This window comes from Lepidochelys kempii, chromosome 2 (assembly GCF_965140285.1).
Source record: "Lepidochelys kempii isolate rLepKem1 chromosome 2, rLepKem1.hap1, whole genome shotgun sequence".
Classification (NCBI taxonomy): Eukaryota; Metazoa; Chordata; order Testudines; family Cheloniidae; genus Lepidochelys; species Lepidochelys kempii.
In genome coordinates, this window is record NC_136381.1 from 23,229,782 (window position 1) to 23,301,870 (window position 72,089).

Consider the following 72,089-nt stretch of genomic DNA (forward strand, 5'->3'; position numbering starts at 1 on the left):
ATCAGTCACACTATCAGAGACTCATTCACCTGCACATCTACCAATGTGATATATGCCATCATGTGCCAGCAATGCCCCTCTGCCATGTACATTGGTCAAACTGGACAGTCTCTACATAAAAGAATAAATGGACACAAATCAGTTGTCAAGAATTATAACATTCATAAACCAGTCGGCAAACACTTCAATCTCTCTGGTCACGTGATTACAGACATGAAAGTTGCGATATTACAACAGAAAAACTTCAAAACCAGACTGCTGCGAGAGACTGCTGAATTGGAATTCATTTGCAAATTGGATACAATTAACTTAGGCTTGACTAGAGACTGGGAGTGGCTAAGTCATTATGCAAGGTAACCTATTTCCCCTTGTTTTTTCCTACCCCCCACACTTTCCTCAGACATTTTTGTTAAACCCTGGATTTGTGCTGGAAGTGGCCCACCTTGGTTATTGTGCACATTGTAAGGAGAGGAAAGGAGAACTTGTGGCACCTTAGAGACTAACCAATTTATTTGAGCATAAGCTTTTGTGAGCTACAGCTCACTTCATCGGATGCATACTGTGGAAACTGCAGAAGACATTATATACACAGAGACCATGAAACAATACCTCCTCCCATCCCACTCTCCTGCTGGTAATAGCTTATCTAAAGTGATCATCAAGTTGGGCCACAGTAAGGAGAGTGATCGCTTTGGATAAGCTATTACCAACAGGAGAGTGGGTTTGTGTGCGTGTGTGTTGGGGGGGGGGCGTGGGGAGAAAACCTGAATTTGTGCTGGAAATGGCCCACCTTGATTATCATACACATTGTAAGGAGAGTGATCACTTTAGATAAGCTATTACCAGCAGGAGAGTGGGGTGGGAGGAGAGAAAACTTTTTGTAGTGATAAACACCCATTTTTTCATGGTTTGTATAAAAACATCTTCTGTATTTTCCACAGTATGCATCCGATGAAGTGAGCTGTAGCTCACGAAAGCTTATGCTCAAATAAATTGGTTAGTCTCTAAGGTGCCACAAGTCCTCCTTTTCTTTTTGCGAATACAGACGAACACGGCTGTTACTCTGAAATTTGTCAACGGTGTTTTTCTAACAGCAGGTGGGATACCTTTGCGTGCTTTTAACCCTGACATTTGGGGACTGAGTAAAAGAGAAATATCCACACATTAATGCCAGATTAATGCTGTCAAATCCTTTTTACAGTCTTAATCCTTGATTTTTTTAAAGCTGGTCTATTGGGAGATGATAGGTACTAGAAAGGCATCAACATTGAGCCAACTTATCACTACACATGATATATGTGGGAAACTTTGAGAAATACTGTCAGCTCAGATAATTTCCTCTCTATGGCTATGTTTGCTTCGGCCATTAAATGGAGGTCTGATGTTCACTACATCCTTCTTGAAATGGCTACTAGCACAGCTGATGGTGAGTCAGATGGTTCTGACTGAAAAAAATGGAGATCTAGGGCCAGATTTTCAAAAGAGCTCAGCTCCCATTTAAGCATCGTTATTATTAATGGGAGATGCCAAGTGTGGGGAACTTTTGAAAATCTGGCTACTACATTGAGGTGTCTAAATGAAATCTGAGCTCTTTTGAAAATCAGGGTCCTGCTGCAATATTCCTCTCACATGGACTGAATGGCTGGCTGCATTAGTTCAACGCTGATAAATGAAACTCACACTGAATATTAAAAATATCTTATTATTTCGTGCCACATGTGTTCTTTCATAGAGGGCCAAGTCTTGGTTCTATTGAAGTCAGTGGCAAAACCCCAAATGTCAAATTACTTCAGTAACTTACTGGTGGTTAGGTCAGAGTGAATACATGTGTTTATAGGATGTGTGGAAACTCTAGACCCTTCAGACTTTATTCATAATACCCAGGTAAGTTGCTGTATAATTTCTGAAAGTGGTATGGTAGCTGATTAAGCACTAGAATTGCCTTGTCTGTATTATTGATTTTCTAGGCTTAATATTTAAGGAATGTTGTGCTGTCAGAAGTAGAAAGTGTATCTTTATGTGTTGTAATGGTGTATTATCTCCTCATTTAGAGAGGAGAGGAGGCTGTAGCAATCTGGGAAGAGAGGGGGAAAGTTTTAAATTGATTCTTTTCCTTGGGCAAAGAGAAGGAGAGGGAGGTTTGACTGGTCACAAAAAGAGAAGCACGTGAAACAGAAAAACAGTTGCAGGGCCTGGATTAAACAGAGACAAGGAGTTGAGTCCAAGGGCCTGGAGCAGAAAGCCACAGTTGGGACAACAAGCCTGGAACAGAAAGAGGTTCAGAGGATAATGCTATAAAATTACATAGTAGATATGTGTTTGAGCATAAACAGTGTTTCTTGGTGGTTACACTAAATTCCACGGCTTTCCAGTCCCTTTCTTTACAGTACTCAGTTGGCTCCCATTTCTTGTCATGCTGGGAATGGACCATGTCTGTGGAACAGGGAGTCTTGCTGATAAATTTCTCTATACAAAAAGAGTGAACAGATTTTCAATCTGTATGAATTATTTTCGATTAAGGAACAATAAAGAAAAAAGTTTAATCTCCGTGAGAGATTCGCACAGTTTGACCGTGTGTCTCTTCAGTAACAATCTGAACAGAAATGAGAAAAATTGGCTGCCAATCTCAGTAGAGATCTTCAGAGATGTCAGCATCACACATCAGTTCTTAACCAGCTCTTAAAGATTTAAAGTTGCCATACACCGAAACAATTTTAACTTCAAACTTAACAGTACACTCAGTTTCAATTCAACTGAAAACAATAGTATTCAATGTGATTTAAGTGTCATTGTGTGTGTGCTGAGTATTACTAAAGATGAATACACTTTTTAAAAAACATACTTATTTCTTGGCCAAATTACATTTTTTCTGATTCTTCTGAAACAGATATATTCAGAAGCAATTTCTCCTTTTCTTCAAACACTGTTACATTTGGAGTCTGATAGGATCAATTTTATCTCCACTTCTCTTCACCAGGAGCAAAGACATGAAGAATCTGAGATGGACCTTGTCAAATAGCTTAAGCCCAAAGTTTGGCCTAATTTAAAGATGATAGAATACAGTTGGCAATGCTCATCAGATTAATTTATCTTTTTATTTAAATACACTACTTTGCCACTGAAAAATTAAAACAAAACAACAGTTGCCATAGTTTGTAAAGGACTCTACAATATTTTTGGTTATTTATGCTCTGCTGCTTCTACAAAGGCAGCTAACCAGCCATCAGAGGGTGCAAAAGAAAACAAATATATTCTGTCCTTGGAGATGTGCAGCCATAATCAATGATACAGATAAAAACAAACAAGGAACTTAAAAGTGATGAAAGGTAGCAATCTTGAGAGCTCTGCTAAAGAAAGACTGCATGCCAGAAGCCTTTTGTGGTAAAGGCTAAATGATTTTGCCTTGGATTATAGAATTTGTATTAAGGTTTGATCCTTTACATTAGAATTTAGTATTAAATCTTTTACTTTGCCCATATTTCGTATGGTTCTGAAATATTTGGCTCACAGTACAACCATGGAGGAGCCATTGGTATTTAATTAGAAATAACAGTGTATATTTTTTCATGGTCTGTGTGTATATATAAAATCTCATCACTGTACTTTCCACTTCATGCATCCGATGAAGTGAGCTGTAGCTCATGAAAGCTTATGCTCAAATAAATTGGTTAGTCTCTAAGGTGCCACAAGTACTCCTTTTCTTTTTGCGAATACAGACTAACACGGCTGCTACTCTGAAACATCCATAATGCAATGCTAGCAAACTACACATTATTTAAAAAGAAGCCCTCAGAGCCCTAACAGTCCAAGGCAACCGACAAGATTTAGGACATACTACTGGTAAAACAGGGATGGTCTGCAATCTGTAGGAAAGCATGTACCGCCTCTCCCAGTCTCCTGGTTCCTTACCGACGATAATCTATCACCACTTTCAGTGTGTCTTTACTTAGTTTATTGTAAGCTCCTTGAGGTAGAGGCCATGGTTTTTATGTAGCTGTAAAGCATCTGATGGATGGTGCTATTACTCCTGGGGGCATTCTGTGCCAAAAAATTAAAAATTCTGCACACAATATTTTAAAAGTCTGCAAATTTTATTTGTCAAAAGAACACTACCTAATCATGCCAATTTCAATTATTGTGGTAATTTATTTCAAAATATCTGTCAGCAAGTATGTCTGTAACAATGCAGACACACACAAATTTTCCCCAGGAATAAAGAGTTAAAGAAACCCCTGTGACAAGCCCATTCCTGTTCTCTGCCCATCCTGAGACCAGCTGGGGGGGACAGACACCCATAATTTCCCCCCACACCTGAGCTAGAACAAGGACTGTACCAGGGGAAAAGATTGGGCCCAGACTAGAAAGGAGTCTAGTCTGTGAAAGAAGCTTATTGGAACATCTCTGAGGGTGAGATTTCATCTGTATTCAGTTTCCTACTGTATTTGGCTTAGACTTGCATGTTTTGTTTTATTTTGCTTGGTAACTTACTTTGTTCTGTCTGTTTTTACTTGGAACCACTTAAATCCTACTTTTTATACTTAATAAAATGACTTTTTGCTATCAATTGAACCCAAAGTTAGTGACTAATACCTGGGGGAGCAAACAGCTGTGCATATCCCTCTATCAGTGTATAGAGGGTGGACAATTTATGAGTTTACCCTGTATAAGCTTTATACAGAGTAAAATGGATTTATTTGGGGTTTGGATCCCATTGGAAACTGGGTATCTGGGTGCTCGAGACAGGAGCACTTCTTAAGCTGTTTTCAGTTAAGTCTGCAGCTTTTGGGGGACGTGGTTCAGCCCTGGGTCTGTGTTTGCAGCAGGCTAGTGTGTCTGGCTCAACAAGACAGGGCACTGAATTCCCAAGCTGGCAGGGAAAACAGGCTCAGAGGTAGTCTCAGCACATCAGGTGGAAGTCCCAAGGGGGTTTCTGTGACCCATCATAAGACCACTCACATGTTTTAAGTTAAGCATGTGCTTACGTGCTGGATAGTTCTCTGAAATGCAGTCTGATGGTAACAATCTGTTGAAATGGCCTATAGTCAGATTAGGGTATTATAGGCTCCTTATTGTTTTTTATTTTGATTTATACTACATTAGAAAGAAGAGTGCCCATCCTAGACTCCGGGCATTCTTGCCATTCATTTAAAATATACAATCAAATAAATAGACTTCCCCAGGAACTCCCAGTGCATTGTACCCAAGCAGCAGAAAACTGAAACTTAAATTTAAGCCAGTCACAATTCTTTCAGCCATGCAATCCTACTTCTAGGTACTACTTTCTTGTCTGATACGTTCTAGATTGGCCTGGTATTGTATTAAAAACATAAGAACAGCCATACTAGGTCAGATCAATGGTCCATCTAGCCCAGTATCCTTTCTTCCAACAGGAGCCAGTGCCATATGCTTCAGAGGGAATGAACAGAACAGGGCAATTTATTGAGTGATCCAATCCCTATCATCTAGTCCCAGCTTCTGGCAGTGAAAGATTTAGGGATACTCAGAGCATGGGGTTACACCCCTGACCATGTTGGCTAATAGCCATTGATGGACCTATCCTCTATGAACTTATCTAATTCTTTTTTGAATTTTGTTATAGTTTTGGCCTTCACAAAAACCCCTGGCAATGAGTTCCACGGGTTGAAGGTGCATTGCATAAAGAAGTACTTCCTTTAGTTTGTTTTAAACCTGCTGCACATTAATTTCATTGAGTGACCCCTACTTCTTATGTTATGTGAAGCACAACCCGATTCATTTTCTCCACACCATTCATGATTTTATAGGCCTCTATTCATATCCCACCTTAGTTGTCTCTTTTCTAAACTGAAAAGTCCCAGTCTATTTAATCTCTCCTCCAAACCCATAATCATTTTTGTTTCCCTTCTCTGTACATTTTCCAATTCTAATATACCTTTTTTTGAGATGGGGGTGACCAGAACTGCACACAGTAGTCAAAGTGTGGGTGTATCATGGATTAATATAGTGGCTAACCTGTGTTATGCTAAGGAACTAATCCATCTATTTCTCCTTTTTTTCCCCATTTCTGTTTGGTAGAAATTTCTCTGTAGGGATTCATTTCTCACTATTAACCTGCTTTTTTTCAAATTCTCCATAAATGACAAATTGATACTGGGACACTCACAGAAATGATCAAATGAAATTAGCAAAGGGCAGAGAAGCACAAACCTAAAATGAAAGTAACAACCAAGGAAGTAAGTTACACAAAGTGGAGCCATGCCATTTGTGAAATCCAGGAGCGTGCACACACGTTAATTTAGGCCCAAATTCAACAAAGTGCTTAACTGTGTGCTTACATGCTTTGCTGAACTGGTGCCTAAATCAGGGTTCTCAAAGTAAGAGCCACCTCCTTGGGAAAGTGCTAAGATGTTGAAATATGTTACTTTCATAATTGCTTCCTGCCTCAGTGCATCTCCTGCACTCACAAGGTCATGGTGACCTGGACACCAGGCTTACAAGGAGATCAATAATTCACAGATGAAGCTGACACTCCGTTCTTAACTTACATTGTAACTTTCTTTCCTTTTTGTACAGAGTAAAGGATACAGCTTTATCTTGGGAATTCCCTGACTTTTGTCAGTCTGTACCACCACTTGAATGTCTTTTTAACCTAATTTCTTTTATCTGCAAGTATTTATGTGAGAGGATAAAGCCTTAAGCCTTTATCCTAAAGTGTCTCTATCCACTTTAGTGCTCCAGATAATGCTGAGTTATGTTCAAACAGCCGCTCCAAGGACAGGAAATCAATCCTCTCCCCTTTTCCTTCTGCTTGATCTCTCGCTGTGGATGATGGGGATGTGTGTGTGATGTTACTGACAGACATCAGGATGACGTCCATTAATAGGTTAAGGGGAATCTCCCCCTTGGTCCCTAGGAATCTGAGTTTTCTTGGGAGTTTTTTTTATTCCAGGCAGGGGAGGAGGGGAATGAAACAAGGGACAGTCCAAATCTTCCCACAAATCTGTGTTTATAGATTTCATTTGACAAGGATGCTAAGTAAGGATCAGATTCTCTCACCCTTACTCATGCTGAGCATTGCCTTGAGCAGTCCCATTAATTTCAGCTGGGTAAAAGTGGCAAAATCTGGCTCTAAATCCATAGAAGCCTGGAGATGCATCTCAGAGGCTCAAGCAGCTTTAGTATATGGTAGATTTGTGAACTGGGAGATGGGAGTGATTAGAGTGGATTAAAAAGTTACATGCAAATGTCCCCTGGACATAGAATTTCTCATAGACGGACCTGCCCTTTGAAGACATCATTGATGATGCACGAAAAAAGATATAAAGTGAGTGTCAAGCTCTGATAGAGACACAAAGAGGAAAAAGAAAAAACAGTGGACCAGATGACTTATTCTGAGTCATGTGCGGAAGCAAAGGAACAGAGACTTGGCAGGAAGGACCTGGAATTAGTAGAAAAAGGGAAGTGTTGCATGCTCCCACTGAGCCTCCACAAGAGAAATATGTGACAGGGCTTTATATGAGAATAGGGAGAGAAGATTAGTCTGGCCAGGGGGGAAGTTACTGCTATATACACTATGCTCCTTGGGGAACTCACATATATTAATACTGGAAAGTCCACAGATGGTAGTGCTGCTGTGACCTCTGAAGCTCTTTCCCCTTAAGCAGCTGGTACCATTGGGGTGCTGACATTCTGCAGGATCGTATGTGTCAGCTGCTTCAATGCTTCAAGACCATTGCCAGTATGCCGTGATGCCTCTTCCCTGATGTATCCATCATTCCAAAGGTGGGAGGCATTTGGGAGGTTAAGAGCATCCTTCAGGACCTCATAGATGCTAGTACATATAATATCACCTTGGAAACACCTGGACATGGTGCCAGTGAAGGAGACTCCGTAGGGGCGAGTCATTTGAAACCGGAAAACTGGAATTTTTCATTTTGAAAATGTAAAAAATGGACTGTTATGACAACTTCAGAACCTATTTTTTCAAAAATCTTTCAAGTCAAGAAACTAATTGAATCTAACCATTTTGCACAAAAAGTTTCAGTTTCAACAAATTGACAGTTTTCATAAAAAAATCCTGATCAGTTCTAGGTATTATTCCTGAAGCAGGCAGGCAGGCTTCCAGGAGCTCAGAGGAAGACCAATCACTGTGTCACCTTGAAAGGGGCTGAAGCATCCGCTTCCCAGCCAGCTCTAATGGCCAGAGTAAAGGGAGTGGAAGGGAAGCGGGTCTATGTTCTCTTCTCTACCACTTTGGAGAAACTATTGGTAGCAGGTTTCAGAGTAACAGCTGTGTTAGTCTGTATTCACAAAAAGAAAAGAAGTACATGTGGCACCTTAGAGACTAACCAATTTATTTGAGCATGAGCTTTCGTGAGCTACAGCTCACTTCATCGGATGCATACCGTGGAAACTGCAGCAGACTTTATATACACACAGAGGTAGCAGGACCTTGCATCGTTCTTGTGCTCAGGAGAGTACAAGGACCACATTGATCTTGGTCCTTGTGTCCATGTGCTCCTTGTCACCCACACACCCATTTGGGACCAGATATAACCAGCCTCCTACCCTACAAATTCTCACACCCGATCTTGGTGACCTAGCTTTATAAGGTTGTATGTCACTCACAGATAAGGTGACGCCCCATCCCCAATTTACACTGGGCTTTTTGTTTCTTTATTTATCAAAAAGAATGGGTACTGGATAGTAAAATTGAACGAACTGTTCTTCTAGAGCCAGGACAGTGCATATGCTTCATTTAATGCGATGTCATCCACGGTTGGAAGTTTAGGAGTTAAATCGTGCACTGAACAGAATATTTATCACAATGAAAATGGAATCAGATTGTTCATTTTCTGGCAGAAAGAAGGAAGACTTATGGTTCTCTTCCAAAGAGTCCGCCCTGCAATCTATTTGGATAAAGGGAAGCCAACAAATTAGCTTGAGCAACTTTGTGTAAAAATTATGGTCTAACTGCTCAACTCCTGTGTCCTTGTTATAATGAATCTTTCTGCTCTTAAAAGAGCTATTCTACATGTAGTTTATCTCTTGTATGAGCCCAACTCTTATCATTTCTATAGTTCTTCTGTGTGTGGGCTATTCAAACTGTATTATTATAGTGTACAGGAACTGGATAGTTCAATAGTTTGGGAGCCCTCAAGGGGACCTTCCCTGTCTTCTAGTGCAGATGCCACCAGACCCTAAGAGAGCAACAGTATATATATGTAGCTAGGCCTTGTGTGTTTGTATATTGTGCCTGTGAGGTTTCTTTATATCATTAGAGTTTTGTTGAGAGGAGCAAAGACATAGCAATTACTAAAGGCAAAATCTTGTCTCTGGTGCAAGGCCGGAGTAACTGGGGCTCTGCAGTAGGGAGGTCTGCAGGATTGGGGGAAGTGGGAAATAATTCTCCATACTCCATGGCCACTATTGTCAGAGCTACAGTAACTTTCCTGCTATCACATGCTCCCTTTGTTGGCGTATTCAGTGACCCTATTCTGCTTATCCCACTGTCTGTTGGGGAGCAGGAAACTCCCATAAAACACAGCTGCATGTCATGCATGGGGTCTAGGAATCCTGTCCTCTGTGCCATCTTGTGCACCAGAATCATACCTTTCAAGCTGTACCTAGAGGCCATGAGCTCACATAAGGTATCTGTGTGAGAAAGACAGAGGATGTGTGTCAAGGTTCCTTCCCCACTCTGACCCTCATGAAAGACCCCTAAGCTTATTTCTACCAGCTTAGGTTAAAGACTTCCCCAGGGCACAAAATCTTTGCTCTTAGACTAGGGTATGTTGCCACCACCAAGCGCTTTAACAAAGAACCAGGGGAAAGGACCACTTGAAGTTCCTCTTTCCCCAGCAATCCCCCCAAGCCCTTACACCCCCTTTCCTAGGGAGGCTTGAGAATAAACAAGTTGAGCACAGACCAGCTTGGGTTTCTTAGGACCCTAAAAACCCAATCAGATTCTTAAAAAATAGAACTTTATTAGAAGAACAACACAAAGATAAAAGAAAACACTCTGTAAGATTAGAATGGAAGATAATCTCACAGACAGTCAGATTCAAAACATAGAGAATCCCTCTAGGCAAAACCTTAAGTTACAAAAAGACACAAAAACAGAAATACACATTCCCTCCAGCACAGCGAATTTACAAGCCAAAACAAAGAAAACCTAATGCATTTTCTAGCCAGATTACTTACTAACTTTACAGGAGTTGGAGGGCTTGCATCCTTGATCTGTTCCCAGCAAAGGTATCACACAGACAGACAAAAGCCTTTTTCCCCCCCTCCAGATCTGAAAGTATCTTGGTCATTTTGGGTCAGGTGCCAGCGAGGTTACCTTAGCTTCTTAACCCTTTACAGGTGAAAAGATGTTGCTTCTGGCCAGGAGGGATTTTATAGCACTGTATACAGAAAGGTGGTTACTCTTCCCTTTATATTTATGACAATGTGCATCTTAAATAGTAGTAATAATGGGAGAGATTCTTATGAGCACTGAAACTGGTGAATTACTGTAACTTTGCATTAGTTTCTCTGATACATCCTGTGGCATGAGCTGAAATTACATTAATGTGTTAAAAGTTGTTTGGGAGGTGTGGGAGTCCTTATTCCCTTTCAAAATGGGGAACCATCCCTTGATATAAAATTTCATATGACGTAAACTAGTAAAAATGAAATTGTTCAGTTGCCAAAACCTACTTTGCTTATGAAAGTAAATGGAAGAACACTTTATTTATTTTAAAAAAATAGTACTTGTGGCATCTTAGAGACTAACAAATTTATCTGAGCATAAGCTTTTGTGAGCTACAGCTCACTTCATCGGATGCATTCAGTGAAAAATACAGTGGGGAGATTTATATACATAGAGAACATGAAACAATGGGTGTTAATTTTGAAACCTTTATTTATTTAAACATTTTGATGTAAATATATTACATCCCTAAGAGGAGATACAGTATATCTAATAAAATTTGTGGATGACACAAAGTTGGGTAGTATTGCCAGTATGGAGGAGGACCAGAATATCATACAAAATAATCTGGTTGACCTGTAAACTGGATAAATAGAAATAGGATGAAATTTAATAGTGCAAAGTGCAAATGTATGCATTTAGGGACTAACAACAAGACTTTTTGCTGTAAACTGGGGATGTATCAGCTGGAAGTGACAGAGGAGGAGTAAGACCTGGGTGTATTGGTTGATCACAGGATGACTATGGGCTGCCAATATGATGAGTCTATGAAAAAGGTAAATGAAGTCCTAGGATGCATCAGGCGAGTTATTTTTGGTAGAGACAGGGAAGTCTTAGTATCATTACACAAGGCAGTGGTGAGACCTCATCTGGAATACTGTGGGCACTTTTGGTCTCCCCTGCTTAAGAAATATGAATTCAAACTGGAACAGGTGCAGAGATGGGCTACTAGGATGATCTGAGGAATGGAAAACCTATTGTATGAGAGAAGACTCAAAGAGCTTGGCTTGTTTAGCCCAACTAAAGGAAGGCTGAGGGGAGATATGATTTCTCTCTATAAATACATAAGAAGTATAAATACCAGAGAGGGAGAGGAGTTATGTAAGTTAAGCATCAATCTGGACACAAGAAAAAATGGATATAAACTGGCCATCAACAAGTTTATGCTTGAAATCAGATGAAGGTTTCTAACCATGAGAGGAGTGAAGCCCTGAAACAGCCTCCCAAGGGTAGCAGTGGGATTAAAAAAAAAACCTAACTGTCTTAAAGACTGAGCTCTATAAGGTTATGGAGGGGATGGTATGATGACACTACCTACAGTGGCATGTAGCTGATCTGTGATGGCTAGCAGTAAATATCTCCAGTGGCCGGTGATGGGACACTAGCTGGGGAGGGCTCTGAGTTACTCCAGAGAATTCTTTCCCAGGTGTCTGTTGGTGGGTCTTGCCACATGATCAGGGATTAACCGACTGCTGTATTTGGGTTTGGGAAGGAATTTCCCCCGGGTCAGATTGGCAGAGGTTCTGTTTTTTTTTGTTTTTTTGTTTTATAAACCTTCCTGTGCAGCATGGGGCATGAGTCACTTGCAGGTTTAAACTAGTCTAAATGGTGAATTCTTTGTAACCTGAACTCTTTAAATCATGATTTGAGGACCTCAGTAACTCAGCCAGAGGTTAGGAGTCTATTACAGGAGTGGGTGAGGTTCTGGGTCCTGCAATGTGCAGGAGGTCAGACTAGATGAGCATGATGGTCCCTTCTGACCTTAAAGTCTATGAGACTATGAATCTATATGTTGAATTGTTGGCAGACAAACAGCTTTAGGTACAACTGGCTGAAATTTTCTGTCAAAACTGTTTGATGAAAAATTGGGTTTTTGATTAAACATAATTTTTCACAAAAATTGGTTTTATAGCAACAACAAAATATTGTTTACACAGAACACAATCACCTGAAAACCAAAAACATTTTGAATTTTTGGTCAGAAACTGAAGTATTTTGATTAAAACATGTTGCCGCAGTTCCTCATGGCAGTTGGTTGCCTCACATTCCCTTTCTCCTCTGGGCTGGGCTCCTTTGCTGGATTTAATCTCTTACGATTCACTGCCTCCCTTTATACTGTATACCTATATATTCTGTGGAGGACTCCCATCAAAATACAGAACAGGGCCAACCAAACTCAGTTTGTGAGACGGAAAAGGCTGAACAGTGACAGGCCAAGTTATCCACCCTCTGGTAACGTTCCATCTTATTTCGTTGATCCCAATTTCAGCCCAGTCCAGTCACAATCTATAGCTTTTACACTCTGGGTAGCACAGATTGAACTTTACTTTGCAGCTCAGAAGAGTTACTTGGTAAATCATAGTCCTGTCAGGTGTTAGTCAAAATATTAATATACCTGTTCTCATTAGAGGCCTGATACTGAAAATATGAATACTTGCACATGACTAGTCCTTACTCATTGAAATTAATGTGACTACTCACATGGATAATGCTTTGCAAGTTTGCATCCTTAGGCTCAATCCTGTTGTTTTCAGGATTCATAATCGTATTTAGCAAATATGTCTATTGCTAACTGAGGTTTGCAAACTGCTTTTTTAGCTATTTCACCTTTGTAATTAAGAAGATACTGTCTTACAGGATTGAGATCAGGAGTCTATTAAATCCACTATGCACAATCATGCCTCACTTGAAATTGCCTGATAACATTTATGGCTGCTCTTGGCTGTATTATCACATCCACTGATTGTCTTTTCATCTTTGTATTGTAGGTTGACGGACTTCACAGCTGTTTTAAGTACAGTATATATTTTTCTTGGTCTTTTTTCAGAGTTGCTTTAGGTCTTGTGAAACACTGATTTCCAGCTGGGAACAAAACCAGTTTCAAATGTCTGCAGCAGACAGCTCAGGATGCAGTTTAATTAGTCTACTTTGATCTTCTGTGTGGTGGCTGATGATTTACTACAGTTTGCAATCTAGTGAGTCAATTATATTTCATGGTCATTATGACAGCATCCTTTGAGCTTGAGATATCATTAAAATAAGAGATTTAAAATGGGATTTTGTGGGGCTCAGAAGCCGAGATGATGTAACATTATATCCAAAAGGGTATAATAAAAGAGAGTTTCATAATCAAAGTACAGGGTGAAATCCTTGTCCCACTGAAGTTAGTGGCAAAAGTCCCATTGACTTCACTGGAGTCAGGATTTTACTTATGAGTAGTAAAAAAGCGAAGTAACTTGATAGATATTCTGATGGATGCAAGATGCTTTAGGGAAAATTATCATGTTTATCATTTGGTGACATCATTGCTACAACATGTATGATTAAAGATATCTATACTTACAGTCTAGAAAGTAAATCCTCACATGGGTTGGCTTCACTGATTACAAGCAGGAGGCCAAGATGTCTGCTGGACATATTCAGGTATATAAAATAAGTCCTCCATAATGCTTTCTGTCCTGTTCTTCTAGAAGCATTTTAAGTATGTGCTTTCTATGGTGAGTCCAGCACTCCATACCTCTCTCTCTTTTCTGTCTTTGGTACTCACTTTCATCTAAAATGCTCCTTCTCCAATTGAGATCCATGGGCCCCACAGAGTTACTTCTGCATGCATCCCAACATTTCAAGTGGCTAAAGCGGGACATAGCACCACTCAAGTTTGGCCTATTCGCCCCTCTGTAGATGGGGTGGACTGGTGAAACCTAACACATGGGATCACAATGCCCCTCAAATTTGGCCCAGCTACCCCTTTGTAGATGGAGACAGAGGGGTAGCCAGGCCAAACCTTAGTTGTGTTGTGACCCCATGTACTAAGTCACAATACCACTCAGTTTGGGGGCCCTCTCAAATGGAGGCCGAGGTCAAACTATCCTTCAGTAGGGACAAGGAAATTGGGGAGGGGGTCAAAGTGGGGTAGTTACAAGACACCTGCGACTGTTGGGAGGTATGCTTCTGTCAGAATGGAAGATCATCTATCGGTCTTCAAACAAAATGATACTTCCTATCAGTGGTAGTCCAGTCCTGAATTTTTCTGAAAAAGAGAATCTTTCCTCACCCCATTAAGCTGCTTCACATTTCTACCATGGTTCCTTTGGTATGAATTCAAGCACAGTCCAGGTTAAGGACAACAGCAAAATCAGAGGGGTAGCAAACATTCAAGAAGACAACACCAAACTACAAAGTGACCTAGAAATATTAGTGTAGTGGAGGTACATGTAATAAGGAATAAGAAAAGGAGGACTTGTGGCACCTCAGAGACTAACAAATTTGTTTGAGCATAAGCTTTCGTGAGCTACAGCTCACTTCATTGGATGCATTCAGTGGAAAATACAGTGGCGAGATTTATATACACAGAGAACATGAAACAATGGGTGTTACCATACTGACTGTAACAAGAGTGACCCCAGGAAAGGTGAGCTATTACGAGCAGGAGAGCGGTGGGGGAAGGGGGTATTTCAGGGCCTAGGGGTGGCAAAATCTTTAATCCGCCACTGGGTGCAACTGGAGTGTGGGCTAGGCCTAATTAGAGGAAAAAGCCCAGTTGCGGGGAGGAGCTACGTTTTTTCCCCCCACAAAGAGCTGGATGAGCCCAGTCAGAGAGGTGATGTGGAGAGTTCCCTCTCTTTGGGAAGCAGCCTGAAAGAAGGCTGAAAAGGAGAGAAGAGTGGACAGACTTCTCCAGAGGTGACCGGGAAGCCTGACTGGAGCCGGGGGCCTGGAGGCGTTGAAGACCGAGTGAGGGGAGGAGTGTAACAGACTCTGGGCTGTGTGGTTGGTTGAGGCGCAGAAGTTTGGGGCTGGGCAGGAAGACAGTCCAGAGCCGCAGAAGCCTGCCTGAGGCGAGGTGGGTGCTAGCTGCGCTCAGCTGGGCTGAAGGCTTGGTTCTGTGTTTGTTTCCATTGGACTTTGGTGAAGGGCTCTGTGGCCCCAGAAGGGGCAGGACTTTGTGTAAGCGGGGGAATGGTCCCGCTATTGTGGGGAACTTTCCTGGCTTCTGCACTACCCCGGTGAGATGGGCCAGCGAAAGGATCTGAGTCCTTGCTCCCACTTCCTTTACCCGGAGGCCTCCCTGCCCTCGAGGCCTCCCTGCCCTCGAGGCCTCCCCTTCCACTCTCCTGTCTGACAGAGTCCTCGTAACCCCAACAAGGCTGGGCCCAGGATTCCTGGGAGGCTTGACCCCCAGCCCTGCTGTGGTCACCTAGGCCAGGGGCTAGGGTGTCCCCACTCCGGGGTACTCTCTCTGCACTGGGCACTTCTCTGACCCACTGACCATTACATACAATTTTAAAGGAAATGCAAGTTATTTAATCAACAATTAATTTAAAAAAGAAAAAGGGAAAATGGGAAAGGTTAAAGGAAACACATCACCCCGCTCTGTGGCAGGGAACATCACAAACAGTGTCTCTGGAACGTCAGGGCAGTTCACAGTCTGTTCCTTGTAAGTCCCAGGCCTTCTTCTCAGGCCCTGGCAGTGCTGCAGGGATGCTGTGGGTTGGACACTCGCTCTGGTGGTGGCCACACGCTCTCAGGCTTTAGGTGGCAGGCCCCTTCTTCCCAGCATTGCCCTGTCAGGGTTACCAATCCCCCTCCGAGTCTGGCCTGCAGAACCTCCTGGCTGAGGCGTCTCCCTGTGCTGGGCCTGCTGCCCAGGGTCCCCCTCGCTCTCCCAGCTGCTCACCACACCCAGCTCTGGACTGCTCCAGCCCCAGCTCCAGCTCCACTCTGCCTCAGCATGGCTGCTGCTCTGCCTCCAGCTCCCTGGGCTGCTTCTCTGGCCTCTCTGGCTCTGGTTGTTACAGTTCTGCTCCCAGGACAGGTCTGCTCTGCAGGCTGCTTCTGTGACTCTGCTCCCAGCACTGACCTGCTTCCTGGGCTGCTTTTTTGGCCCCTCTGGCTCTGGTTGCTGCAGCTCTCCTCCCAGGGCAAGTCTGCTCTCTCTGGGCTGTGCCTCTGGCTTTGGAGCTGCAGCTTTGCTCCCAGCACAGGGTCTGCTCTCTCTGGGCTGCTTTTCTGGTCCCTTGCACCATGGTCTGGCGAGAGGACTAGAACGCTCCTACGGATGATGGAGACTGCAGGTCAATGGGAGAAACTCAGGCAAAAGTTGCTGCCAGCCAGGAGAGGGTGTGTTGGGTTGGCAACTTTGCCACACTGCTGTTCAAGTGGAGTCCGCTGCCTCCGTAGTGCTATTCTACTATCCCCTTCATTTCTAACAGCCTCTACAGGAGTTAGACCCGGCTATTTCTGTTCCCATCTCAGTGATTTCTGTCAGCTATTGTTAGTTTAAAAAAAAAAAAAAAGAGGAACATCTGGTGGGTGGAGATTGCTCTTCCTCCTCCTCATTTACTACTTATCAGCTGTCAACTCGCCAAGATGAACAACTACATTCAGGACGCTTGAAGAACCGGGTAGACACAAATGTTCCATTACTCATTGGTAATGTTGTGTTTTGTAGTCTCTCCTGCATTTCATTCTCTCCCTTGCTAGCTCAGTAGTTAATGGCTTTGGGAGATTTAAGGCCAAAGATTAAATGGCCATGAAGAGTGAACTACCCTCTCACCCCAGAGGTTTTCCTTCCAAGTCAGGGGCCTTGTTGAACCTGTTGGTCAAATGGTGGTGCGGGCAAATCTTGCCCCGCCACTGCCCATGGAGTAGAGCCAATAGTGCAGTTTCCATGTGCATTGGATTCACTTTTAAAAGGTTCTTTCATTTAAAAAACCAAACAAACCGAGGTGCTGCCTTAACTGCTTTTGATTAAACATCTGAGGGGATTTTTCACTATGCAGAATTGCTGAGCGTGTGAGTAGCCATGGGTTAAATCCTCCCTAGGTAGACAGAAGCCGTTAGAGCCTCCTGTGCCAGTGAGCCTTTGATAATGAGGTCGCCAGCAGATTTTGGAACCATATGTTTGTTTCTGCCCAGGTGCTTTGAGGATGTGTAGACATGTGTCAAGGATGTGTCAAAGCTCACTGACACTCCAACAAGGCTAGAGTCTAACCCAAAGCCACCGATTGCCATATGCGTCCCTTCCAAATATCTGAATTGTGTCAGTCTTAACTCTGAACGTTCTTGCTTCAGTGGTTTTTGTCATAAATATAAAGGGAAGGGTAAATCCCTTTAAAATCCCTCCTGGCCAGAGGAAAAATCCTCTCACCTGTAAAGGGTTAAGAAGCTAAAGGTAACCTCGCTGGCACCTGACCAAAATGACCAATGAGGAGACAAGATGCTTTCAAAAGCTGGGAGGAGGGAGAGAAACAAAGGGTCTCTGTCTGTCTATATGCTGCTTTTGTCGGGGATAGACCAGGAATGGAGTCTTAGAACTTTTAGTAAGTGATCTTAGATTGGATATTAGGAAAAACTTTTTCACTAAGAGGGTGGTGAAACACTGGAATGCGTTACCTAGGGAGGTGGTAGAATCTCCTTCCTTAGAGGTTTTTAAGGTCAGGCTTGACAAAGCCCTGGCTGGGATGATTTAACTGGGAATTGGTCCTGCTTCGAGCAGGGGGTTGGACTAGATGACCTTCTGGGGTCCCTTCCAACCCTGATATTCTATGATTCTATGATCTAGCTAGGTATGCGTTAGATTATGATTTCTTTAAATGGCTGAGAAAAGAATTGTGCTGAATAGAATAACTATTTCTGTCTATCTTTTTTGTAACTTAAGGTTTTGCCTAGAGGGATTCTCTATGTTTTGAATCTAATTACCCTGTAAGGTATCTACCATCCTGATTTTACAGAGGGGATTTCTTTACTTCTATTTACTCCTATTTCTATTAAAAGTCTTCTTGTAAGAAAACTGAATGCTTTTTCATTGTTCTCAGATCCAAGGGTTTGGGTCTGTGGTCACCTATGCAAATTGGTGAGGCTTTTTATCCAACATTTCCCAGGAAAGGGGGGGGTGCAAGGTTTTGGGAAGTATTTGGGGGGAAAGACGTTTCCAAACAGCTCTTCCCCAGTAACCAGTATTTGTTTCGTGGTGGTAGCGGCCAATCCAAGGACAAAGGGTGGAATATTTTGTACCTTGAGGAAGTTTTGACCTAAGCTGGTAAAGATAAGCTTAGGAGGTTTTCATGCAGGTCCCCACATCTGTACCCTAGCGTTCAGAGTGGGGGAGGAACCTTGACAGTTTTAGATAAAACTTTAATGTTATCTGCACATCTTTTGATGTTAATTTACTCCTATGAGTAAAATTCTGCTATTATTGCTGCTCTGTTCCACAGTATGCATCCGATGAAGTGAGCTGTAGCTCACGAAAGTTTATGCTCAAATAAATTGGTTAGTCTCTAAGGTGCCACAAGTACTCCTTTTCTTTTTGCGAATACAGACTAACACGGCTGTTACTCTGAAACCTGTCCCTTTATAAACGCTCTGAAATTTAGAATTACTATTAAAATAGTAACTAATAATAGGTCTGATATAGTGATCTTCAGAGCATGCTGCCAAGCTCATCTTTTTGCATTTGAAGACAGGAGAAATTATCAAGATTGGGGATTGTTGGGTCAGCGGAGGGGGATTTTAGCTGTAGCATTGCTAGTTTGCTTGTAGTGGGTTATAGTGCATTGTAATGCTGCACTTTAGTTATGTTTGAGTATTAATTTCATTATATTTTTAGGTTATCTCATATGGACAGGCATCTTATTTAGTGTTTGATAAATCCAAGTTAAAAATATAATAATTAATATGTGAGTGCTTTTCATCAAAGGGCCTCAAGGTGTTTTATAATGATTAAGTATTATTGGGTAAAATTTTAGAAAGCACCTCGGGATAAAAATTACAAAAATAAACCAAAATCAAATGCATTTTTCAATGTCTTATCCAAAGTCAGTGTGATATAAGCATCTAAGTACCCAAGTTCCTTTTGAAAAGGGGATTTAGGCTCCTAAGCCCTGGTCTACACTAGGACTTTAGGTCGAATTTAGCAGCGTTAAATCGATGTAAACCTGCACCCGTCCACACAATGAAGCCCTTTATTTCGACTTAAAGGGCTCTTAAAATCGATTTCCTTACTCCACCCCTGACAAGTGGATTAGCGCTTAAATCGACCTTGCCGGCTCGAATTTGGGGTACTGTGGACACAATTCGATGGTATTGGCCTCCGGGAGCTATCCTAGAGTGCTCCATTGTGACTGCTCTGGACAGCACTCTCAACTCAGATGCACTGGCCAGGTAGACAGGAAAAGAACCGTGAACTTTTAAATCTCATTTCTTGTTTGGCCAGCGTGGCAAGCTGCAGGTGACCATACAGAGCTCATCAGCACAGGTGACCATGATGGAGTCCCAGAATCGCAAAAGAGCTCCAGCATGGACCGAACGGGAGGTACGGGATCTGATCGCTGTTTGGGGACAGGAATCCGTGCTATCAGAACTCCGTTCCAGTTTTCGAAATGCCAAAACCTTTGTCAAAATCTCCCAGGGCATGAAGGACAGAGGCCATAACAGGGACCCGAAGCAGTGCCGCGTGAAACTGAAGGAGCTGAGGCAAGCCTACCAGAAAACCAGAGATGCGAACAGCCACTCTGGGTCAGAGCCCCAAACATGCCGCTTCTATGATGAGCTGCATGCCATTTTAGGGGGTTGAGCCACCACTACCCCAGCCGTGTTGTTTGACTCCTTCAATGGAGATGGAGGCAATACGGAAGCAGGTTTTGGGGACGAAGAAGATGATGATGATGATGATGATGAGGTTGTAGATAGCTCACAGCAAGCAAGTGGAGAAACCGGTTTTCCCGACAGCCAGGAACTGTTTCTCACCCTGGACCTGGAGCCAGTACCCCCCGAACCCACCCAAGGCTGCCTCCTGGACCCAGCAGGCGGAGAAGGGACCTCTGGTGAGTGTACCTTTTAAAATACTATACATGGTTTAAAAAGCAAGCATGTGAAAGGATTACTTTGCCCTGGCATTCGCGGTTCTCCTAGATGTACTTCTAAAGCCTTTGCAAAAGGTTTATGGGGAGGGCAGCCTTATTGTGTCCTTAATGGTAGGACACTTTACCACTCCAGGCCAGTAACACATACTCGGGAATCATTGTAGAACAAAGCATTGCAGTGTATGTTTGCTGGCATTCAAACAACATCCGTTCTTTATCTCTCTGTGTTATCCTCAGGAGAGTGAGATATAATTCATGGTCACCTGGTTGAAATAGAGTGCTTTTCTTCAGGGGACAGTCAGAGGAGCCCATTCCTGCTGGGCTGTTTGCTTGTGGCTAAACAGAAATGTTCCCCGCTGTTAGCCACAGGGAGGGGGGAGGGTTGAGGGGGTAGCCACGCGGTGGGGGGAGGCAAAATGCGACCTTGTAACGAAAGCACATGTGCTATGTATGTAATGTTAACAGCAAGGATTACCCTGAAAGAGTGTAGCCACTGTTTTATAAAATGTGTCTTTTTAAATACCGCTGTCCCTTTTTTTTTTCTCCACCAGCTGCATGTGTTTCAATGATCACAGGATCTTCTCCTTCCCAGAGACTAGTGAAGCTTAGAAAGAAAAAAAAACGCACTCACGATGAAATGTTCTCCGAGCTCATGTTGTCCTCCCACACTGACAGAGCACAGATGAATGCGTGGAGGCAAATAATGTCAGAGTGCAGGAAAGCACAAAATGACCGGGAGGAGAGATGGCGGGCTGAAGAGAGTAAGTGGCGGGCTGAAGAGAGGGCTGAAGCTCAAATGTGGCGGCAGCGTGATGAGAGGAGACAGGATTCAATGCTGAGGCTGCTGGCGGACCAAACCAGTATGCTCCAGTGTATGGTTGAGCTGCAGCAAAGGCAGCTGGAGCACAGACTGCCACTGCAGCCCCTGAGTAACCAACCGCCCTCCTCCCCAAGTTCCATAGCCTCCACACCCAGATGCCCAAGAACGCGGTGGGGGGGCCTCCGGCCAACCAGCCACCCCACCACAGAGGATTGCCCCAAAAAAAGAATGCTGTCATTCAATAAATTTTAAAGTTGTAAACTTTCAAAGTGCTGTGCTTAAAGTGCTGTGTGGCATTTTCCTTCCCTCCTCCACCACCCCTCCTGGGCTACCTTGGTAGTCATCCCCCTATTTGTGTGATGACTGAATAAAGAATGCATGAATGTGAAGCAACAATGACTTTATTGCCTCTGCAAGTGGTGATTGATGGGAGGAGGGGCGGGTGGTTAGCTTACAGGGAAGTAGAATGAACCAAGGGGCGGGGGGTTTCATCAAGGAGAAACAAACAGAACTTTCACACCGTAGCCTGGCCAGTCATGAAACTGGTTTTCAAAGCTTCTCTGATGCATACCGCACCCTCCTGTGCTCTTCTAACCGCCCTGGTGTCTGGCTGCGCGTAACCAGCAGCCAGGCGATTTGCCTCAACCTCCCACCCCGCCATAAACGTCTCCCCCTTACTCTCACAGATATTGTGGAGCACACAGCAAGCAGTAATAACAGTGGGAATATTGGTTTCGCTGAGGTCTAAGCGAGTCAGTAAACTGCGCCAGCGCGCCTTTACACGTCCAAATGCACATTCTGCCACCATTCTGCACTTGCTCAGCCTGTAGTTGAACAGCTCCTGACTACTGTCCAGGCTGCCTGTGTACGGCTTCATGAGCCATGGCATTAAGGGGTAGGCTGGGTCCCCAAGGATACATATAGACATTTCAACATCCCCAACAGTTATTTTCTGGTCTGGGAATAAAGTCCCTTTCTGCAGCTTTTGAAACAGACCAGAGTTCCTGAAGATGCGAGCGTCATGTACCTTTCCTGGCCATCCCACGTTGATATTGATGAAACGTCCCTTGTGATCCACCAGAGCTTGCAGCACTATCGAAAAGTACCCCTTGCGGTTTATGTACTCGGCGGCTTGGTGCTCCGGTGCCAAGATAGGGATATGGGTTCCGTCTATGGCCCCACCACAGTTAGGGAATCCCATTGCGGCAAAGCCATCCACTATGATCTGCACATTTCCCAGGGTCACTACCCTTGATATCAGCAGGTCTTTGATTGCGTGGGCTACTTGCATCACAGCAGCCCCCACAGTAGATTTGCCCACTCCAAATTGATTCCCAACTGACCGGTAGCTGTCTGGCGTTGCAAGCTTCCACAGGGCTATCGCCACTCGCTTCTCAACTGTGAGGGCTGCTCTCATCTTGGTATTCATGCGCTTCAGGGCAGGGGAAAGCAAGTCACAAAGTTCCATGAAAGTGCCCTTACGCATGCGAAAGTTTCACAGCCACTGGGAATCGTCTCAGACCTGCAACACTATGCGGTCCCACCAGTCTGTGCTTGTTTCCCGAGCCCAGAATCGGCGTTCCACAGCATGAACCTGCCCCATTAGCACCATGATGCATGCATTCGCAGGGCCCATGCTTTCAGAGAAATCTGTGTCCATGTCCTGATCACTCACGTGACCACGCTGACGTAGCCTCCTCGCCCGGTATTGCTTTGCCAGGTTCCGGTGCTGCATATACTGCTGGATAATGCGTGTGGTGTTTAATGTGCTCCTAATTGCCAAAGTGAGCTGAGCGGCCTCCATGCTTGCCTTGGTATGGCGTCCGCACAGAAAAAAGGCGCGGAACGATTGTCTGCCGTTGCTCTGACGGAGGGAGGGGCGACTGACGACACGGCTTACAGGGTTGGCTTCAGGGAGCTAAAATCAACAAAGGGGGTGTCTTTACATCAAGGAGTATTTCAGGCAGGACTTCACGGAGGGTTCCAATAAGAAATGGTGCACCTAAGTTATCGTTCTTATTGGAACAAGAAGGTTAGCCTGGCCTCTGATTGATACATGGCTAGATTTACCTCACTGCACCTTCTCTGTGAGTGACTGCTGTGTGACCTAGAAGAATGAGTCCCCTAGATGGGGGAAGGGGGAAAGCAAATGAATACAGAACAAATCTGGTCTATTTCTTGTTTTGATCCACTCCATCTATCTTTTACATCTTTGGCTGGCAGCAGACAGTGCAGAAGGACTGCATGCCATCCACATCTCATGGCTTCTCGGCAGAAGATGGTACAGTACGACTGCTAGCCATGCTCATCTCTTGCCTGCCTGGCAGAAGATGGTACAATACGACTGCTAGCAATCCTCATCTCTTGCCTGCCTTGTAGAAGATGGTACAGTACGATTGCTAGCAATCCGTATCACCTGCCTGCTCACCATAAGACGGTTCAATAGGACTGACTGCAGGACTAAAGAGAATGACCTGGTCAAGTCACTCCAAATTTAGTCCCTGCGCCCATGTCTGTCCAGGCGCTCCCAGCCGACGTGGCCAGAAGCACCTCGGACATGACGATGACGGCTACCAGTCGTACTGTACCGTCTGCTGCCACAAGGCAAGGGGTTGCTGCTACTGTGTAGCAAAGCCGTACCGCGTCTGCCAGCACCCAGGAGTCATAGGGTGACGGTTACCTGAGCGGGCTCCATGCTTGCCATGGTATGGCGTCTGCACAGGTAACTCAGGAAAAAAGGCGCGAAACGATTGTCTGCCCTTGCTTTCACGGAGGGAGGGAGGGAACGGGGGCCTGACGATATGTACCCAGAACCACCCGCGACAATGTTTTAGCCCCATCAGGCATTGGGATCTCAACCCAGAATTCCAATGGGCAGCGGAGACTGCGGGAACTGTGGGATAGCTATCCACAGTGCAACGCTCCGGAAGTCGACTCTAGCCTCGGTACTGTGGAAGCACTCTGCCGAGTTAATGCACTTAATGCACTTAGAGCATTTTCTGTGAGGACACACACACTCGAATATATAAAACCGATTTCTAAAGAAACGACTTCTATAAATTCGACCTTATTCTGTAGTGTAGACATACCCTTAGTCTCTTCAGTCAATTCAGATGCTTTAACATTTTTTATCCTAAGTCACTCACAAGCCTAAGTTCCATTTTCAAAAGTACTCAAGCACTTAGTCAGATTTTCAAAGGTATGTAAGTCTCTAATGATGACGATAGGCACCTAGTAGGATCTTCAGACATGCCTAGGCACCTAACTCTCATTGAAATCCATAGGACTTTATGTGTTTTGGGAAACTTCATCCATTGCCCTCACTTCACAAACATGGAAACGGAAGGCCATGTTACATGGTAAAGGCCCCAAAGCTACTCAGCTGAAGTTGAAATAAATGGGAATTTTGCCATTGGGAGCAGGATCTGGACTTCAGCGACTTGCCAAAATTCACTAGTAACTATTAGTGCACATTACCCCAATAATTATTCTCATTCTATGGTCCAATTATTCTTTGCAGCCTGGTAGTCTTTAGTGATATATTTAGCACCTAATTTAAATTCTGAAACACTTCTTTTTGTACCCATATTGTTTCCAATCTTCATAATCCGTAGAGTTTTGCTGAATCTTTCTCTTCCAAGACTTGTTGCTAAATGCTGCCCAGTGATTAAAAGCTCTTGGGGTGAAGCTCTCTTTCAGCTGTTTTTCTTCTCCAGCATAAACATAATGATTACTCTTTAAGTTAGACCTTGTGCTCTGCGCTTTCTCTCACTGCCTTGCCTCTGTTGGCTGAGTGCCTGAAATAATGAAGTCTGAGATCTCCTGCAAAGCAGAACTATATCTTATTTTAATAATCATAACTCATCATATTCTGGAGAATGGGGGGAACCCCTGAAGAACTGCTGGCATTAGGTATGGGTATATTTTGTAGATCCACTAGATTATGGAAGGAAAGATCTGAAGGTACAAGGAGAATGTGCAATTATGACATATGTGCTAGGTGACAAATTCCTGATACTGAGCATATATGGGTGGGATGGGAAAAAGAATGTCATAAAATAAGGTGTCATTTTTTAATGGTATTTAAAACTGACAATTTAAAAATCAAGATGGGATGTTGTTCTAAATGACCTGCTTCAGGAGTTATTTGGGGGAAGTTCTATGGCACATGTTATGCAGGCGGTCATACTAGATGATCACAATGGTCTTGTCTGGCCTTGGGCAGGTATATAGACTGTACCATCTGTTAGGATAGTTCCCTTATACATCAGGCTCACTCCACAGATCAATGCAGAAGGGTGGGTGGGGCCATGACACTTCCTCGTCTCCTGCTTTTGGGCACAGGGAAAGAGCGGTCCCTGCACTCCCATTAATGTAGGGACTGCTGTCATGGCTGAGGTGTTTGCAGACTGCACTATCCTTTAGGATAGCACAGCCCAAACCTCCTTTTCACACCTGGCCTCCTGTACAAATTAATGCTGTTGCACTACCGCAGGGGTTGGCAACCTGCGGCACACGTGCCAAAGGTGGCATGTGAGCCGATTTTTACAGCACTCTGCTGCCGGCCGGGGTCCCGGCCACCAGCCCCACTCAGCCCACTGTCTGCCTGGGTGAACGGAACCCCAGGCCGCCAGTGGGCTGATTGGAACCCCAGACCAGCGGCAGGCTGAGCCACTCAGCCCGCTGCCGGTCTGGGGTTCTGTCCGCCAGCCCCGCTCAGCCCGCGGACTGTCTGGAGTTCTGGCCGCCGGCCCCTTGCCAGCCAGGGTCTCAGCCGCTGGCCCCGCTCAGCCCACTGCCAGCCTGAGTGAACGGAACCCCTGGCTGGCAGTGGGCTGAGCAGGTCCGGCAGCCGGGACCCTGGCTGGCAGGAGCTGGCGGAACCCCAGACTGGCAGTGCGTGAGCCGTTGCCGGTCTGCGGTTCTGTCCGCCACCCAGCTCAGCCCGGTGACAGTCTGGGGTTCCGGCCGCCAGCCCCTTGCCAGCCGGGGTCCGGCCACCTGTCCCGCTCAGCCTGCTACCCGGCGTGTGATACCAGACGCCGGCCCTGCTCACCTCGCTGCTGGTCTGGGGTTCCTGCCGCCCAGCCCCCTGCTCAGCCCTCCTGCTGGCTTGGGGTACTGGCAGCCGGCCCAGGGCTCTGCTCCTGGCCTGGTCCCAGCACTCTGCATCCCTTGTAAAAATTACACTACAATTAGCTTAAAAACTTGAAAACTTAAAAACTTTGTATATTACAGTAATAGTTAAAAAATGTATAATGTTAATCATAGAATCATAGAATATCAGGGTTGGAAGGGACCTCAGGAGGTCATCTAGTCCAACCCCCTGCTCAAAGCAGGACCAATCCCCAAATAAATCATCCCAGCCAGGGCTTTGTCAAGCCTGACCTTAAAAACTTCTAAGGAAGGAGATTCCACCACCTCCCTAGGTAACGCATTCCAGTGTTTCACCACCCTCCTAGTGAAAAGTTTTTCCTAATATCCAACCTAAACCTCCCCCACTGCAACTTGAGACCATCACTCCTTGTTCTGTCATCAGCTACTACTGAGAACAGTCTAGATCCATCCTCTTTGGAACCCCCTTTCAGGTAGTTGAAAGCAGCTATCAAATCCCCCCTCATTCTTCTCTTCCGCAGACTAAACAATCCCAGTTCCCTCAGCCTCTCCTCATAAGTCATGTGTTCCAGTCCCCTAATCATTTTTGTTGCCCTCCACTGGACTCTTCCCAATGTTTCCACATCCTTCTTGTAGTGTGGGGCCCAAAACTGGACACAGTACTCCAGATGAGGCCTCACCAATGTCAAACAGAGGGGAACGATCATGTCCCTCGATCTGCTGGCCAGTGCCCCTACTTATACATCCCAAAATGCCATTGGCCTTCTTGGCAAAAAGGGCACACTGTTGACTCATATCCAGCTTCTCGTCCACTGTAACCCCCAGGTCCTTTTCTGCAGAACTGCTGCCTAGCCATTCGGTCCCTAGTCTGTAGCGGTGCATGGGATTCTTCTGTCCTAAGTGCAGGACTCTGCACTTGTCCTGGTTGAACCTCATTAGATTTCTTTTGGCCCAATCCTCTAATTTGTCTAGGTCCCTCTGTATCCTATCCCTACCCTCCAGTGTATCTACCTCTCCTCCCAGTTTAGTGTCATCTGCAAACTTGCTCAGGGTGCAATCCACACCATCCTCCAATCATTTATGAAGATATTGAACAAAACCGGCCCGAGGACCGACCCTTGGGGCACTCCACTTGATACCTGCTGCCAACTAGACATAGAATCATTGATCACTACCTGTTGAGCCCGACAACCTAGCCAACTGTCTATCCACCTTATAGTCCATTCATCCAGCCCATACCTGTTTAACTTGCTGGCAAGAATGCTGTGGGAGAGCGTGTCAAAAGCTTTGCTAAAGTCAAGGAACAACACGTCCACCGCTTTCCCCTCATCCACAGAGCCAGTTATCTCGTCATAGAAGGCAATTAGATTAGTCAGGCATGACTTGCCCTTGGTGAATCCATGCTGACTGTTCCTGATCACTTTCCTCTCCTCTAAGTGCTTCAGAATTGATTTCTTGATGACCTGCTTCATGATTTTTCCAGGGACTGAGGTGAGGCTGACTGGCCTGTAGTTCCCCGGATTCTTCTTCTTCCCTTTTTAAAAGATGGGCACTACATTAGCCTTTTTCCAGTCGTCCGGGCCTTCCCCCGATCGCCATGTGTTTTCAAAGATAATGGCCAATGGCTCTGCAATCACATCTGCCAACTCCTTTAGCACTCTCGGATGCAGCGCATCCTGCCCCATGGACTTGTGCTCGTTCAGCTTTTCTAAATAGTCCCAAACCACTTCTTTCTCCACAGAGGGCTGGTCACCTCCTCCCCATGCTGTGCTGCCCAGTGCAGTAGTCTGGGAGCTGACCTTGTTCGTGAAGACAGAGGCAAAGAAAGCATTGAGTACATTAGCTTTTTCCACATCCTCTGTCACTAGGTTGCCTCCCTCATTCTGTAAGGGGCCCACACTTTCCTTGACTTTCTTCTTGTTGCTAACATACCTGAAGAAACCCTTCTTGTTACTCTTAACATCTCTTGCTAGCTGCAACTCCAGGTGTGATTTGGCCTTCCCGATTTCACTCCTGCATGCCTGAGCAATATCTTTATACTCTTCCCTGGTCATCTGTCCAGTCTTCCACTTCTTGTAAGCTTCTTTTTTGTGCTTAAGATCAGCAAGGATTTCACAGTTAAGCCAAGCTGGTCACCTGCCATATTTACTATTCTTTCTACACATCGGGATGGTTTGTCCCTGTAACCTCAATAAGGATTTTTTAAAATACAGCCAGCTCTCCTGGACTCCTTTCCCCCTCATGTTATTCTCCCAGGGGATCATGCCCATCAGTTCTCTGAGGGAGTCAAAGTCTGCTTTTCTGAAGTCCAGGGTCCGTATTCTGCTGCTCTCCATTCCTTCCTTATGTCAGGATCCTGAACTCAACCATCTCATGGTCACTTCCTCCCAGGTTCCCATCCACTTTTGCTTCCCCTACTAATTCTTCCCAGTTTGTGAGCAGCAGGTCAAGAAGAGCTCTGCCCCTAGTTGGTTCCTCCAGCACTTGCACCAGGAAACTTCCTGGTTTGTCTGTGCACTGCTGTATTGCTCTCCCAGCAGATATCACGGTGATTGAAGTCTCCCATGAGAACCAGGGCCTGCGATCTAGTAACTTCCGTGAGTTGCCGGAAGAAAGCCTCGTCCACCTTATCCCCCTGGTCCGGTGGTCTATAGCAGACTCCCACCATGACATCACCCTTGTTGCTCACACTTCTAAACTTAATCCAGAGACTCTCAGGTTTTTCTGCAGTTTCATACTTGAGCTCTGAGCAGTCACTGCTCCTTTACATACAATGCAACTCCCCCACCTTTTCTGCCCTGCCTGTCCTTCCTGAACAGTTTATATCCATCCATGACAGTACTCCAGTCATGTGAGTTCTCCCACCAAGTCTCTGTTATTCCAATCGCATCATAATTCCTTGACTGTGCCAGGACTTCCAGTTCTCCCTGCTTGTTTCCCAGGCTTCTTGCATTTGTGTATAGGCACTTGAGATAACTCGCTGATCATCCCTCTTTCTCAGTATGAGGCACGAGCCCTCCCCTCTTGCGTGCTCCTGCTCGTGCTTCCTCCCGGTATCCCACTTCCCCACTTACCTCAGGGCTTTGGTCTCCTTCCCCCGGTGAACCTAGTTTAAAGCCCTCCTCACTAGGTTAGTCAGCCTGCTTGCGAAGATGCTCTTCCCTCTCTTCGTTAGGTGGAGCCCGTCTCTGCCTAGCACTCCTCCTTCTTGGAACACCATCCCATGGTCAAAGAATCCAAAGCCTTCTCTCTGACACCACTTGCGTAGCCATTCGTTGACTTCCACGATTCGATGGTCTCTACCCAGGCCTTTTCCTTCCACGGGGAGGATGGACGAGAAGACCACTTGCAACTCAAACTCCTTTATCCTTCTTCCCAGAGCCACGTAGTCTGCAGTGATTCACTCAAGGTCATTCTTGGCAGTATCATTGGTGCCCATGTGAAGAAGCAGGAAGGGGTAGCGATCCGAGGGCTTGATGAGTCTCGGCAGACTCTCCATCACATCGTGAATCTTAGCCCCTGGCAAGCAGCAGACTTCTCGGTTTTCCCGGTCAGGGCGGCAGATAAATGACTCAGTCCCCCTGAGGAGAGAGTCCCTGACCACCACCACCCGTCTCCTTCTCTTGGGAGCGGTGGTCATGGAACCTCCAACCCTAGGACAGTGCATCCCATGCCTTCCAATCGGCAGAGTCTCCTTCTGTTCCCTTCCCTCAGATGTATCATCTAGTCCACTCTCCACATTAGTACCTGTGGAAAGAACATGAAAACGGTTACTTACCTGTCTCTGCGTTGCTGGTACATGGACGCTCCCCTTTCTTCTTCTGGAGGTCACATGCTGCCAAATTTCTTCACCGTCCTCCTGTCCCCGCAGTGCAGCCTGCTCTGAATCTTCAGAACGTTGTGTCCGTAGAAGCATATCCTGACGTCTGTCCATAGGTTTGATGACACAAAGTAGTTGTACTTATGTGCCTGTGCTTAATTTGTCTTTTCGATGATTTACCTTCTAAAAAAATCTCGCATGTCTCGCTCTTCCAGAAAGGGCATCTCATACCCCCAGGGGGTGCGTGCACCCCCGGTTAAGAACCATTGCACTTATTTTATGTACAGTTAGACAGGTTATGATGTGGAGCTGTCAAGTCTTGCTATAAGCCTGTAGGCAAGGTAAAACAATGATACCCAAAATGAGCATGTCATTTTTTTGCACAGTTCAAGAATCACTGCAACATGGCTATGAATACGGATTTTTACTGTTTAAGTTAATTTCAACAGCTTGATGTGGTGTTTATTGGCCAAAGTTGCCAAATGACAATGTATTAGAAGATTTTTTTTTTTTTGGTTTTGCATCAACAAGTGTTTTTTGTTATAGAAATGATGACCTTGTTTAGGATGTGGCAAAAATGGCAAATATCAACATTTTGCAAAATACAAACATGAAATGTTTTCTCAGTGTGTATTCTTAATTGTCAAAATATCTTGCAATAGTTTTCTATATCAGTCTCACATGGAAGGTTGTGCATCAGTAACAGTAGATTGCGTTCCCATAGCTTGAACTGTGTAGTGGGTAAATTTAAATGCACATGAATTCTTAATATGTAATTTGTAAGCGTTTGTACATACAATGTAGCATCTAATTTGCCTGGTAGGTGGTTTTAATTTGTAATTGCCTATGCGGGCATTACTAGCCTTTGAAATAGTTTAGAAACTATCTTTTTAATTCAGTGACTCTTAAGCACACGTCGGCATTGATGTTAGAGATGACAATGCGCCGCTTCATATTATGAAGCTGCAAAAGCTATGAGAGAAAGAAGTGGTCTAACAAGTCCACAAACAAATCCTTGCCTCTGCACTGAAGAGGGATGAAGAGCATGCTACAATGCTCATAATAACCATGTCCTCAACTGACAAAACTATTTGACTCTGAATCACATCTGGAGGTGCTTATCAACATGTCTACTGGATTGCATGTAACTTCAGATGTTACAAGAGTTTCTGCTGAAAATGGTGAACAAATGTAGAGGAATTTGTGAAAGGTGCACTTTATTCAGATGGGACACATAGCTTCTTCAGTACAGTCAAGAAATTGGGCATCAAAACATTTGCTGATATGGTCAAGAAGACCAAATGTAAGTCTGGCAAGGGACGGACCATCATAGTAACTATCAGTCCAGAAACTGTTTTTTGCAGAGCCCTGTCCTCAGGAAGATGAAGAGATGAAGTTTCAGTGGCAACTGTTCTTAGTCACCCATAGGACCTATGCCCCTCTTCCATGCTGATGGAACAATGAGAAGAGAAGACAAAGCTGAATTAGAACATCAGCTGGAAGCTCAAACTGAAAGAATCTATGACAAAGCAACAAAGAAATCACAGTATATACCAGAGATGCCGTGGCTGTCATACAAATGATGGCTGGAGACAAATTCCATACATTCAGTGAGTTAGCTGCTGAGTACTTGAGGCAGGTTTTAAAAGGGTTTGACAAAGCTAATTCTGTAATCAGTCTTTGACAGAAACGACAACAGTAAAACTCTGTGAAAGCTGCAGAAAGACAGCACTAGACAGGATCTAAGCTTGGATGCAAGAAAGACCAGGTGACTGACTGATGCCCTGTGCCTCCATGGAAAAAGTTTCTGAATGTGGTATCCAACAAGCACTCACTTGCAAAATTTCTGTGTGAATATATAGTTCAAAATGCATCTGAAAGTGTAGAAGCACACCCAACCCAAACCTCCTTCATGATGGAGGTTTTTCCAATGGTGAAGTAGCAAAGTCCATCACCAGCAGAGGTTTTAAAGTCTGAGACTTGTACAATAATCAAGAGGAAGTGGACATAAGGATGCTTGTGCATGCTGTATGTGCCAATATGGCTTGTTGGGTCATCCCCAGCCCCACCCCAGAGCCCGCACCCCAATCCCAATTTTGTGAGCATTCATGGCCCACCATATAATTTCTATTCTCCGATGTGGCCTTGGGCCAAAAAGTTTGCCCACCCCTGGTCTAAACTATAGTTTCAACAAATTCAAGGGTTCCAGCTAGAACATGGTTGTCTCCTGAAATGCTTATAACACGCTTCCAATTTAGACTGGACCCAGGACCTTCATTGTATTCCCTAATTGCAAGCTATTGTGGTAAATTATAGAAAACACAGACCTTTAGAGTGTTATAAAGATGGAGAATGTGAGCACAGCATTGTTGCGGGAGCTCAGGAGGTGATGTATTTCAGTTGCGATTTGCTAACAGCTCATTGGTATCCAACATCCCCACTGAAAAATACATCTACCTATTAGACTATATAGGATACAGGCATTCTGTGGCCAAGATTTTTAAAAATAGGTGCCTACAATATACTTCTACATCTACATTGTGCATTTAAGTCAGATGGTCTAGTTCTCAAAGGTTTTGAGCACCCAGCACCATGGACTCCAGTTAGAGTTGTTGAGAGCTCAGCATTTTTGAAAGTCAGATTACTTACTTATAAGCCTAAATAAAAAATAAGCCTAACATTAAGCTCCCGTTTTTGAAAATCTTGGCCTGTGTCTGTGCCATCTCATTTCTTTCCCAACAAGAAAATTAATCACTCCTGGAATCCAAACCTTCCTGACCACTCAGAAGCTGGGACAATATCCAATAATTTGAGAACCTGGGAAGACAGTGTACCCACAGGATGCCATGTCAGAAGCTCCTGCCAGCTACAAAAGAGATGACGTCTGTGCTTGCAGGACAGAAGAAAATATAACATGTATATGGCATTCGCAGTTCAGGCCATGAAAGATCTGAGACTAGTTTAAACCTTATCAAAACTCTCAGAAACTTTTAAAAATGTTTGGTTTGTTTGTTTGTGGGAGTCATCTGAAGTGTAGTCAGTGCCAAAGGGAACTGGCTTTAAAAATGAATAATGGCCTGATGTTACAACCATGTGCAGTAGGGATCACAAGGGGAATCAAACAGAAGAGCAACAGCCAACTCGAGAAAGGAATCTGTCCAAAACATTGTTGGAAGTCATTTGCTGATCATTAAAAGCGCTGCATCTCCACTGAGAATGAATAGAATTGTCATGTGTTTGTAGCTTGAAAAGGTCCAGCCTGTTTAATCACTCAATCTTACTACTTTTGTAATTTCTTGTTGGAAAATCGGTAGGTTTTTGCCAGATGCGGGAGGATATGTTACCTGCTACAGAGTATAGGCAGGATATTCAACAAGATGAAAAGGGGAATCTTAGGAAATAAAAAGTAAAAGAGAGAAGAGTAAATCTTCCCTTAGATTTCCCCCATCTCATTTCATATAATCTTTTCCCTCCCATTTTCTCTACTCCTCTTTGCTTCCTTTATTCTTTTCCTCTTTCATTTCTGCTACTGTGTTAGACAAGATTTGGGCACTGTAGCCTGATAGTAAGAGTGTAGCTTCAAAAAGCAGCCGGTTAGACTAGCAGAAGCAGTGGAGATAGATGAAAAGCTAGGGCATTGTCTCAGAAGGCACAGTGCCTCCTACTGAACCAATGCCTTCACACCCTGCAGTATCTTCAGTTTTCCTTTAAGGTCTTCCATTATCCAGCAGCTGACCAGGTCCAATTTTGCTTAGCTTGGGAGTTCTACCAAGACAGCAGCTGTAGGTACTATCACATGATTCTATTTTTCCCAAATGCCCATTAGATTTGATGCCCTTTAAATGGTATTGCATGTGGGCTTGTTTGTTCCCCCCCCTCTTCTAATAACTTCAGCCACTGGAGTGAGTCAGATTTCCAAAGGTTTGTATGGCTGCTGAAATGCTCATGTAATTTGGATAACCAGAAATAAATGGTGCCAACTTAGAATTTTTCAAAGTGGAATGGGGTGGCTGGTTATGTGTAGAACGTGAGTGAGCTCTCAAGAACTGGTGAGTTCAAATGGGTGGGCTAGTGGGGATGTCACTGGGAACATTTCCTGAATTTCACAGGTTGTGATCAGACCAGCTTGGCTCACAGGAGTGCTGGCATATTTAACCAATAAGTACCAGCGGAGAATATTTACAATCAGCCTTCCCTTGGCATCACTGTTTCAAAAGAGTCAGCAAATAGAACGGCAAGGATGAAGAGGGGAAGACTGGACAGGTGAGCAGTTTGGGTGAAAGTGGTTTGTGGAAGGAGAGGTGGATAAAGAAAGGACTACGGGAAACAACTGTAGTCAACCAGATAGCTGCATTTACATGCCTTTTGCCTGGCAAACTTTATATTGGGCACTTCTTGGTGCATGGCAGCAATACCTGTAAATCTTGAATAATTTTTCCCTTTTGTGTTTTTTCTTGTAGAGATCTGGCATCTTGGAGAGAAGGTGTCTCTGCAGCTGCTGGAGCCTGATGCTTCCACAAGGCCCTAGTAGAGAAAAGTACAATAAGTTAGTTGTTCGGGGCTACTAACTGCTAAAAGTATTTACTTATTGGAGAAAAAAAGTAGGACTGTTTCCCTGGGTGTGACTTTCGCAGGACCCGAGAGCACCATTAGGCTTCTTTTGTTTGGGATATGTTGTTGATTATTATTTACAGTTAAGGCTTTGTTAAAGTTTATTAGACTTTTCTTTTTTTCATAGATTCATGGATTGTAAGCGCAGAAAGGACCATGGCAATTATTCCAATATGACCTCCTGCATAACACAGATCATAGAACTTCCATGAATTCATTCCTGTTTGAATGACTTCATATGAGAGCATATATTTGAGCAAAACATCCAATCTTGATTTAAAAATTTCCACTGATGGAGCATCCACCACAACCCTAGGTAGGCTGTTCCAATGGACAGTTACCTTCACTGTTAAAAAAATTGTTTGTTTATTGCCTTGTTTAGTTATTGCCTTATTTCTAGTTTATATTTCTCTAGCTTCAACTTCTAGCTGTTGGATCTTGTTACATCTTTGCCAGCTATATGGAAGAGCCCTCTTTTATCGAATTTCTGTTCCCTATCTACATACTTATGGAGTGTGATCAAGTCTTTCCTTAACAGTCTCTGTGTTAAACTAAACAGATTGAGTTCCATGAGGCTATTACTATAAGACATGTTTTTCAATCCTTTCATTATTTGTGCTGCTCCTTTCTGAATCCTCTATAACTTTTCCAACATCCTTCTTGAATTGTGGACACCAGAACTGGTAGCAGTCACACCAATGCCAAATACAGAGGTAATAAAATCTCTCCACTCCTATTTGGTAGTCCCCTGGTTACATAGCCAAGGATTACATTAGTTCTTTTGGCCACACTATCACTGGGAACTCATGTTGAGTTGATTATCCATCATGACTCCCCCAAGTCCTTTTCAGTGTCCCAGTTTCCCAGCATAGAGTCCCCCATCCTATAAGTATGGCCTACCTTCTTTATTCCTAGATGTATTACCTTTACATTTGGCCATAGTGAGACTTGTTTGCTTGATCCTAGCTTAACAAGTGATCTAGATGGCTCTCTATCAGTGACCTTTCTTCATTGTTTACCACTCACCCAATCTCTGTGTTGCCTTTAGACTTGATCAGCAATTATTTTATGTTTTCATTGAGCTGTTAAGATGCATGGTGTCCAGCAAGTTCAGTCAGATTGTGTTCCAGCAGGGCCAAAACCAGCTGAGCAATGACATGGCTGCTCTGGGTCCTGGTGGGAGCAGGAGAAAGGAAAGTTATTGGGGTGCTAAAAAGGTACAAGAGACAGCAGCTCAGTGAAGCAGCCTGGCACACTTAGCCCCTCCTAACCCCTTAAACTCTGAAACCACCCAGGCTTTGAGCCCACTCTTGCCAGCTGTAACTTTTAGCATCCCTGCACATACCCATAGGTCTTTCTGAGGCTGCAGAAAAGGCGGTGACCATAGGCATCACTGTGTGCACTCCGTGGATTCTTTGGAAATTTGGCATTGAATGTGAAAAGCAGAGCCAGCCTGAAATAAATAATAGTCTGATGTTTGTTGTTGTCCAGTTCTGAGTACTGCATAATGACAATCTGTTTGCCAGATCCGCACTTGGGCCTGTCCTTCCAGCTGTAGGGCAATAAATCCATATCCACTCTAGCTCTCATCTGTAGAAATATTATAGCTTTTTTTTCACTCCTTCCTCTTCATTCTTTCAAATGTGCCTTTTGGGGTGGATCACATGCACTCCTCTGTCCTATGCTCAGCTCCTTGTCCTGCCCACCTGCTTCAAGAGGAATTGAGTGCTGAGAAGAGGCTTTGAAGAAGCAGTCTGGCTGTATGGAAGTGGGGAGGACAGAGAGAGGAGTCTTTCCTTCAGCATGTTGAGGACCATGAGGCGGACAGAGACCCAGCACCTGGAAGAGAGTTTCTTTACGGCTCCATTGAGATGGAAAGGGACTGGCTTGACATATGGGGTGTGGTTTGGTGGGAGGAGCTCTAGTCTGGGTTATTTTGCCTGCCTGAAAGGTGGGAACTTGCTGAAGAGAAACTCAAGGGGTAGGGCAGCAGGGAGCATTGTGTGCAAGGCCTAAGATTCGTTGGCATTACCATGACATGCTTGCAGTCTGCACACAGTGCCTTCCTGCATTATATCTGGCTTTAGTATTAGTTTCACTAATAACTTTTAAAGAAACAGTTGGATTTTAAAATCATGCTTCTCTCCTACTTCCATTACAGCCACATTGGTTCAGAATATGAAAATGTAAAAGAAAGAAGGTTGCTCAAGAGAAGACAAAGGAGTTCATTAAAATGCACAAGGTAATCATTTGTGAGACTCCCCCCGAGATTATTTTATTGGTGTCTCCCATTCCCTGTATATTTTTACTTTGCTGTTTTATTTAAACATAAGAAGTGACCCCCAAATCACAACCAGATTGTGAACTCAGCATCCTGAAGAGATCTCAAGTTTTCTGCATTATGCAAGAGGGGGAAATCCTTATCACCCCATGTTAATTTGTTCAGAGAATATTATTAAGGTTATTGCAACCCCTTTAAAAATATATAGCACTAATGCTTAAAAGTTAGATCATATTATCTGAAGTTCTTTATTTACAAATTGGCAGCTACATGGGAATAGTATGCTAAAAACATGGATTAAGCAGTGTTGGATTTTATCAGCAACAGTTGGATAACGTCACTTTAAATTGCTTTTTGTATCAGGCTGCTCTGTTGAAACTATTGTCAAAATGTGGACTCGGGCCATTCACTGGAGGATTTATCATTTGTGTGAAGGATGGTAAAAGTATTATGGAAATTACACTTCTCATATTTGTTTTGCATCAGTGTCCAAACTCACCAAGGTTTTTATTTTTGATCTGCCCTAGCAAATTACTGTGTTTTATGTTTGATGTGTTACAGAGCTGTAATACTGTCTTATTATTGGTTTGGATGATGTCATGGTACAGAAAAAATGATGACAAAGCAGGTCGTAAAGTCATCCAAAATATAGTTTGTGTTTCCTGATATAACTGTGTAAACTATGGGGTATTCATGCATGTGCGAGTGTGCTGTATCTGTGTATGTCATACCTCTTAGAAAAATCCAATATTATTATTATATTGCAGAACAGCCCATTGATTCCAGTAAGGACAAGGGTTGCATTGTGCTCTGGGCTGTATAAAAACGTATGAAGACACGATTCTTGCCAAGGATATAACTTTCCTATAATTTTTTGAACCATTCTACAGAATTTAATAGATAATTAAATCCCTGCTACAGAATCCTATAAGTGTTCAAAAAATCCTGTGCAAAGGTTATCAATCTCCATTAACTATGATGGACTTTTAGGAGAAAGTCTATAGAACCCTATTCAATTCTAATAGAATCGTATAGGTTAACTTTGCTTTTAAATTCTCAAGCATTTTTCCACATATATTGGAGTGTGTGTATCTGTATCCAGAGCAATATATTTCAAAGTTAAGAGTTGTGATGTGCAGTAATTTAAAAGTCCATCCGTCTTCAATACCACACAGTTCCTATGGCCAATCAATACTTGGCCTGATCACTACTCCCAAAAGTATTCAGGTTGGTTGTAAGATACCTGTGCTAACTAGAGAGACTGACTGCCTGGGAGAGCACTCTAGAGGTCTCCAACCTTCTGCCCCAGGGCACTAGACTGAAGAGGAGGAATTAATGGGAATGAAGTGAGAGAAGAATAAGAGGAATTTGTCCTATGAATGTAGCCAGCAGACAAATACTTGGGGGGAATCATTCACAGGTACTTCCACAGATATGGAGCCAGATTAGTCCATAGCTCAAAGTGGGCTGGTGTACTGTGTTATTTTGTTGTACTATTTTTGCTAACCTTGTGCGAGCACAAGCAAAAATCTTTTAGTGTTCAATTCAGTGCTAGCAGATAGCACTTAAAAGATCAAGAGTCCAGCAAGTTTTGCCTTGGTTGTCCTCTGAGAGCAATAGGATGGGGATAGAGATACAGTAATGACAACAAAGAATGATGGATGGGAGGAGAGCAATGTGGGATGTGGAGGAGAGAGAGGTGAGAATACAGTCAGACAGGTCAGGAGGAAAGGCGGCAAGGCTATTAAATGGAAAAGGTGGAGGAGGAAATAGGACCACATTAGAAAAGAATGAGAAAATACAGCAGACTACACAGGAAGAAAAGAAAGTAAATGGAGAACAAGTTCCACCTCTATGGGGAGGATGCCTTTGAGTCACTGAATTTCCAGTTAGGGCTAGCTTGGATCTCTCTTCAGGCCTGATCCAAATCCCATTAAAGTCAATGGGACGTTCTTAGTTGTCTTTAATAAGCAGTGCATCATGCCCATTGTCATTAAGTTCAATCTACTAAATTTCCTATACTGTTCTCTGGTATGCACCTTCTTTTGGATATTTCCATTCATAGTGCCTTTGTTTTTCCTTATGCTGTATCTAATCTAATGTTGCTTTCACAGTGTGTATTGGTCAAAGTAAAACCTCAAATGGCAAATAAAAATCAGAAATGCTCAGAAAATAATAGAACCAAGTGCCTGGGATTTGCAAACAACTGCTTTCAAAAAATCAATACAAAGGGAGATAATAAAAAACATATTTTTAGACAATTGGCATTTCTTAGTTCCTTGTAAAGCTGCCAAATCAAGTCAAATCAATGAGGTAGAGTTAACATATTATCAGTCTGAACAAGGAGTACGACTAATCCTACCCTGACTGTTTTCCATGAGTCTGAGGGATTCTTATTTCTGGGAAGAGGCAAATGTCAGGAGCTAAGCCTAATTTGAATGAGAAGCGTGCATGGTGATTTAATAACTGAAATTGTGCAATACAATGGCAACATGGTTAATGTTTCCTTCTGTTAAAAATCAAGTACAAAGTATGTGCAATGGCCTTGCCCATCATTAACAGCTAAAGGGCAATGAAGTTGCACTCTGACTTAGTTCACCATAGGAATCAGAGAGCATCTTGTTCACATCACTGCCAATGCAGGATAGTATGCTGCGTATTTTCTTGAGAGATTCATCCACCCTGGCTTTGAATGACACACTCCTCATCACTTGAATTACAATGAACAGACCCTGGAACAAAGCACTAGAAGACAGAGTACAGTGAACAATTTTTCTCTCACTGGCAGAGGGGACAGTTGCCCAGGCAGCTACGTTAGGGGTCTCCACAATTTGGATCAAGCTCTTCTTGTGACAGCCTCATCCCAGCTATATTTTAACCTTGAGCTACTGAGACTCTGAGGGCCACAATGTATGGAGGAAGGTCAGGGAAGAAGCAGTGGCAAGAGGCAGGAAGAGTAGAGGGTGAGGGAATCGGTGATATGTGGCTCCATTTGTCCTCTGGTTGGCATGTGGGAGAGGGAAGAGAGCTTTAAGGAGAGTCTGAGCATTTGAGAGCTGAGTGGCCAGAAAAACTTGGAGAAGGAAGCAGTGGGGCAAAAGAAGGGGCATGCCTAGTGTGATGTACTTTTTGGCCAGGAGAAAAGAAATTTTGGGATGGACAAAGGAAAGAGATTAAAGGAGGCTGTTGGAAAAAGTGAGGTCCAGGAAAGTGGCAGGGGAAGTGATTTAGGCCATGGTAGAGAAGAGACAGAGGAAAGCATGTGAGAAAGGCAGGAAAGAAAGGAATAGCAGATGCAATGAAAGTAAAAGAGAGAAAAAGATCTGATGCTAAAAGGCAAGAAGGTAACAATGAAGTAGGTGAGTAAAAGCAAAACAATAAAGAATTATTGAATTTTGATGCAATTTCAAATCACCAACAAAATGTCACAAGCATGTTTATGAATTTCTTCCCCTTTTGTTTCAGATCATCTCTAGTGTTCTCACATTAGGCCAGATCTTCAGCTGGTGTAAATTTGACTTCAGTGGAGCTATGTCAATCTACATCATCAGAGGATTGGACCTATTGTAGGTCCCTAATACAAAAGGGGATATTCATCTTAAACCTTGGGAAGGGGGCAACTCTTTGAATGGATTGTGGCCTGGGGGGTTGGGAAGGTAAAAAAAGTATGTCTTTCCCCCTTGCCTCTCAAGTTCCAGCACTGGTATTACTTAAGAGTGCAAAATCCATTGTATTCCCAAACAAGCACAGAGGAAAGAGCAAACTTAAATGGGTAGACTTGAGCGAGTGACCTTCTATTAAATCCACATAAGTACATTTTCAAGAGATGATATATGTGTATTATGCACCTTTACATTTAGCCGAGAGATTTGCACATTTAGGAAATTAAGAATTATTGAAAAGCCCTTTGGTCAGGATTATCCTAGAGTGCATACAGGGTTAGGAACTCTGCTGTGCAGAAGAAATTGTTTTCAACTGCACCAAGAACTTTGGTTTTCAGAAACATAAGCAATCTACATTTTTGCATATATTGTTTGGCTTGCCTAAATCTCTAAGCTGTGCACTTAAAATGCATTCTAAAATTTGAGCACAGTGTGGCCTTTGTGTGGTCTTCTATACCAGCACAAAGTGACTGCAAAGCAAGCTACCACTGGGCAGCAAAATGAGTGTTAAAGGCTACCATTGGAATTTGGTATTATTTTGTGCAGGTGGGGAGACAGTGAGGAGTCAGGTCTGTCGAGCACAACCTTACTCGGCAAGCAGTCCTTTTGAAATCAGTGGGACTACTTGGCGATGATATGTCTGATCCTAATCCTACTGAAATGATGCAGGGGCGCCCACAGCTTCCTAACCTCCTTAGAGTTTGTGGGTATTTATATCCAGTGCTTGGTTTGTTCTCATCCCTAGATGTAAGTACTTCATAAAGGAGGGCTCTGACTCTTTCCTAGCACTTGCTGATTAGACCTCAACAGGAGTATTGCATCCAGTTCTGGGTGCCACATTTCAGGAAAGATGCAGACAAATTGGAGAAAGTCCAGAGAAAAACAAAAAACCACGATTAAAGTTCTATAAAACATGACCTACGAGGGAAGATTGAAAAAACTGGGTTTGTGTAGTTTGGAGAACAGAAGACTGAGAGGAGACATGATAACTGTTTTCAAGTACATAAAAGGCTGTTACAAAGAGAAGGGAGAAAAATCGTTCTCGTTGACCTCTGAGGATAGGACAAGATGCAATGGGCTTCAATTGCAGCAAGAACTGTTTAGGTTGGACATTAGGAAAAACTTCCTAACTGTCAGGGTAGTTAAGCACTAGAATAAATTGCCTAGAGAGTTTGTGGCATCTCTATCAGTGAAGATTTTTAAGAGCAGGTTAGACAAACACCTGTCAGGGATGGTCTAGATCATATAGTCCTGCCATGAGTGCAGGGGACTGGGCTAGATGGCCTCTCAAGGTTCCTTCCAGTCCTATTATTCTATAGTCCATCTGAACTAGAACTAGATTTCAGCATGGTGAGCTTCCTTCATAATAATCTCTTGGCCTGATTTTCAGAGGCATTCAATATCCCAAAACTTTTCTAGAGCGAGAGGTCTTGATTCATTTAAAATCCACCCATCTTTTTGTTGTAGTTTACAAGTTAAGTCACGTAGCCCATCACAGTCTAGGTGGTTTTCTCCCTGACTCGTTTTTTATAACCAGTCTGTTGATCATTATTAAAAACTCTTCTGTTTGAAAGCTGTCGCATGATATGCAATTATTTTTAAAGGGTTATTGAGGCTTTTAATAGGAGAGGTAAGAGAATACATGATAATGGTTCCAATTCTGCACCCGGTTACACTGGCGTAAATCCACAGTGACTCATAAATTTTAGTTCCCTCTACTGTGAGTCATGGCAACTAATTGCTGAATCTTCCAGCTGAAATCACTGTTGATTTTCTGTCAGATACCTTTTTCTCAGTCCAATCCCTGCCAATTTTATGAGGCGTTTTCACCTCTTTTAATATTAACTCTGAAAGGGAATTGGATCCGTCCCACCCCAGACAGCACTCGTGTAGCTTGCTAGAATAAACTTTCTAATCTGGGGGGTGGGTGTTGCTCAATTTGAGTATTTTATTATGATATAACAAATGCCTCCAATTAGTGAAGCTTCCTTCAGGTTTCTGTGAAAACTACTCTTTCGATCTGTACCTCACAATGTGGTTTTGTTTCTTTAAGAAAACAGAATCATGCCGTACACACAGTGACTTTCTACACTTCCACGAGGAAGACTTTTTAAAGGTTTTGTTGTGGTAACCAGAAAATAGTCAGCAGCCCACACATCCTGGGACTCATTGGCACAGCTCAGAACAATAGATTTCTGTCTGCTTGCTAGTAAAAGAAACCACAAATGGCATCAGAAAACCAGGAAGACCTCCAGATAATATGGGATGATTAGCTTTCCCCTGTGAAATACTCAGGGAGGGGCAGTATTACAAGTGGAAGCACAATAAAAACCTGCTTTACTACACTTTTAAAAAAAGATCCTCTTTGGAATGTTCACCGCACACACCATTTTACAGCCTTGAAATGATCTTAATAGACCCAGATAGATGGACTTGCTGAAGCTGACAAGCTGAAATGAGACCTGGCTGGTCTTCAGCTATCAAAAAATACATGCTGTCCTGCTGGCTTTCCTTCAGTGGGAGACTGGTGAGCTCATGAGGGGGTGGTAGGAACTGGCTTTACATCAGAGGAGAGAGACAATTATGTAAGGATGGCCAAAAATGCTTAGAGGAGAGGTGTATGCCAAGCAAGCCTTGGAGCACCTCCCCTACTGTCATGCACTAGATTCAATATAATCCATTGAGCTCAGCCTTTTTTCAGGCAGCAGCATGAGTCTGAAATCAGCATAGCCCTTGTACTGCTCTCCATAGGAGGTATCCTATATTGCATCTGATCCCAGATAATGGAAGGCTTCATTAGGACAGAGTAGTAGGAAGGTCAAACACTAAAATGCAGATGTAGCAGTCCTGGAGAGAGATGCAAGCATCCCAATGGGGAGGGGTGTTTGGAGCCACTGTGATGGTTCTAGCCCATCTCTAATCAGTGCTCAGTTTAATGGTAAATCATTTTATTGGGTTATCACTTTTATTTTGGGGAACTTATAATTAACTTTTAAAAATTTTAAACCAATTTTCTCAAATGCTAACCCAAAGCGTGGGAGTTGTCCTGTGCTAATGGGCACATGGCTTGGCCAGAATGGAGCCAGTGGCAGGATCAGGCCCTTTATTTGTAATGATTTCTTTTCTGTTGTGAATTAGGCTATTCTGTACCTGATAGGAATTATCTTTACTTCATCTGAAACATTCTCTTGTACTATTTTATCAAAAAGATGAGTCTCACCTTTGAGCTTTTTCATTCTACATAGTTTCATAGATTATAAAGCCAAATTGGACCACTATAATCATCTAGTCTGGCCTTCTTTATAACACAGGCCATAGGACTTCCCAGAATTAATTCCTGTTTGAACTAGAGTATATGTTTTATAAAAACATCCAATCTTGATTTTAAAATTGCCAGTGGTAGAAAATTCTTCACAACCCTTGGTAAGTTGTTCCAACAATTAGCTTTCCACTTAGCTTTCTTCCAGTCTTCTAAAACTTCTCCAGTGTTCCAAGAGCTGTTGAAAATTAACATTTATTGAGCTTCTTGGTCAGCTCTTCTAAAACTAGATTAAAGGGTGAGAAATGTGAGTAGCAAGTAAGGTAATAAATGGTTTACTCTTACATGAGTGTATGTGAGCTAGTTGACAGACAAAAAATGAAAATGTATTGTCCGGTCTCAGGTATTTTCTAGTGAGACATCTGGTCACATCATCACAAGATTATTATACCCGATTCCCATGAAATCACTTAATATGATTGTCAGTTACTGCACAAGAGCAGAATCTGAATAACAGGGCTGTCTCAGTGCTAGGGCTGAGGTGTGCTTGGTGAAGATGGTATAGTGCATGGTGTCATTGGCTTCTGCATTTCATGAGCATTAAGGCAATCCCAAAACATTTTTATTTTAGAAATCTTTTGTACTAAAATCAACAAGGAGCCAAATCCCTGTACCATTCGTTCCGTGTTGGGTGCAACTGGTATAGCAAAGGTAGCGTTGTCACCTTTATGCCTCCCTGATCTTGGGTGTGTGATAGTGAATAGTCCAAAATCACATGATGAGCCAATGGCAGAGCTGGGAGAGAAAAAGCTCATTTGAATGAGAGAGATTGTGACTTATCTATAGGGTTCTAAAAACATATATAATTTAACAGAGAATTATTTGCTCGCTATTGAATTTTACAGGATGGTTTAAAGAAAGAGTACCATTCTCTGTTAAATTCTGTAGATTTTTAGAATAATTTCTATAGACTTCCTTGTTGTTTTCATCTCTATAAAATTCTGTGGGACATTTCCATATGGGTAGAACCCAGGTCTTCTGATTACCAGCTCCATCCCCTACTAAACCATGGTGACAGCTCAAAGGAAGAGGCAACCAATACTACTTCGCTGTTCCTTGAAGGTTTCACAGCCATGAGGTGTTCTGGGATCACAGTAGAAGTTGTTATGGTTGCAAAACAAAACCAAGCTACTGCTTTGAAAATCACTCAAAATTATTACGGTCATATCTACACAGTAAAAACCACGCAAAAGTATATATCTTCTACCGGGTTGGAAAGTTTGGAAAAGTTCTTACAGATTTGTTTCCATTTTTGTAAGGACTTTTCTTCATATTTTTGATGTTAATGAAATATACATAGCAAGCAGCCATAAACTGCCATAAATCATATAACTATTGCACCTCTGGGATATTGGAGTTGAGCGCCCATGAAGACAGATAAAGGTTTGAAAAATGTCCACCATTTTAGCCCGCATTCTGACAGATGGATTCTGTCTCCATACGTATCATGTTATTGCAACAATCAGTTAGTAGTTTATTATAACAATAATCACAGTGAAAATTTCCCAAAGGGAAGCTTTAATTTTTCAAGTCTGAAGCCACATTGAAGGAACAAGGTCTGGTTTCATTATTACTGTCTTACTTTGAGACATTCCCTACCTTCTTGTGCTCATGAATGGACATGAATGAAAATGGAATGAATGAATGAAATGCATTGCTCACAAAAGCAACATGCACTATTTGAGTTTGAGAAGGGGGCAATCTCTTGATTAACAGCCTGATCCTGCACTCCCTACATAGGCAAAATTGTGTGACTTCAGTTTACCTGAATAACACCTGTAGGATTGGGTCCTGCCTGTGTTCTAGTTTAATCTTAGATTATCTAACTGAGGAGAGGTTGCAGGGATAGGACATTTACTTGGTCTTTTACAGTGTTCCTACTACTGTATTGTAGACCTCCAGCATTGAGTCTTAAAAGATGATTGGGTTGAGCTTCAATCTGTGTGTCCCAAGACAACAAAGTAATGTTTATTAGTTTCCAGGCCAACCAGCTCAGTATTAACCTGTCCGGATGGAACATCAAGTAGGCGGCAACTGTCAAATATTTGGACAGCATCATACACAGCACGGGAGGATGCTTGAAAGATGTGTATCCTATGGGCAGGTCTACACTACAGAAATACTTCAGTATAACTATGTTGCTCATGACATGGCTGCCACCTCTCGCAGAGGTGCATTAACTATGCCGATGGGAGAGTTCTCTTCTGTTGGCATGGAGCGTCTGCATGAAAGCACTACAGCGGTGAACCTGCATTGGTGCAGCTGCGCCAAAGCAGCTTTATAAATGTAGACCTGCCCTCATATAGCAGCAGCTACTGTCAGGTTTTGCGTCTGTCAGTGGCATGTGTTGGGATATCAGTGAATCAAGCTTGCCACAAAGTTGCAGGTCTATAGGACTACAGTTATGCCAACTTTATTGTATGAAAGTGAAATGCGGGTGCTGAGGAAAGCTGAAGAACACCAGATTGCTATTTTTGATTCTTGTTTTTGTCAGCTGCCCCATATTAGGTGGCAGAACAAGATCAGAAATGAGGATATTCAAAGCTGAACCCAGCACCAGCTTTCATCAGCAGTGGTTCGGTTTCTTGGTATGGACATATTATTAGAATGGAAGACCAACAAATTCTGAAGCATGCGTTTGTGTACCAAAGAATGCTGCTACATGGCCAGCAATCACAAGGACATCAAAAGCCCCACTGCCACGATAAGATTGCCAGTGATGGACATAAAGTGAATATCCAGACAGACCAACTTAAAGACCTAGCCACAGATTGATCCACATGGTGGATTGAGCTGCAAGGAGGCCATGTCTCTGGGGTTTGCCATCATGATACCATTGTAATTCGATGCTGAGCCAAATCCAGTGGAGTTGTGCATCCTATAGGAGAGGCTCAGCAACTCATAGGGTCAGCCTACTAATAGTTTGAGTGCCATGTGGAATTCCCTGGGAACTTGGCAGACACTACACTGCTGGAGTTGTTACTTACTGTGAATTACATTGAGCAATCCCGTGTCACCCTGCATGTGCCTCTGGTCTTCTGGAGAAAATGGCTTCATGGTTCCATTCTTATAAACTAGTCTATCTCTAAGGATGTTCTCCTTGGGGCTGATTCTCTCACTGAAGGACACTAGTATGTTCTGAGGTGGGCACCAGGGTTGAAATCTTGGCGCCAGTGAAATCAATGGGAGTTTCTCCATTGATTTCAGTGGGGCCAGGATTTTGCCTCATGTCACTAACAGCTAATACATGTTTTTAAAAGTCCTGGATGAAAGGGCTTTGCCATGGCTTTACTTATTTTGCCACTTTTTCATAGAGAAGACTAAGGGCCAGATCCTCAGCTGGTATAAGTGGGCATAAAACAGCTGTTCACTACAATATCTGTGTAACTAAGAGAAGTTTGTGGATTCTCTCTGGCCAATTATTTTGGAGTAATGATAATAGAAAAACAATTGTTGCAATCTCCTTTTTCTATCTGTCAAACCCTCCACTAGTGCTCCCAATGCTATTCAGCACATTAGTCACATCCATAACAACAGAGAAATGTCCCCATTATTAAATTGTCACTGCAACTGAAGAAGATTATATTGAATTTGATATCTTTGCTTTGGTTATTAATGTCTGCTGTTACTGATCGTTTGTTTTTAAGCATGATTTTGAACATGGAGAGCAATGTTCAAAGATGTCATGCCAATTTCTTTGCATTTACTTTGACAGGTCCCCTTAGCAATACAATATTGCTTTCCTGATAGTGTCCTTTTGCCTCAGTTCACTAAGAAAATTTGGATCAGATGCTGTCAAGCTGGGACCAGTTGTGCTCCCATTTAAATTAATGGAAAAAGTGTCATTGGCTTTAACTGGAGTGTGGTTTGATTCACTGCTGGAAAATAGATTTAAAAAGATTTTTCTTTTTTTCACATCTCCTGTTTCTTTCTTGCCCTTCTATGAGTCATAAGGTGTCAGGCCATCAAAGATGTGTCACATCCCACCTCTTCATGCCCAAGGTCATTGTGTGACAATAAAAATGCCCCTGCTGCATCATCATGCCATTGTTGTTTTATTTTTACAGTGCTCAAGTGTGCTAAGTGCTTTACAGTATAGACAAAAAGTCCTGGTCCCTGCCCCAAAGTGCTTACAATCTAATTCTAGATATGATGCAGTGAGTCGGGATAATAAACAACAGAATGGATGATGCGGTGTGGAAGTACAAGAAGATAATAGTTTCATCAATAAGTTCACAAAGTTTCTGCCTTGATTTTCTATCACATTCCACCAATTTGATGCTGGATTAATTTGCTGAAATCAATAGCGTTAGAGTGGAATAAAACTGGTGTAATGTAGAGGAGAATCAGATGCAGTAGCATATGCACAACCTGATAGTGCAGTTAAATTATTTAAGGCCTGAATCTCACTGCCTTTCATCTTGTGTAGCCATTTAAACCAGTGCAGTAAATGAAAAAGGAGTAGTGACTCGGTTGACCAGAACTGAATGTAATATTGTTCAGGAAACATGAATAAGAGCAGCTAAGGTTAGCAACTGTATTCAAAATAAGTAATAACAATGGCAGCAGCAAAAGATGCACCAAACATGACCTGATCAGGGTCATATTCTGGCCTTGGATTCATATATATGGCTCCCATTGATAGCAATAGAATCATAGAAATGTAGGGCTGGAAGGAGCTTGAGAAGTCATCAAGTCCAGCCCCCTGCACTGAGGCAGGACCAGCTAAACCTAAGCTATCCCTGACAGGTGTATGCCCAACATGTTCTTAGAAACCTCCACTTATGGAGATTCCACAACCTCACTTGAAAGCTATTCCAGAACTTAACTACTCTTATAATTAGAAAGTTTTTTCTTATGTCTAACCTAAATCTCCCTTGAATGCCTTTTACTATTCTTCCAATCATTCCTTCACATCGGAACTGACTGCTTCAGAAACTGTCAGCTCTTCTGAACTCATTTATCACATAGCATTTTTTTCTCAAGAGACCTTACCAATCAGTTCTTTGAGTTTGTTAAAGTCTGCATTTTTGAAGCTGTGCTTATGTATCTGAGAGCAAAATTTGACCCAAGTAGGGGGATAAATTGAAAGAGAATCGGAGTCTGCAGTCCTCACCCAAATTAGTAATAAATGTTGAGTCTTTGGTACCCGATACCCAAAAGCCTCTGCATGGCTTAAGAAAAAATTCTTGCAAAATATCTGTGAAACAGGCAACAATACACACTCTCCAGAAGTGCAGAATTGAGCCACAGTTGAGCTCTGCGTGTTGAGAATTGTAGAATCACTACCGGTCAGATATTGAGGCCTTACCTCTCATTAATTTATCTTGGGACAATGTGAGCAGTTCCAGTGCCACACTTCTGAGTTGCTGCAGGCTACTCTTCCCATAGATGGGTCCTATATTATTTACTATTATATTTATAGCACCCAGAAATGTGCTAGATGCTTTGTAGAAAGAGTAAAAGATAAACTTGCAAGCTAACGTCCCAGTCCTGCAAACACTTGAGTTACTCTCCAGATGCAAGCAGTTCTGTGGAATTCAATGAGACTGCTTATATGAGTGAGAGTGTGTGTTTGCAGAACTGGGCCTTAGTTTATGACATGGGATGATGAATCACAGTAACAAACAGTCAAAGAGGAGGAGAGGGATAAGGAAGGATGAAGGTTGCTATAGGATTGGGTGGTTACTTGGTTTAGGGAATGGTCACATCATAATGGTGTGCGTATTTTAATATTAAAGCTTAAAACAGTATCAGATAAACCTTGGTTCACATTGAACATAGACATCCAGTGCAGATTGCTATGTTTTTATTAATGAAAGTCAGTACAAGAACCACCATAGGCTGGTGATGGTATAAAGTGTTTACATAGTGCTATAAGTCTACAAGGCAGTTTGCAAACAAAGATGAAACACAACAGAAACACCAAAGCTGAGAAATGTCAATGGTTTTACACAATACTGAATCATCTTTGAAAGAATTCAGATAATTGACTAATAGATTTGTTAAAGAAATAAAATAGCCCCTGTTCCTGATTTTCCAAAAAGTACCATGCAAATATATATACAGAAGTATTGTCTTGACATGGCTGTGTTTAGATTATTACATATAGGTCCCAAGTTACCAACTCTTTCCTCAGTTTTAATTGTTCCCTGGTTTCAGTCTTTCTAGTTGTGAGGTACTAGACTAGATCTTCAGTCGGTGCACGGAGCATAGCTTCATTGATTTCAGTGAAGTGTTGCCAGTTGGCACCAGCTGAGAATCTGGTCCATTGAGAATTTGCCCTAAAATGTTTTATAATTCATTCTGAGAGACTGTATGTAGGCCAAAATGTACTCTCATTGAAAAGGAAACTCCTACTGACTTTAATGGGAACAGGATTGGTTCTGATGTGTATCATTTGTGTCACAGTTTTCTATATTAGCTTGTGACCACTCTACTTTAAAAATGAAATCATACTGATGGGGTAATAGACATCAGCTAGAAATCAATAATAGGTTTAGTTATCCACATCAGCTATTGTTAAAATAATTTTTTTTTGTATTAGAAATTAAGCTTCATTAGTCTAGAATTTATTTCTCATTCTGAGATCTTCAGGTATATGCAATTAATCTAATAATGCAAATACCCTTTTGTGTCAAGAAACAGCATTATAATGAGGCTGATATAAGATATTATTCCTCTGTCTTGATTTCATTTATTTTGCTAGAAACTAAGATCGAAATTCTCAAACGTGGGTGCCATATATAGGAACCTAAATCCATATTTGGGCATATCAGTAAGTGAGCACACTTACTTTTGCAAGTTCAAAGGTGATTGACACTTGTTAGGGGGCTTTCCCTTCACTCTCTCCTCTGGTTCTTGTCACGCAGATAGACAGCAAAAGACTGGAAGTCCGAAGTGCAGGCAACGTGATGTTTTTTGGGGTTTGTTTCAAACAAGCATATCCATAACTCGGATGCTGCAGAGCCTTTTCCCAGTGTTCCATCTGCCCCCCTCCTTAGCTGGGATAAATATACCTGTAGTGCACGCACAGCCTTGGTCCCACCTCTTACAGTTTATGGTCATGTTCTGTTTTGGGCTGAGGGGAGGGTCGTAAATCTCGGGGCTTTGTCCCACCTCTTTTGTATCCCATGGGAGGGGTAAGCAGTGAGGTTGTGCTATGGTCAGGGAAAGGCATTTCTTTGGCCGTACAGTTTCTTATATCTTCCCCTCCCATCCCCCCTTGCTTCTCCTGACTGGTTACTTGACCTTGCCTTGAGATAGGAATTGATGCATTCTTCAAGTGTGCACTGGTATATTATACTCCAACCATACCTAGTAACACTTTAGCTCTGTTCTTATCTGTTCCCATTATATTAACAAACCCATCTGGCTAGGCAGAAGCAACATACAGTGTCTTTGTTCTTTGTTCACACATATTAGTAAGGACATAAGTGTATCAAAAAAGACCCAAAATTCTATCTCAGGAGCATATACAGGCCTGAATCCTACATTATCACTAGCACTCCTAACAGCACCTATCAAATCTCAGAGTGAGATCAGCATGTTTGAAAACTGGGCCACTTATTAAGATGCCAAAATATGGATTTAGGCCCAGATCTTCCCATTGGGAGTTAGGTGTGTAAATAGCTTTGCAGATCTGGGCTTTAGGACTTGATCTTGTTCTTATTGAAGTCAATGGTGTGGGATCAGGCCTTTAGAATGTAACTATAGGTCCCTATTTTTTAAAATGTTGGCCTTGCGTTTCATTTGAGATACCTGGAACTGGTTGTAGGTGGACCTGATTCTCTGTTGCCCTGAATCTTGTGCAACCTGAGTGTGAAATCCTGTTGTTCTGATTCGACAGTGTTTTACACCTACTTTTCACTCTACACAGGCACATGGCAACAGATTCAGGCCTGTGGGATGGACTAGATGACCTCTTGAAGTCCTATCCCATCCTACATTTCTATTAGTATAAACTGAGGATTAACTGCTACTGAAACACCTCAGAGAGAAGAACCCTGATCGCAGAGGACATTTCATCAGGTGGAGTAATGGTTTGAACAGTAGATTGTGGTGAAAGGATTTGAGATTCTCCCCTTTACCCTCCAAGCAGAAACCCTTGTAGAAGCCTGTATAGGCATGGGAACTGTCAAAAGGTATATTACAGGCAGCTTTGCAGTCTCAAACTAGTATTCTAAGCCAATATCTTCATATAAAGTTGGAACCTTGTTCTCTTTCATATCAGCACTTAGAAATTTTAAAGTTTTACACACGTCTCCCTCTAAATTTGGTAGAACTATTAAATGTATAATGGTACTCTACATTGTTTCACTGTGGTCTTGCACTGCCATTCCTAAGTGAAATATATTGTGGTATCAGTTTATGCAACATATTAGAAGTTCATATCTTAGTGTTGGTTTTAGGATTATAACCTTAAATCTGTCCGTGGTTATTAAATGCAATGATCTAATATGTTTTGTAAATGTACCCTCGTAGTTATGGCTGAATACCACTTTGCATCGTATACTGTACCTCATGTTATTTTTTGGCAAACCTATCGAATCAGAATAGACAAAGGGAATCAGATTCTTCGCAGGCGATAAGTTGGTGTAGTTCCATTCTTTTCAAGGGAGCTCTGCTGATTTACACCAGCTGAGGCTCTGGCTGAGGCTGTGATAGTGCCTATTGTGTATTATGAACAACTATTTCATGCTTTAAAACAGTCTGTGGCAGCTATTTTTATTTCCAGTTTCTAACTTGTGGGTTTTCAAATAGTGCTTGTCTCAAATGGAAAGAAACCACAGAGTAAGATTTGAAAGGATTGTTTTAAAAGACCTCCAGAAGGGAAACCGCATGGATTGGGATGCTGCCCCAACAAAACCCAGCTTTAGAGAAGAAACTGAGACATCTCCTTAAGGAAAGGGAATGGTCCTTTGGAAGATCTCCAGCAAACACTATGGATGGGCAAGATGACTGATCTGCATGTTCAAGGAGATCCTGATGTACGCTTTGAATTGATCCTAGTTACATAGAGCAAATTTTAAGTTTTAATTATAAAATTGTTAACCCAAGGTGGCCTTGATTTACATAAATAAGGAATATTGCCTAAATGGTAGTAGTAAGAAATTAAGAATATGTAACTAAGGGTACATTTACACCAGGGGTCTCAAAGTCCCAGCCTGTGGGCCATCTGCATCCCGAGAACCTTCCCGCTGCGGACCGCGGAGGAGAGATTTGGGCAGACACGCTGTGGCAATGTCTACTGCAGCACTGCACTCCCCCCCCCCTCCGCAGCTCCCATTGGCTGGGGGAAAGGGACAGAGATACCATCACTAGTTGCTGAGCACAGTCAGCCATGGAGGCAGCATCATTTGTTGCCGGGCAGAGTCAGCCATGGGGGCAGCATCACTTTTTTCCACAATGAGTATAAACAAGTCAAAATACTGAACACAACTACCTGGCGCACACCTTGCTGCAACCCTGAAGGTTTCAGCTGCTCAGTCACTGAGGACAAACATCAACAAACTGACAGAACTGAAGCGTTGCCAGGTGTCTGGCAAACACTAAAAACCTCTCTGGCAGGCAAAGGAAGTTGTACGACAGTTTTATTATTTCTAAGCAATTCGAAATAAAAAATACAATATAAACATTTTCTTTTCTGAACGCCATCTTCAGTGACGTTATTGGCTTGCTGGGAGGATCTGAGGACTGGCCCTGGCCCTAAGGTAAATTGAGTTTGAGACCCCTGAGCTACACTATGAGTTAAGGGTATGATCCCCCTGCACATGTGCACATACTCCTGGAGCTCTCATCGAGCTAGCATGAGTATAAATAGCAGAAGCACTGGTCGTGGCAGCAGACGTATGGCTGAGCCCTGCCAAGTGCAAACATGCATGAAACTGGTGGGTATGTAGCCTAGCTTGTAGCGTAGACATAGCCGAAGGGTACGTCTTTTTGCTGGCCATCAAGATAGAAAGCTGTAATTTATAGCTGTTGCAGTAAGTGTCACCACACTCCTCTTGCACTCAGCTCTGATCTATGGTCATTAAGTGTATCCAGAGGTCTGCAGCCCTAAAAAGCATTTTACCTTGTGGAAGAGGACTCTGTAGTCCATGTCATTCGGATTGAAGTGCCCTAGCTAGGTAGGCTCCAGACACCTGCCCTTCTCCGCTACTTCGACACTGAAAGTTACTTCACTTCTTTGAGATGTCTGATGTTCCAAAGCACTCTGAAAACACTTGGGTTGTGGCAAAACAAGATTCTTCTAAGGAGAGAATGGTAGTGTAGTACAGTGACTAGTGGGCCTGGAGTAGGACGCAAGGGGCCAGGGATCTCATTGTGGTTCTGCTATAAGCTTGGGGACTGAAGAGTATAAGTCACAAAAAGAGAGGTTTCCTTTCTTCAAGGGTAGACTGGCATAGGGAAATGGAAGATATAGACACACACGTAACAATCTTGACTCTGGCACTTAGGATCAGAACCTGAGCTGGTGTAAATCAGTATAGTTCCATTGACTTTATCAGAGTTATTCCACTTTACATTAGGCAAGGCTTTAACCCTGAGTGCTTAACTAATATCCTTAACATTGTCTTAACATTTCCTCCCTCAGGGAATAGATTTGTAATGGGTATGAATAGTCACTACTTGGTTTACTATTAGTCAGACATGACAAAACTCATAGGCTTTCTTTAAGTCTATAATAATAATAGTCCTGCTGTCCTAAATGTACCATTACTCTTCAGTATGAAGATGAAAGAGGAGTTAAAAAGTATCTCATGCATAATATGAAGTAAACATAACTGATTACAGATCTTGTTTTGCCATTGAATAAGATAAATAATCCCCCCCACTCCATATGATTCCAATCAGTACTTTTTCCTTATGCCCTTTTCTTAATGTGCTTCTGGCATTTTAATGCCTTAAATTAAAAAAACATTATAGTATATTTTATAATAACAGTAGTGAAATAAATTTATCCTCTTTTCTTTTTTAATAGTGCGGTGACTAATTGGGCTGATCCAAGAAGCAGTGGAGATTAATGCTGCCAATCTTTAGCAGGTAGATTTCTACTTAAACAAGAAGCATATTTCTCCCTTGCTAACCGATGGCAAAAGATACATTGAAGATCTGGGATGGGAGAAATTGAAATAAAGAAGATTATTTATAGGTTATGATCAAAAGCGTATTATAGCCAATGGAATTCCTTCTGTTGACTTAGTGGGCTTTGGTTCAGCCCCATAGAGAGTGGCTATTATATTTTTATTATCCTTTTTGGGGAAGTAAAAGTGTGTTGTTTTCATTGTCTTTAAAAATCATTAATGAATTTAGCACTCATGAGAATGAATCATTTATCTGAGCTAGACGTATCATGCCTATAGATTCTATGCAGACTTCTACACTCAGCCCTTTCCAATGCACTCCACTTCTGTTATGTAGTCTCCGTGCTCTCCCCAGGGGATTGTACCAAACTTTGCATTCATTTTGTGGCATGCACAAAGGCTGGGGGAGACTAGGGTGAAATCATCAAACTCATTGCCATTTGTGATCTCCTAAGCCAGCATTGTATCCTGATAGACACTGGGCCAAATTATGCAGTCCTTAGCAAAACTCCCAATGAACTCGGATGGGCCTAGATCCACTGAAATCAGGTAATGAACTACAACAATTTATATCAGCTGAGGCTCTGGCCCAGGGAGTTCTACTTTAATTTGGATTGCTGCACTGGGCCCATTATACCTACAATGCAGAGTGGGATGGTCTTGACTGTTGCATTGCCAGCAGATATTTTTGGGCTCCCCCACATCATCTGTTGATTCCTACTGACTGACCTTCACATAGTCTTTTCTTATACTAAAAATTGATAACAGGAGTGGTGTGCCTGTCCTGTGTAAGTATCAGGCAGAACTGGAAATGGTATGGTTGGTACAAGAGAGAACACTATGCTGGGGTGTCTCTTTTCCCATAAGCTGAGGGGGCTGGGAGAGGAGCCAGGAAGGCAGAGAAATAACAGTTGGAGAATGGAGCTCCATCCATGCAATAAATGCTTTGAAGTTTGTGTATTAACTGGGATGTGAGATTGCCAGAGAAAAAAAGTGGCTGAATTTGGGGTTATGGTGAGGAAACCAATGTGAATCACTGACTTAGAGGACAATTGCCTAAATTTCGGGCTAAAATATACTTGACATTTTCTCTTAGAAATGCAGTAAAAGAGGCAGCCTTTGTTCAGGGTAACAGAGTAGCAGCCATGTTAGTCTGTATTCGCAAAAAGAAAAGTAGGACTTGTGGCACTCTAGAGACTAACAAATTAATTTGAGCATAAGCTTTCATGAGCTACAGCTCACTTCATCAGATGCATGCAGTGGAAAATACAGTGCGGAGAATTTATATACACAGAGAACATGAAACAATAGGTGTTACCATACACACTGTAACAAGAGTGATCAGGTAAAGTGAGCTATTACCAGCAGCAGAGTAGGGGGTGGGAGACCTTTTGTAGTGATAATCAAGGTGAGCTATTTCCAGCAGTTGACAAGAACGTGTGAGGAACAGTAGGGAGGGAAATAAACATGGGGAAATAGTTTTACTTTGTGTAATGACACATCCACTCCCCGTCTTTATTCAAGCCTAAGTTAATTGTGTCCAGTTTGAAAATTAATTCCAATTCAGCAGTCTCTCGTTGGAGTCTGTTTTTGAAGTTTTTTTGCTGAAGAATTGCTACTTTTAGGTCTGTAATCGAGTGACCAGAGAGATTGAAGTGTTCTCCGACTGGTTTTTGAATGTTTTAATTCTTGATGTCTGATTTGTGTCCATTTATTCTTTTACGTAGAGACTGTCCAGTTTGACCAATGTACATGGCAGAGGGGCATTGCTGGCACATGATGGCATATATCACATTGGTAGATGTGCAGGTGAACGAGCCTCTGATAGTGTGGCTGATGTGATTAGGCCCTATGATGGTGTCCCCTGAATAGATATGTGGACACAGTTGGCAATGGGCTTTGTTGCAAGGATAGGTTCCTGGGTTAGTGTTTTTTTTGTGTGGTGTGTGGTTGCTGGTGAGTACTTGCTTCAGGTTGGGGGGCTGTCTGTGAGCAAGGACTGGCCTGTCTCCCAAGATCTGTGAGAGTGATGGGTCGTCCTTCAGGATAAGTTGTAGATCCTTGATGATGCGTTGGAGAGGTTTTAGTTGGGGGCTGAAGGTGATGGCTATTGGCGTTCTGTTATTTTCTTTGTTGGGCCTGTCCTGTGGTAGGTAACTTCTGGGTACTTCTGGCTCTGTCAATCTGTTTCTTCACTTCCGCAGGTGGGTATTGCTTGATAGAGATCTTGTAGGTGTTTGTCTCTGTCTGAGGGGTTGGAGCAAATGCGGTTGTATCGTAGAGCTTGGCTGTAGACAATGGATTGTGTGGTGTGGTCTGGAGGAAAGCTGGAGGCACATAGGTAAGTATAGCGGTCAGTAGGTTTCCGGTATAGGGTGGTGTTTATGTGGGAATCACTTATTAGCACCGTAGTGTCCAGGAAGTGGATCTCTTGTGTGGACTGGTCCAGGCTGAGGTTGATGGTGGGATAGAAATTGTTGAAATCATGGTGGAATTCCTCAAGAGCTTCTTTTCCATGGGTCCAGATGATGAAGACTTCATCATCAAAAACAGATTCCAACGAGAGACTGCTGAATCGGAATTAATTTGCAAACTGGACACAATTAACTTAGGCTTGAATAAAGACGGGGAGTGGATGTGTCATTACACAAAGTAAAACTATTTCCCCATGTTTATTCCCCTCCCCCCCGCACTGTTCCTCACACGTTCTTGTCAACTGCTGGAAATGGCCCACATTGATTATCACTACAAAAAATTCCCCCCCACACCCGCTCTCCTGCTAGCTCACCTTACCTGATCACTCTTGTTACAGTGTGTATGGTAACACTCATTGTTTCATGTTCTCTGTGTATATAAAATCTCCCCACTGTGTTTTCCACTGCATGCATCCGATGAAGTGAGCTGTAGCTCATGAAAGCTTATGCTCAAATAAATTTGTTAGTCTCTAAAGTGCCACAAGTACTCCTTTTCTTTTTGTTCAGGGTAACTTTCCTCATCTACGTACTCTGGTACTGTATATGAGGTAAGCAACACAGCCAGTGTGCAAACACACTGTAGCTGTAAAGATTATTTAAAGTGGTCTTTCCTTCACTAACTTGCCTTATAACTGGGATGTCAAAATATGCTGGGTACCACGTAACTCTGTGAACTTTTTTGTCACAGTCAACTTTTGTATTGTGGTGACGTGGAGAGGCCATTGTACTCGGCACGGTCCACCCATAATGACAAGATCTCCTCTGCCCCAAAATACTTATTACCTAAATAAAAGATATATGGAATCCTTTCATTGGCTGTTTGTGAAACTTTCATGCTGGTCAGGAAGAATTTCGATTTCTGATTTGGTATAAAAACTAAAACTTGGGCACAGGTTCACTAATCAACTGCTTCAGTAGCTGTATATGTTCACCTGAGTGTAAACGCAACTTCTGAAAATATCACTGAGTGAATAATTCACAGAGTGTAATTTATTTTAAGAATTAAGCCATTTTTCCCTTTTGGTTCATGAATTGTCCATGAGCAGTTTAGGATTTTCTCAAATGCATCTATGATTCAAATTATTCACCAAAGAATTTCTATACATCACTCTTGGTCTATGCATTGTTCCTGAGTGGTTTGTTCTGAGTAGTGGATTAATTTTGATTGACCCCATCGTGCACAACTGGTGAGATGTTGCTTATCCGTGTAGTCCCATTGACTCCAATTGGACTATTCAGGTGAATCATTGCATCCGATGAAGTGAGCTGTAGCTCATGAAAACTTATGCTCGAATAAATTTGTTAGTCTCTAAGGTGCCACAAGTACTCCTTTTCTTTTTGTGGATACAGACTAACATGGCTGCTACTCTGAAACCTGTCATGAACATGAGTAAAACATATGCAGTTTGGCTGCATGTTTAAGTACAATGGGTCAAATTCTGGTGCTGGATACAGGGACAAATGAGGGCAGACTTTGGCCATATGGTTTGTTATATTACTAGGTAGTCAAATCTAGAATAAGAACTGTTTAGGATGAAAAGTTATGATGGGGCCTGGAATGATTTTTAAGGGTGTGTCTACACTCTATCTGGGAGTGTGCCTCTCAGCTTGGGTAGAAAAATGTGCACTAGCTCAGTTCAAGCTAGCTTGCTAAAAATAGCAGTGTGGATGTTGTGGGACTGTCAGAGGCTTGGGCTAGTGACCTGAGCTCAGACCCAAGGGATCAAGTGGATCCCAGTTTGGGTGGCTGACTCCAGCCTCTGTTGGTCCCACAACATCCACATTTCTATTTTTAGTATGCTAGCTTGAGCCGAGCTAGAGTGAGTCTCTCTGCCAAGGCTGGGCTGCACACTCTCAGCTGCTGTGTAGACAAAGCTTTGGCTGTGCAGCGTGTGTGTGAGCGCAAAGAGCTTCCTCCACTGTTAGCCAGTGTAAGGGTCAGACAGAATTCCAGTCCTTGCAGAGCTGGCCAGCCATGTAGGTGTGTAGCAGGGGACGTATGCCTCTATGTGCCTCTAGTCTGCTACAAACTGCCCTCAACACAAGGATTTGCCTCCAAGGCTCAGTCAAGCCCTTAATTTATTGTAGCTTATAATGCATGGCACAATTGTGTCCTTTCCTAATAAAAGACTGCTGAAGAACAGAATAGGGCCCTGCAGCCTTGCCAACTCGTGTGCTAACCCAAGCACACCTTATAGGGCGCTTGATTCTGCTCCCATTGAAATCACAGTAGAAGTCCCATTGATTTCAAATGGAAGCCGGATCAGGCCCAGTCTGAGACCCAAAGTCAGTATTTAGATAGGCGACCTCCAAGACACTGCAAATGGGTCATGCCCTTGGATGAAACAATCATCAAAGCCAGGAAGGGTGAATGTTTTCAAGGAAGAAAAATCCAAAGAAAACAAAGGTAATCTAAACTGTCCCAAAATAGTCTGGCCACAATACACATAGACCTTAACTGATGGATGCAGGAAGAGGAACCTGCTAAAGGAATGCAGAATTTCCGCTTTAGCTGTTGAGCAGTTAGTCTTCTCTCTGCAGCCAGGGTTTTAGGTAGTTCCTTACAATTTTTCACAAACCTCTCATCTGCACAAGACCCCATCTCCTCCAGATAAACCTACTTAGCAGCAGGCATCTCCCTTCCTATGGGCACTTGGCCATCATCTTATTTGCGGTCTAGTCCCTCCTTTTGGCTCTTGTTTCTAAACAAACAGCTTAAGAAGGGCCTTAGAGGGATCCACATATGAAGGTATGAATTCTGAGGGCGTTTCTCCTAAATTACCAATATCTTGGTAGGTTAATTTCATTTCTAAAAACTGAACATACTTGCAACTATCTAGCCAGGCATATAGTTAATTAGTGTAACATCACTGTTCACCCTGCTTTTCCCTATTACTTCTGATTGACTGTTGATGTACTTTGTGTGTCTTTTCTTAAATGAGTCTGTCACATTTTCGGGGTAGGGATTGTCTCTTACTGTGTGTTTGCACGGTGCCTAGTCCCAATTGCAACAGAGGTCTTTTGGAGCTAGTATAATGCCAATGAGTAGTAATAATTAACAAAATAAAATAAGGAGCTCAAGAGTTATGGGCCATACACTGGCCTTGACCAGCTGCAGAACTCCCATTGACCTTAAGTCCCAAGCCAAGGTACAGGCTGTTTGTTCGTAAAACAGATGGACCAACTTGCTCCTGGTAGTTCTAGGCACACTGAGAGATGATATACTCCCACCTCACATAAGGATGGAATACAACAGTGTATCACTGTTGAATGGATTTCCACTATGCGGCCTAGATTAGCATCCCACTAGGTTATTTGGCTAATCTATTGACTAGTGTTTCATAAATTTGTAAGAAAAAGCTATGTTGTAACAAAATCATGCAAACTACTAATGAATGCTCACATATTAGCTTCCTGAAATAAATACTTCTTATCTCACCATTCTTATGGAAAATATATGTTTATATTAACATTTTTGGTTCCAGCCTTTAGACGCTGCCAAACCACAATCCTCGTTTCTGGATGATGAACACATGGCTTCAGAGTTCCATTATCTTAACAAGGGTACTAAATCAAACATTGTCTTATTGATTGATTTATTTGCTCGATAATGAATGTGAAAGCGAAGGTATTCTTTATAGGTTATTTTATTGCTGGGTGGATATACACGTTTCCTTTTTCTCCCGTTGCTTTATTTCTGGCTGCTATTCCAATCTTTTCAAAATTCAGGTAAAGAATTAATTGTTAGTTAATTTTTTTTGCATTGTCTTCTTCAGCTCTCAGGGTCTGTTTATAGTGTAATGGGGAGGTGTAGACATACCCAAGCTAGCTTTTATCTAGTTAGCACTTAACTAATCGCAGTGAAGCCATGGCAACATCGGCAGTGACTGATCAAGTAGGTGCCCAGAATCTCAGGTGGATAGGGCTAGCCCATGCCATTACCTGTGTTGCTGTGACTTCACTGCTATTGATACACAAGCTAGCTTTGATTCAGCTAGTTCAAAGCTAGCTCAGGTGAGTCTACATGTGCTGCAGTCACACCTTTCATTGGCAGTGCAGACTTACCTTGAGTGTGGGATTTTCAAATGTGCCGAAGTGAGTTAGATGCCTAACTCCTAATGACTTTCAATGGTAATTAGGTGCTGAGGTCGCTTAGGCGCTTTTGAAAATCCCACCCTGAGTACTTTGTTGTCTTGTTCACTGAAGCACCAAGGATTTTCATCTCGAGTCTCTTTGCCATCTGGGATTGGTATTGCTAGTGTACAAGCTACCACACATGGAGGAAAGAAAAATGAAGACAGATTCATGAAAAAGGAACACGGAGTGTGAACACAGACAAAGCCCCTTTAACAGGCCTGTCAAAATCCATCTGAACATGTGCAAACTATAGCTTGTCATGGTACCAGCTCTGAATGAATTTATTTCGGGGCTGAATTGTAGCTTTGGCACAAGCCCCAGGTAAGGGGCAGTGTGTAATTGGCTTGCTCCAGGAGCAGAATTTTGCTCAGCATGATCAAAGTAGTCTTCTAATCATGCCATTCTCCAACACTTCTACTGAAAATAATGAGCCCATTCAGTACAAGGGGAGTGAATATGAGAGAGATATTCACCTGCTTATGTGAGGTATTCCCGTGGGCTTCAGGCAAAACACTTGGTTGCAGACGTTCTGGTTCAAAGCTGGCTTTATGTTTTCATTCTTTGTTTGCATGTCGGAGGTGTTGCATCCTGTCTTTTGGTGGCTTCTGTATTGTGAGCTCTTGATTATTTCGTTAAAACATCTGAGCTTATTTGCTCTTCTGTCATGCGTGCTAAATATAAGTGAAGAAACAAACAGAACACAGCAAAGTAAACAAAGACCAGGAAGTGTGAGACTGACCTCTCATGATGTTTGGTATTCCCACATGTTTCATATTACAAACCATCAGGCTAGTGCTCCCCACCACACAGGTGGAAATGTGAGTGAGTCAAGGCCACTGAACACTGAATATTTACACTGTGTCAGATTACAGTATGATTTGTGCTGAATAGCATTGTACTGAGCCACTGTGAAATACTCTGAGGTTTTCAGTAACATCAGCACTTCTCTAGATGGGCTAGCGTTTGCATAGTTGGCTTCAATATAAAAACATAGAGATACATGCTCAAAACCAATTAAGGTATGTCTGCACCTCAAAAAAGGTGTATGCTTAGCTTGGGTAATATGGGTAAAAATAACTGTTTAACCCCAGGCTGCCACATGGGCTTTAACTAGAGCTGCTAAGCCAAATTAAAAAAACTGAATTGCCATGTCTTCACTATTTTAACCTGAGTTAGCTACCCTGAGTAAAGAACAAACTTTTTTTTTCAATGTAGACATATCCTTAGAGAGCTAGTATTTACACTGTCCAGTATTTGTTCATTGCTACACTGAGGTGTACATTGCTATACTGCTCTCACATGATGAAACACATAAGAAGCAACTAAATAAGGATGGCCGACTAATGAGAAATCTCTGTGCTTGTGGCTCAGTATGGAACTCTCAAAGTGCAAGACCATGAATGGGTGAGACAGGTCTGCATTGCCTTGAGGATTGGCACCTGGGAGAATGATCAAGTGGGAATGAGGGTAGAAAGAGAAGGTCTAAGAAGGCAACAAGGAGGAGGGGAGATCTTGCCCAGAGCCAAAGGCTTGTCGGCTTAGAGATCAAGGATGCTGCAGACCTTGGTCTAGAGCAGACAGTCAAGATTTACTGTATGTCCAAATGAATGGCTGCTGGTATTGATATGTTATCTCTAAAAATGAAGGCACCTGTAATATCAGCAGGTTGTATATGCTAAACTGTTACATATTGAGGGCCTGATCCAAAGTTCATTAAAATCAATAGTAACCTTTGAAATGATTTCAGTGGGCTTTGCATCAAGCCTTACAAAGAATAAGAGTAGGAGTAACTTTATATCAGTGTTGAGAAAATACCTTACTGAGTAACTGTGTGGTATTATCAGTCACCTTTCTGTTCCCTTCCCAGCATTGTCTGTGTATGCTTTTCTGGGCAAAAACTAAGTCTCAACTTGTTTTGTAAAAGAGCTTAAAGCTAGGCATCGAAACCCACGAGGCCTGATTTCTACAGCTGCAATGCATCTATAACTCGCACTGAAGTCAAAGAGAGATGAAGGCTCTCAGCACCTGGCAGGATTGAGCCTTTAGTGAAGACTCCAGTATTTTTTAAGATTGACATGGTCATTTGACACTGGAATGAGCTTCAATTAATAAATTAATTAATAAATATGTCTATTTCAACAGAAGCTCCAGATATAAAGAAGAGTCAGCCAAGGACAGAGGTACAGTGTTTCTTCTTCATTTAGCACATAATAGCTTGTGAAATGTCTCTAACACAGGACTGCGCAAAAGCCCCTGCATTGGTTCATGTGATTTTTTTTTTTATGAATCTCTTTAGCAGGTTTGGTTGGCTTAGCTTCATGCCTCCAAATTCCATTCTGAGTTGGCCCAAATCCCCAAATGCAGGATGACAACTGATGAGTGCAGTTGGTTTCATTTTATGACTTGTGGGTTTTGTAACTAAATCTGACTGCTGATTTGGAGCAAAAATCTTTTATTATTATTTGCATTCTGGTTGTGTCTATAGATGCCAACAGAGCCTGAAATTCTGTTTTTCTAGGTACACTTGGTAAGAGACTGTAAACTTCTCAGGGAAGGGACTATCTAAAGAGACAAGATCGACAAAGGAAATATTGTCACCATTTTACAGATCGGGAAATTGAGGCACAGAGAGATGAAGTGACTTGTTCAAGGTCACACAGAAAGTCTGTGGCAAAATGGGGACTTGAAGCTAGAGTTTAAGAGGGGTAATAGATTTCTGGTTAAGACAATCAATCTTTTTTCTCTTTTGCCGTTCCTCGTCCCTGAAAAACAGGCATAGCAGGAAGATTCAGTGAGTGGGTTCATGTGAACCATAGTGGACTTTGCCAGTTGGTTAAAAATTTTAAATTAGAATGCGGCAATTATTTAAAAGAAGTGAACTTCAGGCCCTTGTGATGTATTCTCCATGAACAGCGTGGGGAAAGGAAAATAGAAAAAATTGTTAATCAGAATACCACTTGTTATACAGAAGGTAATAAAAAAATTACTGAGGAGGCCTTGGTGTTGACATAACATTATTGCAGATCTAATGAAGTGTAGACAATTAAAATTATACATGTTGTTTTACATTTGTCTTGTACCCCAGAGCAGTGACAGAAAAATTAAGGGTGTCTTCCAAGAAATGTTTGTATGGATTGCCTTTGTTTTATTGCTGCTCATCTTCTGCTGTGGTACATTTTTCCCCCATTCTTTTGGACACTGTGTGTGGTACATACCATTTACATTACATTAACTATGAATTGCTGGAGTCATGGTTGGTTGGTGAACTACTTGGGGGATGATTACATACTGTTGATGGGAGACAGTACTCCTGATGATATGTTTCCTAAAGAGTTCACAGCAAAAGCAAACCTCTATTGTGTGTTGCTACAAATGTGCTTCTCTGAATAGAGCAACTATTTCTTTTACTTAAAGGTGACCAGAAAAAAAAATGGATTTGTGACTTTTTAATTTTTTTTATGAAATCCAGGGGAAGGCCTAGACTTTTTTTTTAACTTGTTCTTTTGCTTCTTTTTTATATTAGAGATTGAGTCATGCCTGTCTTGTTTTTACTGGAAGTTTCTATGGATGACTGGAGAACTGGTAGGTTTATGACATCAAAGGTATCAAGGAAGTACAACTAGATTGGGATGGCAAGCAGTTTTATTGAGTGTTTAAAACGTGTTGTTTTCTGTTTAGTTTTGTTAATACCTATCACATTGCAAGTTGGGATATTAATAATAACACCTCACTCTTATGCAGTGCTTTTCATCAGTAGATCTCAAATTGACCAAGAAAGTCATTATTTCCAGCTGAGGCACAGGGAGACAAGTGACTTCCCCAAAGTCATCCAACAGATTAGTAGCAGATCTGGGAATAGCACTGAAGTCTCTGGTCCTACTTAAGTACTTTATCTACTAGCTACACTGGCTCCCAGGTAGACGCAGATCTGGGGGGGGGGGGGAAGAGAGAGAGAGGGCAAGGGGGAGAAGCTCATTTGTATTAAAATTATTAGGCAAGATGTGTCTTTTGCCCAGAGCCAGAAGTAAGGAACAGTGTGTAATTGCACCACCCTTTTTGGGAGGGAATGCTAATTTTTGAAAGAAATAAGGGCATCCTGGATTTCCTAATCTGTTGTGCTAACTACCAGGAGATCAGGCCAACTGCATAGCTGAAAGAAGCGTCAACAGGCAGCAATTGTGGGCTTCTCCGAAGTTGTACATCCTCATAAAAAGGGCAAACTCCTTAGCCTAGTGCCTTACAAACACTTCACTGCCACTTCCCTCTCCAAGCACCCATAACTCTTATAGTATGTACCTATGGCTGGTATTTATACCTTTGTAATTTCCTGTTACTTTTATGATACAAATGCTTTGATGCCAAAAATCTTTAATAAAAATGTTAAGCGTTGTTATAATAATTAAGAAAACCTAAAGACTACATGTAACCCATGTGATGGAATGAGCTATGTGACAGGAATCTTTACATGTTTTCCCTAGAAAGCAATTTCCACTTTGCTACACTACAGTAGCCAGCACCCCATGAAGTATGGGAAAACATTTGCCCTACAGTACATCGTAAATTTCATGACAGATTATAAATTTTGCTGGGCCAAACATTTAAATTAAACACACTGGTCTTTCCTGACTTCCTGAAAAACTGTTCTTTCCTCTTCATTAAAGAGTATGTGAAATCCCCACTGTGGAGGAAGCACAATGATGGAGGGAAACAATATAGTGGTTGGCTGGGTCTCAAACCCAAAGAAAGCTAACACTTATCTGAAAGCCAGCATTATAGATAATTAGGCAGGATCATCTTTGGTAAATTGATCATGCCTCATAAAGGATGGACTGTAGCCTTAGCGGTGTTAATGCTACAGAACATTGTGCAGAGGTGCAAGATCTAATTAAGTTACTTTTCCAACTAACCATCATTTGTTTGATTTGCTTTTACAAGGGCTTTTGGTTACATCGGTAGTTATGTCAGATGCATTCTGGCATTTATGATTTCCCATTCTATTTTACTCTAAAATCCACATGAACTTTTCAGTGCTTCAGCACGAAAACACTTAAAGAGGAGCAGTGATCTCTTGAAAATGAATGAAATACTTTAGGTCCCAAACCTGAAATATGATCCCTGGATTGGTCCCCTGAGTCATGTGGAAATTACAGGCCTGGAGCACCCATGGAAAATAAATAGTGGGTGCTTAGCACCCACCGGCAGCCAAGCTCCCCTCCCCCCCACCACTCCTGCCTGCCACTGGCCCCACTGATCAACTCCTTCCCCTCCCTCTCAGAGCCTCCTGCCCACCGTGAATCAGCTGTTTAGCAATGTGCAGGAGGTGCTGGGGGGAAGAGCGAGGGTGGGGTGTGCTCGGGGCAGGAGTGGGAAGAGGTGGGGTGGGGGTGGGGAATTGGAGGAAGGAGTGGAGTGGGGGTGGGGCCTGGGGTGGAGCAGGGGGTTGAGCACCCCCGGGGAACACAGGAACATAGCACCTATGACATAGGGTTAGATATGTTTTGCAGTTCCCTGTCATCTTTTCCGTTGGTGAGGACATAAATCCTGTAACACCTTCATTTCCTGCACCCTGTTGCCTGCACCTGCCATGGGCCAAAATCCCTGCAGACACTGATGTCACTGCCCCAATCCTGAAAGAATGAGAACCATAGTTCTGGGAGGAAGTCGAGACCTCAGCAGCGCCAGGTGTTTCTCAACATCTCACTGAACTTGTCAAGCAGCTACCATCACCATTTATGAACAGTGGTCCTGGATGTAGGCCTTGGATTTTTAGTGTGGCTCTTATTGTCTTTACAAGGCACAAGTGCCCATCTGCATATTTATTCGACACCACATTATCCCCCTTTCCCTCTGGGGAACCATTTCAGATTTTTTTTCGGGGGGGACTTTAACTGTGATTCCAGGAGCTACTTAGGCACCTGAAAATTCTAGATTTTTTTGGCAGATGATAACTTAGAAATTAGCCAACAGGAGCACTGTATCTAATTCCTATATAGAAAGGAAACTATATTTACAAACACCTGTTAAAGCCATATTTTAATTCTGTGTGTAAATTTAGAAAAATCAGGAGATAATACAGCAAAATATTCCCAATCCCAATCCTTGAGGTATCATAAGAATGGCTGTACTGGGTCAGACCAGTGGTCCATCTAGCCCAGTATCCTGTCGTCTGACAGTAGCCAATACGAGGTGTGTCAGAGAGAATGTACAGGACAGGCAATCATAAGTGATCCATCCCCTGTCGTCTACTCCTAGCTTCTGGCAAACAGAGGCCATGGACACCATCACACCCAGAGCATTGGGTTGCATCCCTGCCCATCCTGGCTACTAGCCATTGATGGACCTATTCTCCATGAACGTATCTAATTCTTTTTTAACTCTATTATAATTTTGGCCTTCACAGCGTCCCTGGAACCAAGTTCCACAGGTTGACTGTGTGTTGTGTGAAGAAGCATTTCCTTTTGTTTGTTTGAAACTTGCTGCCTATTAATTTCATTGGGTGATCCCCTAGTTCTTGCATTATGAGAAGGAGTAAATAACACTTCCTTATTTACTTTCTGCATACCTGTCAACATTTTATAGACCTCTCTCATATCCCCCTTCAGTGGTCTCTTTTCCAAGCTGAGCAGTTCAAGTCTTTTTAATCTCTCCTCATACAGAAGCTGTTCCATGCCCCTTCTCTGAACCTTTTCCAATTCCAATATATCGTTTTTGAGATGGGGCGACCAGTTCAAGGTACTAAAGGTGTAAAGATTCAAAACATTAAAAAATAAATAAAAATTGAAATTTCATTTACAAATGACTGATCTAAAAGCCTGTTTTAGCTTCTGGAGACAGTAATGGAATATAGAAATCCTGAGCATGTATCTACAGTGACCCAACTGGATGATTCTTAACTGTGCCTTAATGAAAATATAATATGACACTTTACGTCTTAAATGTTATTAAGAGAAGTTGCCCTCTAAACAATGTCATTTTCCAGGTCATACTTAAATATTAAGGAAGTTAGTAAAGAGACCCAGTGGTCCATAGACTAATTCAAGAAAGAAAACATTTTTATTTTCTGATTGAGAAGTATAGGTATGTACAATAACTTCCTTTGATTTTCATCAGGAGCAGCTGAAATGTATAAGAGGAGCACTGACTGTTACACTGAAAATAAAACTGATCAACTCTGTGGGAGAGATTTAAGGAGATCAGCACTCATCAGGTCTCTTCTCTCAGCCAAGGCTATCCAGAAACTGCTCTCTCCTGGGTCTCATCCTATTAGCTGGGTGACAGGGAACTATTTACCCACATGAAAGTGCTTTGCACGTCCCTCTGGTCTCAGGGCTGCTAGCGCTGCTGCTGGCCGAGGGGGCTGGCAGGAGGGGTTTCTAATGGGCACTCAGGCTCCCAGCCACCCAGCCAGAGGGGGCATTTGGGAACCTCATTAGACTCACTCTGCAAAGGGGTGTGGGTGGACAGAGCAATACAGACAGCTCTCCCGCTCCGGGCCACTGAGCAGGAGCAGCCCACACAGTCCAGAGCTGAGGGGTAGAAGGGAGCTGCTGATACAGCTCCTCAGGGACAGCCCTGTCAGCCATCAGCAACTTCTTACTCAGATCACAGCTAAGGGCTTCAGGTTCCTCCAGTGAGAGCGTGAGCAACCGTTAATTTTCCTGTTTGCACTCCACGGTGGTAGGAAACTTGGCTGCGGGGGAGGGGGGGAAGCCCCCTTCTACCCTCTCTAAATGGTGCCTCTGCTTTCCCTTCTGGTCTGTTTTTGAGTACCTTAAGTGCATGGACACCACTCCAGCCGATAATTGTATGCCCGTTACATTTAATGAATGTGAGGACTAGGGTTGCCAGGTGTTCAGTTTTTGACCAGAACGCCTGGTCGAAAAGGGACCCTGGCGGCTCCGGTCAGCACTGCTGACTGGCTTATTAAAATTCAGGTTGGTGGCGCAGCGGGGCTAAGACAGGCAGGTTCTCTGCCTGCTCCGGCTCCGCGCGGCTCCTGGAAGCGGCCAGCATGTCTCTGCGGCCCCTAGGTGCAGGGGTGGCCAGGGAGGTTCCGCGTGCTGTCCCCACCTCGAGTGCTGGTTCCGCAGCTCCCACAGGCCGTCTTAGGCGATTTTCTATTTACAATATGGGCCACAGATTGGTTGTTGCACCAGAAATGGACTTTTTTGTTCTGAAAGGTTGCTCCCCCACAATGACTGCCACTAGTGTATGAAAAAGCCTCAAGGAAGATGAGGTCCCCTCTAATACCGTGAGCCACCCAATATACCACACTCCATGAAAGTAAACCGCCAAAACCCACGCTGCCTCAGGTGTCAGACTGTACCCGCAGCTCAATTTTGAGCTGCCAGTCCAAATGCCATAATGAAAGCCCATTAAACTCTTCCAGGAATCTTTCCCACATGTCTAAGTCTTCTTTCATTCTCCTTGTTTCACTCTCACTTTTACTCTGATAAAGTGGTGGGGGTTTTGCACTCCAGACAAGAGAGAGGCCGATGCCAGACAAGCACATTGGGTAACCGACACCAGGATGCAAAGTTTAGGTGCCCTAGGACCACCTCTAGTTCCCTCAGAATAATTTTCTTTGCCCCTTTGAGAGCCTGCATCAGTGCACTGACTGATTCCAACTTCTCTGTAGGAAACCTAGAAACACCTTGAACTGTGTCCAGTTTGATGCCCATGAACATCAAATTTTTGGTAGGCCCTCTTTTTTTATTCATGCCAAGGGGGACCCTGAGGCACTCAGCTAGGTTCTGAAACACCTGAAGCATGTACTCACAGTTGCCTGTCCCTAACCTTCCTGCAGCTAAGAAGTCATCACTGTGTAAGGCAGGTCAGTCTCATGCACAATTGCCACTCCAGCGTGGAGCTGCATCTTTCAAAAGCAGTACATGACACTGAGTACCCCAGGGGCATGGCTTTATCAAAATGATAATGGCCCTCAAACGGAAACCCAAGCAGGTTAAAGCCACTGGGATGCACTGGAAGCAACTGGAATGCAGACTTTGTCACATTTTGCCAACAGCGCCCAAGAGTCACACTCCCTAACCATGGCTACCGCAGCATCAAATGAGGAATATCTCACTGAACACAGCTGGGGGGTCAATATGCTCATTTGCCGATGAGCCCCAGGGGTAGGACAGGTGATGGATCAGCCTGCATTCCCTCTTCCACTTCTTCAGTACTACACCCAGGGGAGATATACCCAGGGAGTGCAATTGTGGCACTGGAATACATCAGACGGGGCCTGCCACTCCCTGCTGCTACCTCTGCGGTGAAACTTTGCTAAATTCCATCAACTCTGGCAGGAGTCCTCTCCTTGGAAAGGAAGAATGGTTTGCAGTTAAGGTAATAGAGTTGGACTCAGGAAATCTAGGATTGATTCCTGGCTCTACTGCAGACTTCCTCTCTGACCAAGGGCAAATCACTTAGGTTCAAATCCTCAAAGGGATATAGGCACCTAATTGAGACCAATGGGAGTTAGGTGCCTAAATCCCTTTGACAATCTGGACCTTAGTCTCTCTGTGTCTTGGTTTGCTATCTGGAAATGGGGATAATAGCACTTCACTACTACACAAGAGTGCTTTGAGTTATAGTCATTGAGGCCCAGGTCCTCAAAAGTATTTAACCTAATTGAGGATATGGGCCTTAGTGCTTAGGCCCTGATCCTCCAACTGGATCTGTGCACGCAGACCTTGGTTGCCCTCAATGGGACTTCCCATGGGCATAGCGTCTGCCCATGTGGAATCCCATTGAAGTCAGTAGGGCTCTGTGTGAGTGAAAGGATCCCACTGCATTGATTCCGCCACTTATATATCAAGGGGGTGGTGCAATAGCAAATCTTAGGTAGATATCACTCCCCAGGCACTCTCCTTTAAAATAATTACATTATGGTGACAACGCTGCCCACACAGATTGTGAATGGAGACACAAATTCACACTTCCAAAAATGTAGCCCATAATACACACTTTGGAAGAGATGGTAGTCTTATTATTGCTGTCTTGTCTATTTAGGTTGTAAGCTTTTTGGGGCAGGAACTTTGTCTTACTATGTGTTTGTACAGTGCCAGGCACAACAGAGCCCTGAACTTGACTGGAACCTCTGAGCAGTACTGGAATACAAATAATTACTAATGTACTGGGTATATGGGAAGAGTAGGCATTTTATCACGTCGAAAATAAACGTTCTGTTTTTTAAAATTAAGACAGAACATGCCCATTTCCCAGTAAGCGGGCACGTCTGTCTAGTACCTCTGTGTGGACAAGGCAATAAAATACTCCTTCCTTTTGCTCTACAAAGAAACCATACAAATGTAAAGATAAAGGGTACTGAATAGGCTTGTACTTTTTATTAAATTTTGATTAATTCCTTTTGAATTTTGTATTTGTGTTTGAAAACTGGATAGTTTTTTCATGAAGGAAAAAAAATGATTACTGGAGGTAGAAC